We start from the raw sequence: 72,089 nt of genomic DNA, 5'->3' as shown, positions 1-72,089 counted from the left end.
CTCTTTTCACTATTCATGACCTTGAAACAACCTTGTACAAATGCTGGTTGTCTAGAAGTTACTGTACAATATTTTCTTTGTTTGAGTGCCACACTTCCTCTCTTTGCAATGAGCAAAATATACAAAATCGTACTAACCTATGAAAAAAATAAAACCATATAAATTAAGAATACCATATATTGCCTAAAGTATGTCAAAGAAATACCATATAGTGGGTTATTTCACCTGGTCTAAAATTTGACAAGGAAGAGTTACCTCTCTTGCAAATACTAAAGTTGCAATTGGGTGCATATTTGGCGAGTGAAATTTTAACAAAAAGCTATCTAACCGCTAAAATAAACCAAATTTATCATTTCGTGAAAAAAACCCGCTATATGGTACATTTGTAGGTACGTTAACCAGTCATATCAAAGTAACATAAAATACATTAGTGACAGTTTCCAATGGTGATGTCTCCACATGAGTGAAAAATTCACAAGAGGGACGTTAAACAATATACAATCAATCATTAGCAGTAGAACTGGAGCACTCCGGAGGAAAAATTGGGATATACCAGAGAACTCCAAATCCACCCCATATAAAAACCTCCAACTGAAAGCACAAATTTTTCTGTCTATAATCACTACCTAATCTTGTATTGCCACTAAAAAAAACATGCAATTACTGTCAAAACAAGCTGCAAAATAGTCCCAACCATATCATTGAATATTTAACGCACTGTACAGTCCCTGAAACGTTCTTCTTTCCCACTTGAACGGTGAGCGAATGGTGAAAGCACGTTGAGCGAACGGTGAAAGAATGCAGAGCGAACGGTAAATGCAATTTGGTGAACGGTGAGCGAACGCAGAGCGCAAAGTGAACGGTGAACGAACGTTGAGTGCACGCTGAACGCAAAATGGTCTATTTACTCGGAAGGCTTCAGTTTTTTCTCTGGGATTTTACTTATTTCATAATCAAGTAATAAAATACATGTACATGTATATTTCATCAATTAATAAAAAATGAAATAAACTGGAATCATGATACAGCATATTTTACAGTTTTGGATATATATTCAATGTAATATATTTTTGTACAAGTACCGAGTATACATGTATATATTTCATGAAATTATCGCAAATTGTACATTAATACACGTAAAAGTCATACACAAACAAAAGCAAATTTCATATGTACATTATGTATACCATTACATGTACAGATACATTTAATGCATAGGCATAATATATATACAATGCATGTGAAAAGGAGACCACTATAGTCTACATGTGTAGTGACATCCAGAATTTACAGGTGTTCAGGTATGGCTTCAAACTTAACGAGCTTGATCATTTGGGATACCCGTAATTAACAAACACTCCCAAAAGGAGTCAAGATAGATGCAGTAAACAAACAATACGGACAGTATACCCTGTGTCAACACCTCAACACTCCTAACAGTATTAAATATTCCTAATTACATTTTGTGTCATTCATTTGTCGCAGCTACATCGACCCGAGGAAATAATCCTAGAATTTATGCACATGTTTTTACAAAACTTACTATTAATGTGACCATAGATTGTAGTTCGATCGAGCAATATTTGTATAATGTTTAAAGGCTAATGCAGAAACGTACAAGATAAACAATTACATCTTTGCATTAAGGACACGTTACAAAAGTTTCAAAGGCAAGAGTAGTAAATATCAGTTTATTGACAATGTCTTTCATAAATATAGGCGTAAAATAGCTATATCAATTTGACATTCTGACACGTACATACGGTAAATGTACATTATGTAGCATCTTTGTTTTTATTTTTCAAAGTATGGGAGGGGTGACTTGTTTAAAACTTGTGTCAAGCAATGCAAAATAATTATAATAATTTGTGCTTTTTCCCAAACTTGTAAATGCTAAATCGTCAACACAGGGGAAAAGGTTTTCATTACCAGGAGGTTTTCATTACCTGAAACTGCCTTATTTTTGTACTTGGGTTGAATTCATAACGACAAACTGTTATATTCGTCTCTCATTTAGAATTGTTTTAACAAAAGCTCAAATGAACTTTTTGGCATTCACAGTGGATACTCCTGACAATTTGTACTTCAAAATTAAATTTTTGATATAGTAAGAAAGTATCCTTACACTCTTACGCACACGTTCAATTTTCATTTTCGCCTTGCTATCAAGATTGGTCCTTTCACTATGGTGTTCCGAATGACAATGAAAAGACTGAACGATGAACGAACGGTGAGCGCACGGTGAACGCTTTGTGAACGGTGAACGAACGGTGAGCGCACGGTGAACGCTTTGTGAACGGTGAACGAACAGTGAGCGCACACTGAAAGCAAAACTGTGAACGGAGAGCGCACGCTGAACGAACGGTGAACGCACGCTGAGCGAACGGTGAACAAACGGTGAGCGAACGGAAAAATGGTAAAGTAGAACGTTTCAGGGACTCTAGTACTAAAAGAAAGGATTGACATAAAAATAAACCAGTCTTTGGTTTTAAAAAAAATGGATTCAAGAACACAAATGGCAGAGTTGCTTTAAAATTTAGCTATCATAGAGACAACAGTACAAAACATACTGGCAAAATGATGTATTAAATGTAGAATTTTTCAAAAAAAAAAGAGAAGCACTTTCAACATGTCACATGTACACTGTATATCTTCAATGTTTTTAAAACATTTAGCTGTGAGGAGTACACAAAGTAGGTACCATGCTTTAAAATAACAAAGTTCAACTATATATCATTTACACGTAAATTTTTCAAAGAATGTCAGATCACTTCCAAAACTACAAATGCACATCTTCAATGCTTCCATAACAGCTGTACAAGGTCTGAAGGATGTAAAATAAATGCTGTAAGAGGAGTTGTTTACAAAAATAAGTACAGTCTATTCAAGACATGCTTAAACAAGAGGCCCATGGGCCACATCACTCACCTGAGTCACCTTGGCCCATATCTGAAGACTTTCCATATATATTTGCATGTAAAACCTTAGTCCCTATTGTGGCCCCAACCTACCCCTGGAGGCCATGATTTTTACAAACTTGAATCTGCACTATGTCAGAAAGCTTTCATGTAAATGTCAACTTCTTTGGCCCAATGGTTCTTGAGAAGAAGATTTTTAAAGATTTTCCCTATATATATGTAGGAAAAAACTTTGATCCCCTATTCTGGCCCCATCATACCCCCGGGGGCCATGATTTGAACAACTTGAGTCTGCACTATGTCAGAAAGCCTTCATGTAAATATCAGCTTTTCTGGCTTAGTGGTTTTTGAGAAGAAGATTTTTAAAGATTTTCCCTATATATTTGTATGTAAAACTTTTATCCCCTACTGTGGTCCCATCCTACCCCCCGGGGCCATGATTTGAACAAACTTAAATCTGAACTATGTTAGGAAGCTTTCATGTAAATATCAGCTTTTCTGAATCAGTGGTTCTTGAGAAGAAGATTTTTAAAGATTTTCCATATAAATTTGTATGTAAAACTTTTATCCCCATTGTGGCCCCATCCTACCCCTGGGGCCGTGATTTGAACAAACTTGAATCTGCACTATATCAGGAAGCTTTCATGTAAATCTCAACTTTTCTGGCTCAGTGGTTCTTGAGAAGATTTTTAAAGATTTTTCCTATATATTTGTATGTAAAACTTTGATCCCCTATTGTGGCCCCATCCAACCCCCGGGACATACTTATAACAAATTTGAATCTGCATTATGTTAGGAAGCTTTCATGTAAATTTCAGCTTTTCTGGCCCAGTGGTTCTTGAGAAGAAGATTTTTAAATGACCCCACCCTATTTTTGCAATTTTGTGATTATCTCCCGTTTGAAAGGGACATGGCCCTTCATTTGAACAAACTTGAAAGCCCATCACCCAAGGATGCTTTTGGTCAAGTTTGGTTGAAATTGGTCCAGTGGTTCTGGAGAGTTTACAGACAGAGAGACGACGGACAACAGGCGATCAGAAAAACTTACTTGAGCTTTCAGCTCAGGTGAGCTAAAAATGACTAAGTTCAACTACATGTAAATGTTACAAAAATGCCTGATCACTTTCAAAAAGGCACATGCACATCTTCAATGTATCCATAACAACTGTACAAAGTTTGAGGACCATCAAGTTAGAGGTGTGATATTCAGAGTTGATTACACAAAGTAGGCACCTTATTACAGGATATCCGCCCACCCACCCATCCGCCTGCTGTTTACACATCATTGTGCAACTCGACCAAAAATGGCTCTGTTTTTAAAATACATGTATATTTGGCATCAACACGACTGGGAACATGTTCATCAAATGTAATTGTCCTCGCCTTGTTTTTCCCTTCATGATAACCCATGAGAGTATGACCTTGAGAAATAACAGGATTCTTCCATTCGCCATGGGGAGCATGCATATCAGGTTTGATTATTCTTGCCTTATTAAAACCATTTCTATTCTTCTCACAAGGTGCACATAGATGAACCTACAGATACCACAGACATACCGCACAATAATACAACACGTCTAGGATGGTTGAATATGTGTATAGAATTTGATTATCCTAGCCTTAATTATTAGTACTGTCTCCATCTTGTTTTGTGCCTATAACACTACCTATTCAAGTTTGACCTTGACCTCTGACCATGGGGAAAAAAACCCACAGGCTTATTCCTTTAATCACTGGGAACAAGTGTACCAAGTTTGATGATTCTAGCCTTGTACGTTTTTTTTTCCCCTGATCCACAAGGTGTAGATGCATTGAACTATATAATACAACCCGTCTGGGACAAAAGTATAAAAATTTTCACAATTACACTGTCGAGCCATACCTTGAAGCATTAAATAAAGACCCACACACCAAACACTAATAGCTTCAATAAATTTTTCTTGTTGCTATGGCATATGTCTGATAATTATGTCAACTTGTCAGTTAAATTATGTCACCTTGTCAGATCATTTGTGGCCACTTGTCAAATAATAAGTTTTAAAAGGTAACCATAAAAATGCTTTCATGCTCAAAATGTGCCATCCACTTAACAACATTATGATCCAACAAGTCGACATTATGATCTTTCAAGCCGACATAAAGACCTGACAAGTTGTCATAATGATCAAACAAGTTGACATAAAGACCTGACAAGTCGTCATAATGATCAAACAAGCTGACAAAAAGACCTGACAAGTCATCATAATGATCAAACAAGCTGACAAAAAGACCTGACAAGTTGTCATAATGATCAAACAAGCTGATAAAAAGACCTGACAAGTCGTCATAATGATCAAACAAGCTGACAAAAAGACCTGACAAGTCGTCATAATGATCAAACAAGCCGACATAAAGACCTGACAAGTTGTCATAATGATCAAACAAGCCTAAACCTAACCAAGATCAATATGCTGTCTTGTTAGATATCTGTCGACTTGTCAGATCTTTTTGTCGACTTGTCAGATGATTATGTTGATTTTTCAGATAATCACATCTAATCAGATCATGATATAAACAAGAGGCCTATGGGCCACATCGCTAAGCTGAGTAGCCTTGGCCCATATTTAAAGACTTTCTCTACATATTTGCATGTAAAACTTTGATCCCTATTGTGGCCCCAAAATGCCTTCGGGATTATGCTTTTTACAAACTTGAATCTGCACTATGTCAGGAAGCTTTCATGTAAATGTAAACTTTTCTGGCTCAGTGGTTCTTGAGAAGAAGATTTTAAAAGATTTTCCCATGTATTTGTATGTAAAACTTTGATCCCCTATAGTGGCCTGACCCTACCCCCGGGGACCATGGTTTTAAGAAACTTGAAACTGCACTATGTCAGGAAGCTTTTTATGTAAATGTAATCTTTTCTAGCTTGGTATTCTTGAGAAGACGATTTTTAAAGATTTTCCCTATGTATTCGCATGCAAAACTTTGATCCTCTATTTTGGCCCCTAATTATGTCGACTTGTCAGATCTTTTTGTTCACTCGTCAATTATTACCATGTTTAAAAAATTCAACATGAAAACATGTCCACGTCCAGTTTGTGCCATCTAGTTGAGAACATATTTTTCTGACAAGTCGACAGAAAGATCTGAAGTCAACATAATCATTTGACAAGTCAACATCACTTTCCAGCAAATCATCATAATTATTTGATAAGTCGACATAATCATCTGACAAATCAACATCTTGACTTGTCAAAAAATCATGTGATTGACTTGTCAGATATTATGTTGACAAGTAAATTACAGTGGCATTAAATAACAAGATTGCCGTAAAATGGCTGAAATATTGCCAAAACGGCGTAAAACCTCAATCCTAGTCATGGTGATTATTTTCTGACAAGTTGACATGAATATCTGACAAGTCGATACATATAAAGATCTGACAGGTCGATATAAAATCTGACAAATGCAGGTGGACATAATTATCTGACAAGTCAATATAAAGATCTGACAAGTGGACATAATTATCTGAAAAAACACTTTTTCTTCCGCATTTTTAAAAAATGAATAACGACAGCGTATGACATATTCCACCAAATTAGCATAAAATGTCCGTCAATTTTTTCCCCTCCGTATTTAAAAATAAATAAGCTCAAAAAGTAAAGAATGTTTTTAATTACAAACTTGAATGGACTAGAGTTAATTATAAAATCAAAAATATTTTGCCACACATAAATTGTTAAAATTATTTTGGTATGTGAATGTTCAAAATATGAGAAAAATTGACAGAATTAACTCCCGTGAGAAGTGGTACCCAACTTCTCGGGTACTTTATTTCAACTTAAATAAGAAAACAAGGGGCGAAAAAGATGTAAAAAAATGTATGTACTTTTACTTAATTTTTATTAAAAAAATTGCAAACTATTTATGAAAACAAATTATACAAAAGTAAATTCAAAGTAAGCAGTTTTTGTAACTTTCGTTCTGTCAAACATATTGACGTTAGCACTAATGTACATATGTACATAGAGATGTACTGCAAAACAATTTGCTTTGATTATTTTTCTGGAATTAAGCATTAAAAGTCATAATCAAATTGTGGAACAGATTTTATTTTCTTTAAACAAAATATTTAACTTAAGAAATTACACTGATATTTGATCTAACATCATTCTGTCAAACTCTACCCGACACAATGTGACATTAGCACACTTCTTTACCAAACCATTGTAAGAGTTGTGGTTCTTTATTATTATTACACCTCTCCCTGAAAGGGGCGTTGTAATGGGATTTTCCAATTGAATGGCAGGTTGAGTGAATGAGGTATCCAGATTTACGTAAAACTTCAAGCGATAGACTTTCTGTCAAAATTGCTGATGTTAGCAACATGTGACGTTAGCATAAGAAATCGTTCTACTTATACTAAATTGTACGTCAAACTACCGGTTTATGAATTCAAAGACTATTTTATTGCAATAAAAACTCATCATGGGAAACTACTTATACTCTATCATGATTTACATCACTGCGAAAAAGTTCTGCAAGATTTTGTTCCGTCAAACAATAACATTAGCATAAAAAAAGTTCCGTCAAGAACCGACATTAGCATTGACAGAAAATAAAAGATTCGGAGTCATTATTAAAGCACAACAAACATTGGTCTCGATGTAATGTATATAGATTACATTTAAACCTTTCATTAAGAGAGCCATGTAGTTAAATAATTTCATAACTTATTTAGTAAACAGAAGATTTATTAATTGCTAATTCATTTTCCGTCAAGTGTTCCGTCATAAAAATGTGACGTTAGCAACCGTTTTTAAAAAAATGAAATTAAAAGTGAAAGAATACTTTTATAATTTTATTTTTTACATTTTCTTCATCCTGAGTATTAATATTTTTAGTTACCACAAAAAATAACCACAGTTTGGCACTTTGAAAAAACATTCCAAATGGGAGTCAATACAAGCCTTTTTCATGGAACATGTCGTATATGAAGATATTAGCATAAACAGTCCGTCAGAAGACTTTAGATGTACTACTTATTGGTTTATATACAGACCCGAAAAGACCTGCAGAAAATAATTCGTGTTACAATGCGTTTAATGGCTAAAATTTTAACAGTACAGCTTGAGCTTATTAGGAGCCTAGGGCTGTTCTATGTCTTCATCTGTTCATGATAACGCAAGGCTTCAGCCTTCATAAAGCAAATGTCCTAAACACAGCGTCCTAAACACAACATTATTCCCAGCATATAATAAAGACAACACATTAAAATCAAAATGCGTGGTGCTATTACCAAAATTACCAGTACAATATCCAGCTACTTGATGATATCAGCTTCCTAAGGCGAGTAGGTTGTAAACGGCGAAAATGTCGACAGTCGGATAAAATTAGAACATCACAATGAAATGATAATTTATTAACATATGTGGTAAAAAAAAAATATAGTTTCTTTTATGCATGAAGCCTATCTACAAAATTCAAATTTGTTCCTTGTATACATATACTAAATACGGAACAGAAAATTTAGGGAGAAGGGGGGGGGGGTTTCCAGCGGAGGTCCAAATTCTACTAGGAGTCTCTTTAGGCCTAGTAGACTGAAACTGCATAATATGCATTTGGCCAAATTTGGAAGCGTCCGTTAATTTTGGTAATTTTAGTACATGTACCATTTGACTGTAGGATAAAAGTCATGGTTCAGACCTATACGGGAACAGCCATTATTTATCAAAAGAGGGGGGGGGGGGGTTAACATTTATGAAGTACTGGGAAGTTGAGTTGTCATTCAAAAAGTAAAATCTTTTTTTGAGGGGCGGGGGGGGGGGGTCACCGGAAGACTTCTGATTTTTAAATTCGTCTGCCTATAATTAAATAAAGTTATACAACACTCAACAGGTAGGTCTAATTAATCTGATAGTTTGATTACAGGCCGCCTGGGATGAAAACCACGTGTCAATGTCCTTAGTGTTCGGTATCTCTCCAGGATGAATTATGTTACTGTATCTTGTAAACACTTTCACCACACTTGACATTTTCTATTCAGTACTTCTAAAAGCAACTACACATAGATGTTTAGGATATAATTAGCTTGATATGGTTTTTATTGCGAAATATAAATTGACTGCTTATTATTAAAATGAATTTACAAAAGAGTTTGCACTAAATGAAGATGTACCGTCACTTGATGTCAAGATAACTTGTAATGAAAAACGGACTGAGCTCAAAGAAAACTACAGGAATTTGTTAGTATTGTTGAGATCAAAGTTTCCATACAGAGAAGTGAAGCTGTTCTTATAGAAGACACAAAACAAAAATTTCAAGGGCTGTTGACTTCTGCGAAATCTAAATTCAAGTTTCGGTGTATACTTAAATTCACTTATGAAATATCGGTGAAAGAAATGCATTGGGGGGGGGGGGGGGGGGGAGGGGGGAGGGGGGGGGGGCTATGTTGTATAAAAGAAAGCGATTTGAGACAACTCGCATCCTAAATTTTAAAACTTACATCAAGCCAACAAACACGTTCCAGTATTTGAGGGAGCATGTGCGGATTCAAAACCGTGGTTTGCGGCGGTGAGGCGGATCCAGGAATTGCGGTTACGGGGGCGCCACTTTATGAGGCAGGGGGTCTGGGGACCGCCTTGAGACCCCCAGTGGTTCCAGGGCAAACCCTGGATTTTACAGATTTTATAGGGCTTGAAATATATTTCTTATTTAAGTGATTTGTACTATTTTCTATCATTTTTAATCAGGTGAAATTAGTAAAATCACGCAAATTTTAAGGGTTTTTAGTAAAGATTAAGTTCTCCCAATAAAGAAATTCAAGAAATCAAAAGATTTTGTCATTTATTCTCCGGGAGTGGAAGAAATTATTGCTTCTTTTATCATTTAGTACATTTTTCTAAACAAGATACCACGATTTACCTTAAATTTGAAAATTTAAGGGGAAGGGGGGGGGGGGGGCTCTTAAATCCGCCACTGCATATGGAGACGTAACCAATGCTGGTGAAGGGGTGCAAATTTACACCGTTGCTAGGCCCTTACGGCCTTTAAGGGGGAAGGATCTTTATCGTGCCACACCTGCTTTAACACGGGACCTCGGTTTTCGCGGTCTCACCCGAAGAACCGCCCCATTTAATCGCCTCTCACGACAAGCAAGGGGTACTGAGGACCTATTCTAGGGAGGGGGGGGGGGGGGGGGCTGCTGCGACACAACAGAAACATATCATTTATCTGTTATGACTTTGAAAAACTAGAACCAATGATAAATCAATGAATTCAATGGAAAAAAATTTGGTTGAGGCCAAAAAATTGTTTAGAGGCCAAATTTGAGGCCAGGCCAAAATTTGGGATGGAGTATAATTAGAGGCCAAAATTGGGGCCAGGCCAGGTTTTTTAGTATGCCCCTCTAGACTACACCCTTAATTAAGTGTTACATATGTACACACAGCCGTACGTATAGCAAAATCGATCCTAGGTTACCAACGATAACGGTCCCCTCTCACAATGAATTATGAGGGGATAGTTATTTTTAAAAAATGAAATAACAACTTTAATTCAATTTATCAACACCAACAGCAATTTGTTTTTGACAAAGAAAAAAAAAATGTCAAATTATTCATGAATATAGTAGTGATCAATTTGGTGAGGTGAGGTATCCAAAATTGTCGGAGAGGGGGAGGGGGTCCGACCCAAAATAGTACCTCTTCCGTCCAAGGGGACGTGTTGAAGACCACAGAGCATGACAGAAAATTAATATATACTACAATTTTTAACCAACAGTGGCTGCAACTTTGGATCTGCCACTGGTGATCAAAAGATTACATGATTACTTGTAAAAGGAATGGGGAATTCCCTCTCTTCGGCAGCTTCTTGGAAATCTAGTATCTGGAACCATGTCATTATGATTTCCAGTCGTAGAGTGCATTTAGAGATCTACTTCCACTACTGCGTGCTTGGGTACCTGTAAAGTGCGAAACGAAATCGAAACGAAACGAAACGAAATCTACCGAAACGAAACGAAATCTACCGAAACGAAACGAAACCCAACGAAACGAAACCTACCGAAACGAAACAGATTGTATAACCGAACTCTTTTAATTATAATAATTAAAAATGGTACCTTAGGCCCCTGTGAAAGTTACCACATATAAATAAAATTCGCCTCCCCTTTGATGTAGGCTTTCGGCTTGACTGTTACAAAGTTTTAAAAGCTGGAAAGGGGGGGGGGAGTAAGCACAAAGTACATATCCGTAGTTGATTAAATGCCATGTACAATTAGTTTCGTATCCAAAAATTTCAGAACCGAGGGTTACAGTCTCAGAGATCTGGGGAAACACACTACATTGTATACGAGGGGTGGGGTCGCCGACGTTGGATCCGCCTTTGGGCATAGATACATTGTTTGAAGAAGCTGGTGTCTGAGAAAATTGAAAGCAGGAAGAGCTTTTAACCTCTTATTTTATCTCTAACTGCTGAGGTGCGAGTACTTTCAATAATGGAAAAACTCTATACATTTTGGGTGTTGCTAAGACGGGGAATTGAAAACGGGACGGAAAACGGAATTTTTTTAATGCAATAATATTAGGAGGAGGTCGGCATTTTGTAAACTGAAAAGGCTTATGAACAAGGGAATTTTAAGCAGAAATCACAAAGAGAACGGGAGGACATATTCAGAATCCATCGTTTGATATACTACATACAAATACACAATATCCACATGTATACATATATTTGTCTTTAGAGCAAAAAATACTGAAACATGTGTTTTTGTGAGACTGTGACCTTCCGTTCTGAAATTTATGGATCCGAAGCTAATTGCACATGGTATCTATGTACTTTGTGCTTACCCCCCCCCCCTTCCAACTTTTAAAACTTTGTATCGGTCAAGTCGAAAGCCTACATCAAAGGGGAGGCGAATTTTATTTATATGTGTAAACTTTAACAGGGGCCTAAGATACCATTTTTAATTATTATAATTAAAAGAGTTCGATTATACAATCTGTTTCGTTTCGTTTCGATAGGTTTCGTTTCGTTTCGGTGGGTTTCGTTTCGTTTCGGTGGGTTTCGTTTCGTTTCGGTGGGTTTCGTTTCGTTTCGGTGGGTTTCGTTTCGGCAGATTTCGTTTCGTTTCGGTAGATTTCGTTTCGTTTCGTTTCGATTTCGTTTCGCACTATACAGGTACCCCTGCGTGCCATGCCGTATTCACTAGTATATAAACAATACCCAGCGAGCCATTCTTCGTCTGATCAGAAGAATTTCTTTTCAAAATGAACACGTGTCAATTGTTCCTGATTTTGTTTCTAATCGGAACACTATTTGTTTGTCAAAATGGAGAAACAGACGCCAAAATCATAGGATGTATTATCGGCCCTACTCGTATAAGATATTTGGCACAAAGACAGTTGGTGATCCGCGGGGTAAGATCATTTTTTTTACTCTAGAGGGTACAGGCATGAATTATCAAAGGGGGTGGGTGGAGGTGAGGGTAGGGGGCTGCTCCATCATTTGACCTTTTTACGTTAGTTATATTTGCATAGTTAAAAGATAAGATAAGTTTATTCCAAGTTTGGGCCCAGAGGGCATAACAGCAAGACAGCTTATAAATGTTGCACGTCTCATGTTAATTTCCCTAAAGGTGTTGCATGAAGGATCGATAAAATTAAGTTAATATTCAAATATATGATCAAACCAATTGGAACTTGTATAATGGTTCAAACATTTTTTTGAAAATAAGTTTAAAAGACATGTATTGACAAAATTGGCCAAAATAATTCGAGTTTAAATGAAGGAAAAAGCGATTTATATGATTTTGAGCGTTAAAATGGAGGGATATTACCCAATTTCAGGAGAAAACAAGATGTATTTCTGAAACACAAATGCCCCCAATAATGGCCAATTCCGAAGATGGCCAAGATCACAAGGAAAAATATCTTGGTATCAGTAGAAAGATCTTGTCACAAGAAATGTTCAGGTGCAATATGAAAGCTCTAATATTTACCATTTAAAAGTTATGACCAATGTCATTTTTTTAAAAGTAGGACAAATGCCAAGGTCAAAAGATTTAGTACCAACGGAAAGATCTTGTCACAAGGAATACTCATGTAAAATATCAAAGCTCTATCACTTACTGTTCAAAAGTTATTAGCAAGGTTAAAGTTTCAAACAGAATTACACAATGACAGACAGGACAAAAAACAATATGCCCCCGATCTTCGATTTCAGGGGCATAAACAAAACTGCCACCGTGAAACAAAATGAATTGATCATGAATGTGTTTTCCACTAAAAAAAACTGTCGCTTTGAAATTTTGTTTCACGGGGCATTTTTGTTGTTGTAAAATTCAGAGGGTCGAAACGACTTCATTGATATTATTTTCAACTTCACCAGTACGATAATTCTCCTTAGAAATGTAAGGTCTACTGCGTGAGTCGAATTTAATATTATAAAGATGTGTTCTTTTTTAAAACGACCGGGTTCAATTCCTCAAAAACACAAATTTTTTTTTCATAATACGTTTTCCATCTAGATTTTTTTTAATTGAAACACACTTTAGATTTTATACATGTTTCAGGTCAAAACTCTGTTTATTAGTGCCGAGTTTGAAATAAGCTTCCAACCTGGATGGACGCTGTTTAGTTTGTGAATGGTATCCGCTGTAAACACGCCGGATACAGCATGCAATCCTGTGTTTTGTCACATATTTACGGTGATCTTCTTTTGTTGTTCAGGAATAGGTACTGGTTATCTTCTAGCATCCGAGTAATATTCACATTATCAAATAGATGGACGGTCCTTCTTTCACGAGTGCGCTGAGCGCACGAGTGAGAGAAGGACCGCCCATTTCTTTGATAGTGGGAATTTTACGAAGATGCTAGAAGATGACCGACTTGTTACATATTTCACAATTTTTAAAAATCCATTGGCCATTATCATATCGCATCAAAACTTAAATTTGAAAGATATATTTCCATGCTGTATTTGAACTTCGCTTGATCCAGAGGTACGGTACATTCCAAAACTTCTTCACAAAGCTTTTTTTTAATGTCTTCTTTATTAACATAACCCAATTCTGATTTATTATTTTCACTTTTATGAATAATTTCATTTCATTTCGCGAGATGGGCGTATTAGGTTCTTTTGGTTGGCGTTAATTATTTCCTCATCCAAATATTCGAAAACACAATGCTATTCAGATCGAAATTTGGCTCCATAACTTTCTCACCATCCATATCCAGAATATAACACTCATTAAGATAATATTTACAGTACTTTCATTAAAATCCTTAAATTTTGATTGTGCAATGAAAATGCGCTCCTCGTCAGAGGAAGACATGTTGATATGGCTCAATACTATAGAGTGAGTGAATATAAAACCTGCAGTACGAGACTACTTACCTGACACTGTCCAATAAGTGAACAAAAGAAACAGACTTCTATGCAACACTGGATATATTGTCATACTATTCAAAAATAGCTTTATTCATAATTATCATTGTCAATGGGTTTACCTGAGACTGTCCATTCTTAGAACAAAAGATGTAATGTTTTAAGTAGGATATAAGCCTCAAAGTGTCCATTCTGTGAGAGAAAGAATTTACAGGCCTACGGGCCTCGGTCAGTTCTTTCTCTCACAGAATGGACAGGTTTTGGTTTATATCCTTTACATAATTTATGGGATGATTTTTATATGTACCACACTATATTTACTTTCTAAATAATAATCTCACTGTTTTCTTTTCAATGCAGATGTTTTCAAGCATGTAATTAAGGGAAAGTTGATAACTTTATAAAGCAATTAATCTGCTTTAAGATAATTATGTACAAAAATAATACATGAACATCAGGTCATACAGCTTTAAAAATAATGGACCGCAATTGTCAACTTATTGGACACCTACAGATAACCTTTTAATTACAATTGGACTTTCTTCTATATATAAAAGCTTAAAAAGACAAAGGATTGCGTAACAAAAAAGGTTTTAATCTCCGTTTATGGTTGCGAGGCCAGTCTAAAATCAGATTGTCATTGATACACCATACATTTAGAAAATTAAGAACATGTTCAGTAATAAAATGCCCTCTGAACTTACAGATTTAGGAAATACACTGCAGACATCTTCAACTGTAAAAACACAGTAAAGTAAATGTGTATATATACAGTTTACAATGAAGATGCAGTCTCATACTGAAGTTACGTATAGATTAGAGGGTAATACTCAAAGTCAACTGAAACTATTGGACAATAACAGATTAATATGCACAAGAGATCTTCAGACAATATATACTTATTGCATGATAGTGAGGGAGATATATTCTATTCACCCAAGAAGAATCATTTCCCCCGAGGGCATCGAGATAAATATGGTGTTCATATATATATATATATATATATATATATATATATATATCTCCAATTTACAGTTGTTATCCATGTCAGTATTAGAATGCACATTTATACTTATACGAACATATTCATACATATACATGCGTACACATCATCAATGGTAAACACAAGTTTATGATAGGGCTACTTATATTCGTAGGCTTTGAATTTGACAGTTAGTATAAGGGTTTTTCTAAGGTTAAGAGAATTAAAGATTTCAGGATTTTCAATGAGTTTGCATAAAGGAATATTTGAGTTTTCTCATTTATATCCATTAAATTCATATTTTGGATCTTTCGGGAAATTATTTCGTATTTCCTTAAAAGCAGTATGATGTAACAAAAAGCGATCTTAATCTTCCATGAATTTGGGTTTGCAGACATATACAAAAATGACCCCATCTTGGAATATTTGAATATCTTCCTTTTTCAATAGCAAGTACATGAGCGCTTATTTTAATTATTTTAATGTTACAAATCATTGACCCATTAAAGCTATTTGTTAATTTATCAACATAGTCTGGTCGTTTTTTTTTTTATGTTATGTGACTTACCGAGAAAAGGTACATGTAATTTATTTAGAAATGGGGAAATCCGTCTCTTCGGTAGCGTCAGGCCTTTTGAAATCTATCGGAATCACGTCATGATGGTTTCCTGTTGTGAGAATAAAGAACGACGAATATATATTCTCCTTACGTAGCCTAGATTTTCCAGTATTCGGTAGTATATAAACAACACCCAGCGAAACATTCTATGTCTTATCTGGAGGACTTCTTTTGAAAATGAACACGTGTCAATTGTTCTTGAGTCTGTTACTAATCGGAACAATCTTTGTTTGTCAAAATGGAGAAACAGACGCCAAAGCGGTTCACGGTAATCTTAAAAGAAGTGTTGGAAATTTTCTACAAGTACGACATGGTAAGACAATTTTTCCCACTAGAGCGCGTACAGGCACGTAGAATCGGAGGGGGTGGAGAGGCCTGCTCCTTTCTTGACAACGTTTATTTTTGCGTTATTTTTCCATGCAACATTAGTTATATTCATGCAAAGTAAGAAATAATGGTTGACTGCCTCCGCCCGATGTTGTGAAAATAAGAATGTATAGTGACTCGAACGCATGTAGTGAAGGATATCTCTCCTTTAGGATTTAAAAGTTTGGGCAAAATGATACATTAAGAAAGACATTACTAAAATTATCTATAAATGATCAAAATACTTTTTATTCTGCTAATGAGTTACGAATATTCACACTAAGCTTGAACTTCGATCTGTTCAGAGAAATTTTATAGCTTCACCGAACTGTACATGCAGCATGAAAGAGGGTATACATGTATATATTGTTTTCTTAAGGAACAAAAGGTAATTCATAAATGCAAGAAACAATTCTAATAGAGTGTTTAGCCTTGAAGAAGAAATTATAATTGCCACACATCTTTTATTACGGGACAATGACTTATATATGAACTGCTTAATTTTCTCAGTCGTTACGAGTGAATGTGGTAGTTTTGATTAATACTTGCATGTACTTATATTACTTGTTTATTTCAATGTACGTGTAATTATAACCATGTGACAATTGTATCGAATCATGTACATACTAACGTCAGAACTTGTAAGTTATCAGAACTTGTTTCCAATCCTTTTGTACATTGTCTCTATATACAATAAAATATGTCCAAATTAAATCACATGATAGCAACCCCTAAAACGATACCACGTGCCTGACGTAAATATAACACAGTGTATTGTATTTATAGTACTGCTTAGATATGTTTTATTTCACATTATTGGGTAACAATAGCCCACGACTCGAGGATTAGTGAGCTTAGGCAATTGTCATTATGTAGTTTTACCGTTTACTAAATCAAGATGTTTCGATGCATGGTCACCATTAAATAGAATAAGAACTAAATTATGAAAAACACGTACTTATATTTGCATCGTTTGAGAGCAACTGCAATTGTTATTACAGCATCCCTTGGGTATAAGGTACCTGGTGAAGAAATAAATAAAATGAAATCGAATTTCACATACAGTCCATGTAGTACCTCTGTGAAGATAGGACACCATATAATAACATAGTTTTAAAAAATTCTTCAGAATGGCATACAAGTATTCATGCCATGTACTCAAGGTCACAATCAAGATTTTCCCCCCGCATAGACTTTCCCTTAAAAAAACAGGCCCGGGATAGACATCCTCCCGGAAAGATGGGCCTGGCATAGAATTTCCACCTAGAAAGAATTAACCCGGGCCCAATTTTCCCCCTAGGAAAAACCGCCCCAGTATAGAATTTCCCCGTAAATGACAGTACGCTTCCCGCCCCCCCCCCCCCTTCTTACATTTTAGTTATCTATCCGTTTCCAGTTCTATTACTAGAATTTTCTTGCTTACCTAGACCCAGGAATTCTTATTAGATCTGTTGGGTTTTTTTAATTTTGAGCAGGGTCGTGTGTATCACAATCATCATCTTATGTTTGTTTGTTGTTTTAAAAAGGAAATTATTCAAATCGTGTAATGGTATATCAAAATTCATTCATACATCTCTGAAAGTCTTTCCTGTTATTTACCAGTATCTAACATCTGAAATAGTGAAGTTGGGAAGAAGTTAATGTCTTTTTAATTGAAAATTTCGAATCTAATTAAACGGTTACTTTTATTTATACAGTGCATCTAATTTACTTTTTAGATATTTTAATTGTATATCTTTTAGTCGATTTTTTACGTAAAACCCTAATGATATTCACCATCGTTAAAGTCTCTTGGGAAGCATATTGTATTTACTATACGCAATTCAAAGTTTTCAGTGTGTAAATCTAAAAACAAATTCCTTTATTTTATGAATATCGTAATATTAATGAGCTCATATCTATTTCATTAAACTATAACAATTCATCAGCACTTATTTGTTTCTTTTTATAACTTTTTTTTATAACATGTACCTCTTTACAGCAATTATAACAAATTTCTTTAATTATTATCTTCAATTGCATGGGTTTGCTTCATTCTATATTTATTCAAAATCTTCTACATGAGAAGAAAAAGATTCCGGTCGATGAAATCCGGAAAACAGTTTTTCCGCCCAGGGGTAAATTCTATACTGACTTTGTACATAGGGAGAAATTATATGCTGGGGCGCTTTTTCCCCCTATGGGGGAAGATCTATCCCGGGCCCTTTTTTTCCGGGGGGAAAGTCTATGGTACAACACCGGGACTACTTGCCACAATATTCACACGTGATACATGAGAATAAGATCACCTTCATTTACGTTAAATATAATTCATTTTGTATTTTTTTTTATTTGAATACCCCAAATAGAATAGAATTAAAGTTTCCTATTGTTTAAATGTATTGAGTTATATTTAGTTTGCATTATATTTTCTGCACAAGATTGTTTTGAACGTCAATAAAAGGAGAGTTATATGTAAAAAAACAAACAAACAAAAAACAACCCGAAGAAAATGTAATAAACAGAAAATTCCATGGTTTGTATATATATATATATATATATATATATATATATATATATATATATAGGGGGGATGGGGGGTGGATGGGTGTGTGTGTGATAGAGGTTTATTTTTAATATTTTCACTCGTGCTTCGCACTCATAAAAATATATATAAACAAATCCTGTCTCACTTGTGAAATAATTTCCATATCCAACAACGAAATATTTAGTATACTCTGTATCCTTTTAGTCTTAATTATTGCACAAGATCTATTTGTCTATTTCTGTGTATTTTATTACTACTGATGAATGATGAGTCTCTCAAACCCACAAAGTCGATTTAAATATCATACGAGTCGATCGTTGTAAAACACTTAAGGTTAAAGAGGCACATTGGTTGTGATCATCAATGTATGAAACAACATGAAATGACGCAGCCTCACTAAATGTATTCAAAGTTTCATATTTCCGAAATTCAAGAGGAGGATGTGTGTGAAAGCATCCAAATCCCATGGCATCCGCCAGCGATCTATCATCAGAAAATTAAAGTTGATTACACATAGTGTTTTTTGTTACATAATCCGTTTGTGTATTATTATTAATTCTATATTATTTTTGCCACGATTCTAGATGCATTTTTTACTTCATTTTTTTTTCTTTATACCAGATTACCCCCAGAGGTCGGGCGGTATTATAAATAGTGGACCACGGAACCGATGCTTTGGAATAAACTGCCGAAGAGGATGAACATATGATAAAAAAAAAAAAAAAAAAAAAAAAAAAAAAAAAAAAAAAAACTCGTTGTAAGGAAATGTGCGAACGTTCTGCGACTTGACGAAATGTTATAAATATGAAAATAGATTCCTCTACCATGATGTGTTGGGCTTTATGTAGATGCTAGTACGGATGTTTGAAAAATTGATGGTTTGGAAAATATAAAATGCGAAGATATGCTGAAAGTTGTATCTGTTTGAATTGGAACTATTGGAACTATTGCACCTGTCTGAATGTGAAGCCCAGAAAACAACCGAAGCGAGTATTTGTGCACCAGTAGTAGTACCAAATCCGTCAGTGGAAGTATTCCATAATAATCACCACTCCAAAGCTTCAACTGCATATGCATATGCGGATGCAGTGTCCTCCATGAACACACCAAGCGTTTTCGAAACGTCTCAAATGACCAACACCTCGAAGGAGCGGATCTATGTCCAATCGAATACGCAGCAACAACAGTCATCCAAACACTCTAATGTCGCTCATACCTCGAAAATACCTTACTCTTACACATTATACAACCTTACACATTCCTCTACCATGATGTGTTGGGCTTTATGTAGATGCTAGTACGGATGTTTGAAAAATTGATGGTTTGGAAAATATAAAATGCGAAGATATGCTGAAAGTTGTATCTGTTTGAATTGGAACTATTGGACAATACCATGTTTACCAATGAAATTAACATACACAAAAGAACTCCAGACAATAAACATTACGATCACTACACAGACAGAAAAATAGATATAAACACATTTCCAATGTTTGTAGTACCACACCGAGACACAGATTCTATGATGTAGAAGATGCACGTATCATTATATGGTTGTCGTGATGTAGAAATAAATGAGATTGATCACTGTTCGTTATTTTCACCTTTCATCTATGTTTCTCTTTATACGTGTACCTTTCATATTTCTGAGATATATATTATGATGTGTTTGTCTTCATATAATTAAACTTATTTTTTTATTGATTTGCATTGTCCATTGTTCAAATCAAAAGTATATGTGATTTCAAAATTGACTGGGAGTGGTGTCGTGCTCCTGTAATCTAGTTAGTTGGAGGTCAGAGCTTTTGTGATGTCAAAAGTTATTTACAATGGATTAATATCTCACGATTGAAATACAATATCAAAACAAGCTGTAAAAATTGACATTATTGAAATGGGTTTAAACATATTGTTCCATATATTCGATTGCTTCTGTAAAATAAAAGACTGGAGTTGTATAATTTTCAACATTGTATTTTGCTTTCAAAATGTTTAGCAGACCTAATATATTTGGTCTTTTACATTTACACACGGCAGGTGTGGCCGGCTGACAGGGGATGCTTACGTCTCCTGGGCACATGATCCCACCTCTGGTACATCCAGGGGTCCGTGTTTGCCCAACTTTATTTTGTATAGGAGTTATGATATTTACCACTGTTCGTTATCTTCACCTTTCATTGTGACGAGCAAGAAAAAATAGATTGTTTAGTATATAAAATAATGAAGTTAACATTCACGTTCTCTTTAGAAGTTATTCTGAATATGCATATCTAAATTTTCCATAAAGCCAATTATACCTTATATACCTCACCACAACTTACGAAGGTGAAGATAGCGAACAGTGATCAATCTCATAACTCCCATAAGCAATACAAAATAGATAACTGGGTAAACGGAGTTATTCCGTAGTCAAAATCAGTGTGCTAAGCTTCTGTATTCTTTATTGGCACTCAAGCACATGAAAATGTTTTATATAAAACATGGTATCATAATTGTAACAATCCATGTCTCTGACACAGGATTGTTAGGCCGTTCTTGGCACACTGATTTTAGCTATGGATAACTCCGTTTACCTGATCAGGATATGGGGCTCACGGCGGGTGTGACTGGTCGACAGGGGATGCTTACTCCTCCTAGGCACCTGATCTCACCTCTGGTATGTCCAGGAGTCCATGTTTACCCACCTCTCTATTTTGTATTGCTTATAGGAGTTTTGAGATTGATCACTGTTCGTTATCTTCACCTTTCATTGGAATGATTTAGAAACAAGATATGAAATATTTTGAATACTTTTTTCTTGTATGTTTGTATAAAGACAATCAGGTAAAATGTTTTTCATCTTCAACACTGGTCTTACAATGGTAGCAAAATGTGTTTTCTCCAGAAATGACAGGATTGCAAAATCTACCTGTTTCTATACATATAACAGATCATGTGCTCTTATTCTTAGCTTTGTAAGATGCGACCTGATATAGCCTATGTTGACATGTATAGGTGATTTGCCTAGTTCAATTGTTTGGATGCTTTAATTATTTAATAACTTTTAAAGTGATGACATAACAACGATGAATGAAAAATTTGTTTGATTTCTTAGTCAAAAAAGATTTCATCAGGAGTTCATCTGCACTAAGCACGAGGGACGACTTTCCTCTGGAATGCGTCTTCCCCATTCTATTTTTAGGGCTATTTATAGAACGGGAATTTCCACACAGGCATTGTAAACGAAACGTATTCGTTTCATGCTACCAAAAATAAACACAACCAAAGATATGAATAAAATACAAATTAATTAAAGAAACAACACACATAGGCCTAGTGATGACGTGGCAGAATAGTCAACCTGATGACGTAGGACACTGACTGGTAGAAGTAGACAGATTGTAAACACGAGTTCCCGGTATGTAGGCCTATCGTCTGCTTTACGATTTCGATAACATAACGGAACGAGCAGCGACTTTTGATCTAGGAGATATTAATGAAATTGAACTGAATTATATGGGGCTCAGTCAACGAGGACAATTCAGATGAAGAGTTGTTGAACTTTTAACTTGATATTGAAATGGAACCGAGTCGCATTCCGCCGCGCCGTTCCTAGATCTACGACACAATCAGTGTTCAACGTCTCCTTGAACGCAATGCAGCATACATTCAGTCACCACTTGTTCTCTTCCTTTATATCTAATTGAGCTTTTAACCATTGCACCTTTAATTAGGTATATAATTTATTTAATTCTGCACCGTAACTCTACCTAACCTGAACGCACAGTCAGTTTTGTTGTTGTTTTCATCATTGTTACGTATGGGTATTCCTACGCACCATTTCAAAACCGTTAATTCAAGTTTTTTTGATGAGAGAATCTATCTATTTTTCTACTTTGAAAACATAATTAAGTGATAAGAAATGAAATTTATAATTATTTATTTGATGCATGTATCAAACGAAAAATTGGACGGAAAACTTTTTCATCAATACGCACATTGATGGACTTTTTCGTTCAATTTTTCGTTTGATACATGCATCAAATAAAGAATTATAAGTTTCATGTCTGAATTGAAGTTTATTGTGTACACTTATAATGGTGGTTTATCAAAATTGTTGAAATTTGTCTTAAATTCGGAGATTCATATTTCTAATGATCAATCTCATAACTCCTATAAACAATAGATAGTTGTGCAAACACGGACCCCTGGACACACCAGAGGTGGGATCAGGTGCCTTGGAGGAGTAAAGATCCCCTGTCGACCGGTCACACCCGTCGTGAGTCATATAATCCTGATCAGGTAAACAAATATGTTGAAATTGGAACAATAATCGATCGATATAGTTTTAACCACAATTTAGGTGAAAGATCTGAGTCAAACGGAAGTTTATATTTCAGGACATAGTAAGCAACATATTATTTGAGACCTTCGGTCGATTCTGATATGAAAACAAGATTATCAGCAAAAATTTTTTATCATCTAAAGATACCTGATTTGAATTATCTTGTCAAAATAAGTTTCAAAGTCATCAGAAAAAATGTTGAATAAAATGGGACTTAAATGTCTCCTTGTTTAACTTCCACATATGTATCAAAACGTCACTACATACATTTCCTTATCTTACAACACATATTGTTGTAGAAAGCATGTTTTATCATATTAAGATATTGCCACCAATTCCTTTTTTAAAATCTTAAATAAAAGTACCGGTCTCCACACAGTATCAAAAGCTTTTGAAAAAATAACAAAGCATACAAAAATTCCTCCTTTTTGTTCATTAAGGTTTCTAAGATGAAAATGTTACCTGATGTACGGTTTCCGCTCCTAAATGAATTAATTAAGAACAAGCTCTACACCAGAACATATTCCTGATTTCATACTAGAAATACCTAGTTTTCTTTAGAAGTAAATGGAAAATCAAGGGGATTATTTTCCATAACTTTTAAATCCTTAAAATGTTTATCCTTGTGTTTTGTTCCCCAGAGTGAAAGAGAGTATGAAAGTGTTTAACCCAGTTTGACTGCTTTTGGATGTTAGACTACAAAGAGTTCCAAACCTTTTTTTTTTTTGTAGAGTTGGGATTGAGATCATTAATAGTGTCTGCTATGGATTTATGGCAATGCGAATTTAATTGTTTACACATTTATTTGAATCAATATTGTTTTTGAGCTTTTGAGAAACCCTGTAATAAGAAATGAATATTAGGTGATTTCGGAAGTTTTTCCACCAATATTTCTAACCTCCCTTTTTATCATTAAGCAATTGTTAGACATTCCTTCTTAAGCTTAATACATGTACAATATTTTGTAGTAACTACATCTAAATTTTCCGGTTCTGATCCTGGTTCGATAATATTAGTTATGTAAACACTTTGAGGGGTAATACGGATATAAATTGGGTCCTTGAAATCATCATATTGGGCAAGGTGTAAGCCGAACCCAATGTTTTTTTTCAAGGACCCCATATAATCTTATTTCCGTAATACTCCTCTAAGTGTCTACATAACAGATTTATCCTGTCAATGATTTTACGTATACATGTACAACTCTCATCATATAAATGACTGCAATGTATGTATTCTTGAGATACTTTATCAAACGTAAAACAATGAAAAATTGCTGCAACATTTAAAACATCAACAACAGGATAAAAACAAGTTTTTCAACAGACTGCAAATTCAAAAATGAATTGATTTGTTTTTGTATACCTATGACATAATATGCACTGACTCCACTTGCTACCAATGTAGTTTATCGATGCTTGTCGTTTATGCGCATTATTTGTTTAATTAATGTAATATATGTCTCTTGATAAAGACGCGGGTTGCGTCAAAAACTTGAGTTTTAAATAACCAACAGTGTCGTGACCTTTTCAGTGCTTTATATATATATATATATATATATATATATATATATATATATATAAGCACTACTGAAAAGGCCACGAGTGTCCACGACACTGTTCATTATTTAAAATTCAAACTCAAATTTTCGACGCAAACGGTGTCTTTATCAAGAGAAATATATTAGATAAACAATATAACACACCACAAAAATAAAAAACCGACAAATATTAATAATCTACATTGTTAACTAGAATGATACACTGTTGTACTGAATATGGAGAAAAATGGTTACGTTGAAGCGTGTTTACAGATAATGGTGTAGAGAGTTTGTACCATGGTAGGGTAGGGATGAAAATATAATTATTATTCAAATTTATAGAAATCAGACAAATTTAGAGAGAAAACTTCCAGAACAATGTGACTGTGAAATTTAATGGTGGGAAGATCATGATTCATAGTGATTAAGTTTAAAAAAACAATATGTGGTAGTCCGTACCATTGTGGATTCGGATATGGTAAACAGTGCGGCAACGAAAAATAATATGATTGCTACAAGAACACGATTAAACTACAGAATCAACAAAGCCAATTAATAAACAAATAAATCTCGCATAAAAATCAACAATCTACATAATGTTTATTAGCGAGCTAAACAGTTTAATACACAAAGTGATCCAGTGACGTCGATCTGTCGTTTGCTCGTGAGGGAAAACTCCAACAGTGTCATAAATAAGCATAAAACACTTATTCAGATATGGAAATTTTTGATGAGAGCTAGTGTTACATCAGAGACATTAAAAGTACTACAATGTAAGTAGGGAGGAAAGATATGCACTTCATGTTCACGTGCAATTCCCCGCATGAGAGCAATTTCATTCATTCCGCGTAAATATAACATGAAAAGGGCCTTTGCCTGTCTATCTTATTAAAAAAAAAAAACAGTAGAAGAGATCTATCGGAAAGAAATGAATGTACATATAACAGTGGTTACTCGGAATGTAGCAACAACAAAAAATTCTCTGCGACGCGATTGTTATAATGATACAAGAGGAAGAAAGAAGAGGCCCATGGGCCACATCGCTCACCTGAGTCACCTTGGCCCATATATGAAGACTTTCCATTTATATTTGCATGTAAAAATCTTAGTCCCTATTATGGCCCCAACCTACCCCTGGAGGCCATGATTGTTGTAAACTTGAATCTACACAATGTCAGAAAGCTTTCATGTAAATGTCAATTTCTTTGGCCCAATGGTTCTTGAGAAGAAGATTTTCCCTATACATTTGTATCTAAAACTTTGATCCCCTATTGTGGCCCCATCCTACCCCCGGGAACCATGATTTGAACAAACATGAATCTGCACTATGTCAGAAAGCTTTCATGTAAATATCAACTTTTCTGGCTCAGTGGTTCTTGAGAAGAAGATTTTTAAAAGATTTTCCGTATATATTTGTATTTAAAACTTTGATCCCCCTTGTGGCCCCATCCTACCCCCGGGGCCATGATTTGAATAAACGTAAATCTGCACTATGTCAGAAAGCTTTCATGTAAATATCAGCTTTTCTGGCTCAGTGGTTCTTGAAAAGAAGCTTTTTAAATGACCCCACTTTTGTTTTTTGTGTGTGCATTTTTCTGATTATTTCCCTTTTGAAAGGGACATGGTCCTTCATTTGAACAAACGTGAAAGCCCTTCACATAAGAATGCTATTGGCCAAGTTTGGTTGAAATTGACCCAGTGGTTCTGGATAAGAAGTCGAAAATGTAAAACGTTTACAGACAGACAGACAGACGGACAACAGGCGATCAGAATAGCTCACTTGAGCTTTCAGCTCAGGTGAACTAAAAACAAATGCAGTGAAAGAAAGGACTGCATTCGGCAACAATCTTCTATGTAAATAATGTATATGTACAGCATACATCAAACATACCATAAAATGATTTTTTTTTTCAAGTTGAGTGTCTTGTGATAAGAAAAAGAATTAAAAGATAAAAACAAACCAAAAAAATTAGATTCTACAGAAAGGCAAGAACAAAGGAATCTACGATAAAATGTGGAGAATCTAGGACAACTAACCACAAGAAGGCTATCCATATTGATCATCAATTAAAATTTCTTCCAGCACCAAAGTTGCACCTTTTCCAGCCATTGTCCTCTGTCAGGATGTTCGGTCAGATTGTCCATACATTTTCTCTCATGTATATTGGAAGTTCAACAAACGAAATCATTTGAAGCTGGGAGTTTTCAGGTCGTATGGGGCTTTAATGAATATTTGAAGGTATGTTTAGACACAAGTATAGTAGGAAAATATGTTAAGAATTTTTTGATATTAAATTTATGAGACAGCAACTCAAGAATACAACGATAGAAGGCCTCAACCGTGCGCAGCTTTTTGTGCCCCGTAAATCGGAGGTGTTTTAAGTGGTGGCTCTGTAGCTCTCTGTTATGTCAAAATATTTTTTCAGAGAGCTACAGTTCTGCAGATAGTTCCACCCAAGCAATTTCCAAACACAAATCTCTCGGAGTATTCAAGCGAGGCGTTCTTACAAATCTGTCATATTGCAAAATGCTACCTTTTATCTCTTTGCTTTAGTATAACGACAGTCGCGGGTTCGAGACTAGGCCCATTTATGTTCATGTCAGGACATCGATCAGAGGCCTTAGATCACAACTGCCAGAATTTTTTTTATCTCAAAGAAAAAAGCAAAGGTATCTCTGCAGTATTAAATCTATTTGGTTATGATGCAATATTCCATTATCCCCTGTTCATGTCTGAATTGATTCGAAACAAAATACCTTGTTGTGCGCATGGACAGTTTAAAAATCGAGGCAGGCTACTGACAAACAAGTTGATGTTATAGGGGTTTCAACAATCTCGATCAAAGTCAGCATCTAGTTTGCTAATACAACTTGACATTGGATCAAATGCGGTCTGACGTGTTTCACACCGATTGTTAGCCCATTCTTTAAACACTGCTTTAGACTACGGATAACTCCACTTGCCTGATTAAGATATAGACGTAGGGATCAGAGCGAGTGTAACCGGGTGTGACCGGTCGATAGGGGATGCTTACTTCTCCTAGGCTCCTGATCCCACCTCTGAATGTCCAGTGGTCCGTGTTTTCCCAACTCTTAATTTTGTAATGCTTATAGGAGTTGTGAGATTGATATTCACCTTTTCACACACACACACACACACACACACACACATATATATATATATATATATATATATATAAGGGGATGCTTACTCATCCTAGGCACCTGATCCCACCTCTGGTGTGTCCAGGGGTCCGTGTTTGCCCAACTACCTATTCTGTATTGCTTATAGGAGTTATGAGATTGATCACTGTTCGTTATCTTCACCTTGCATAAGGCTTATGTCCATACAATTTTGTATTGTTTATAGGAGTTATGAGATTGATCACTGTTCTATATTTTCACCTTTCATGATGTTCCTGGTAGACTATCCCGACGTCTTTAATTCCTCTTATTTCTCTTCGAGATTCTTTCACTCAATCCACTGACCTTGAGATGCTAAATGTGAAATGCTACAACATTTCACGTATGAATGATGTTCAGGCGAAGGATGTAGCAGTAAGGGCTTGTTATCGAATCAACGCCTGCCGCAACCTCGGTTTGAAAGGTCTCATATGAAAGACCCGCGATTCTCATCTCTAAATTCCGAGCGTTTGGAGTAGTTAGTACTTATGTCATGCCGTAGACTTGATGCAGCCATGGTAGGAACAGGGCTCGAACCCACAAAATCCCGGTCACAAAGTGAATGTTTAAACCAGAACGACTGATTCGTCATTAGTTTGTCTTCATTAATAAACTAATGAGGTGATTGGCGATGACACTTGTGAAATTCAAGGTCATATCAAATTGAAAGGGTACAGCTGAATTCTGTAGAACGTGTAGATTGATTGTTAAACATGGTTGTAATTATGGAACGAAGGTAAGAGAACCATCGATATCTATTACCTCAATGATCATCCTCAGTTCTCCTTGATTTCTACTACCTAAATCATCATCCTCATGTCTCATTGATCGTTGTGTCGCAGTGAGATCCGTGATATGTGATAGGATCTGAAGAGAACTGTACATTTAATTGCCTTTGAATCTTTCATTGATGCCAACTCCTTATATTTCACTTTTACTCTGCCTAGTATTTACATACTTGAACGAATCACGGGGAAACAGAAAGCTGACATCCGTTACATGAGAGTGGGGTCGCTATATTTTCGTTAAACAGGAAACAAACTTGTCGGTACTGGAAAGGATGTGTTGGGTTTTTTTGTGCGCGTTGAAAGTTTGCTCAAGATAATTCTTGTATTCATGTACAATGAACGGTAAGTTTTTTAATCTAATATCTCATGAATAAGAAAGATACGTGAGTGCAGTATCAAAACCGATGAAGGACACGGGTAAAGTGGACAAGATGTGAAAGTTAGGGCTGTAAAGTTACTGCAAGCTAAGGATTTAAACTATGAACGGCCTAAAAATCCTGAAATAAATTCTAGAGATGTCCATGACCCACAACGCTCACCTTAGTGACCGTGATTTTATTGATCTGTGAGAATCTTTATTTATCAGAGCCCTACAATGTGGCAAAGTTTATTTGGAGAACACGAAGATGTTTTCGTATCAGAGATTGTCAAAACTGCTACAAGAAAACAGCGGACATTTATTTCGGCCCTACATTAGCCAGTTGTCCTGTTATGCCAAAATTGATCGGATTACACTACATCGTATATATGCATGCTTGAATACTAGAGCTCGTCTGATAAATAATAATCTTTTGTTTTTCAGAGACGAATCTCTGTCATTATTTCATAGAATGCAATGTACTTTACAGCTCGGTTCATTACTGATATCTCAATTAAGCAACGTTACTACTATTTCTCGCTCTCTTATTTAACCCAATAAAACCAACCGAATAATTAGGGATTGACTTACTTTACGTAGGTCAACCCCGTCCTACGTTCAGTAAGATTATGTTGGGGTTTACTAAGTTAGATAATACATAGATAGCACTTTACCAGTAGTACACCCTATAGGTCGTGTTTTATGAAGTTCGATCTCCAATCTTAAAATTAGTTATGTAATATACTAAAGACATTAGATCCGGCTCTATTTAGAGTAGCAATAGCGGACTGGGGTTTTTTTTTTTTTTTTTTTTTTTTTTTTTTTTTTTGCTTCTTCTTCATCATATGCTCTTTATTTCTTTGACTTGAGTATTGGGCAGGTTATCCAGAAAATTTGACTATTTTCATTATTCGGGTCGTAAGTGTCATTTTAGTGATTTTATATAATTTCTCTTTTGACCTTAAATTTTATCAGAGGAGAAGGTTTTTCAAAATACCACCTCGCATGTTTCAAAATGATTTTGAGAGATCATTTGGTCCGGAGACAATATATCTATATAACAATTTGTTATTGAAAATTCATATATTTAATTCTTTTATGGAACTTAAAACGATTCAGACGTTTATAATGAAAACTGTGTTGCTAGTAGTTCAGTAGAAAATCTGAAGCGGATTACAAACTACAGCTCATTTTTCATATATAAATATTTGCTATTAATGTAGTAAAATTTCCGTTACGGCCAACTTCCCTTCGGAAATCCTACCCTAGAATCGTACATTATCGAGGGAACAAAGCTCACACTTACTTTAAGCTTTCTTTTATCTCTGCTTCAGAAGCAAAAGCATTATTGGGCACCTGGAATTTTGTGCCTGTATTATAAATTTGTAAGCGTCAAAAACTTAAATCCACATGTAGTATCTAGGACTAAAAAAATTGAAGAAGAAAAACATTGTATTAATCAACTTTCTCATGTATCATTTTGATGAACAGAAATAATTTATACATTAAAAATTTAAAGTTAATTTTTACCAAAACATTCCAAAGAAACAAATACAAAAATGAAATCAAATATCAAAAACCGTATTTTCTAGTGTCTGCTTATCCATCCAATATTACCTGCCTTTGTTTTACATAACTGGTAATATTCTCCAAGGTAAAACATCGTCTATAGACGTTTCAAAATTAGCGAATTCGCTAGAGTTCACAGAATAGCCTAAGGAATCTATTACTCTGCTGACCGGAAGTGATAGAATAATAGTTAGACTCATGATCCTGGCAAACTGGAGGAAGTCCGTTGAAGCTGATTTACGTATTTTACACTAGGGAATAAGATATGGCTAATTATCATAATGAATATTTCCAGTGGAACATAAAAACTACTTGAAAAAGTTGCGATGCCTTGCTCTCTTGTGAAAAAGAGGAAAGCATTGACGGCACATGTTATTAAATCATAGGCCTTACTTTGATGCGCCTAATATTTCGACAGATATATCAAATTTGTTATGGGTAGTATTGTTCAACTGTTTTTCTGTCTGGTTGTCATTGGATACCATGAAACATGGTACGAACTAGTTCATCCTTTTGTAACAAACTTCTAGTTTTATGCAATAGTGGGTTTATTCCCCATTTCATTCGTCCATATTCTTCAATTCATATAATTTATGATGAATCATTTTATTCATACAGTATAGGTAACACTGAGCCTTGCAAATTAAAGAAATCTAAAACGTAAATTGTGTGAGAAACAAATGACAATTGTGTTAAAATGCACCTAAAACTGACTATCTAGAGTAGTGATCAGTTTAATGATATGATATATACGTGGAAAAATCAAAAGTCGGTTTTCCAGGGAAATATTTGTAAGAAAAACTGTATTCAAAGCAACCCAGCATACAGGGAAGCGATTGGTGCAGATCGTGTTAGGAATGTCGCTTCCGATTTACTGACTTCTGAAAGGGGGAAAACTTTAATCAAAATAAATTCCTATCTATTTACAGGTACCAGTTCCACTTCATCACCTAATTCAGCAGAAACGTTCGTGACCATTCTGATTCCTGCCACCATTATCCCTGTTGTTTTCTTTATTGTCTTGTTTCTGATTTGTGTTTGGTTGAAATTGTCCAGCAATAAACCACGCTCCCGAAAACCTTCCACTTACGAAGACTTCTCACGTGTAGACAATACTGAGGTAAGCTTCTACTTACTGAAGACTTCTCACGTGTGGACAATACTGAGGTAAGCTTCCACTTAGTGAAGACTTTTCACGTGTAGACAATACTGAAGTAAGCTTCCACTCAGTGAATACTTCTCACGTGTAGACAATACTGAGGTAAACTTCCACTTAGTGAAGACTTTTCACGTGTAGACAATACTGAGGTAAACTTCCACTTACTGAAGACTTTTCACGTGTGGAGACAATACTGAGGTAAGCTTTCACTTACGAAGACTTTTCACGTGTAGACAATACTGAGGTAATACATGTACAGTTATTTCATTTATGTCCCGCATATGTTTTTTACTTATATTTTCATCTTCACAATGTCAAAGGTTTTGTTCTATTGTTCCTGTACAAAGAAACTTGACGATGTAAATGTGATATACAATTTATTTCATTTTAAGGATATGTAGGTGGTTTTTCATTTCTTATCTTGTTTTTTTTTTTTTTTTTTTTTTTTTTTTTTTTTTTTAAGCTTTTGTGTGCTGTTGTAAACAAATTACAAATATTGAAATGAACGTTTGAGTAAAATATGATACTTTTTATGCAGATATAATTATTCAGCAATATTTATCAATATGTAGTTAATAACAAATGGTGTAGGGTTACCGATTGAGTGATATAAACACCATTTGCAGGTGATGATGAAATATTGTTACATAAATATGGGACGTTGACGATGAAGAAACTGAAATCATCCCGTTTGTCATAAAGTTGAGTTGTTATTTTGTCGGTAATATCTACTTTCAATAAAATATCTAAGTATGAAGGAGAAGTGGACGACCCTGTGGTGTTTTTGATTTCGAGTTCACAGGAATATATCGAATAGACATATGAATGAAAATTATCATTGCTAATAGATAAAACGTCGTCAACATATCATTTCACGTGATGAGGGCATTGAGGCTTGCAGAGAGGTTTGGAACAATAGGGTAATTCAATATCAGCTTCTTGAACATGTCCATCAAGTTTAATAATTCCATGTTCAACGGTGAACACTACCTGCAAATCAGTGGCACAACCACAGGAACGAAGAATGGCACCATCCTATGTCAAAATGTTTATGGGCAGACTGGAACGTAGCCTCCTACACCATTACCAGTTAAACCTCTTAGTTGGCTACGTTTCATAGATGACATTGAGATGAAGTGGCTTGGCGGTCAAGAAAACTTCAATGACTTTATCAAGATTGCAAAATCTTCTTAATATTCCATCTAGTTTACAGTGGAAATTTCCACCTTTAAGAATATTGTTTGAATCAGGGACGGGGAAATTGAATTATTGATTTCTACATTGAAATAGAATTAGGAAATTGAAAAGAAAACTGGGGTCACAATGCTTGTTATTGAGCTGCAGTGTTCTAAACAAGACTTTTTTGCACTTAAGATTTAATTGATTAAACTAGAGTTTTCTGTTGGTGTCAACACAATATAAGCACCATAAATCGGTCATTACATAAAATAAATAATCACGTCTTCTAAAACTGCAGACAAAAAAAGTTAAATACTGGTAATGGAAATAAATAATGACCTTTTTGCACTTGATATACGGAAAAAAATCATGATATCAAATTTGAGAGTTCAAAAGGACATATTTGGAGTAATGTCAATTTCTAAAATTTTACATGATTTTCAAGGTCTTGTCTTAAGATTTAAAATGGAACTTTAAAATATGGGGGTTGGAGATCAAATTTCGAAATTATTAGCGAAAATACTGAATGTTCATACCAAATTTCGAATAAATTAATCTAAACTTTTATAAGAATCGGTGTTCTGTTTGGAAAAATATGTCAACCAAATTAAAAAAGTACAACATTTTAACTAGTTCCAAGTCTCAACTACTTGTATCATAGATTATAAAACTGAAATACACGTATATAGGGATATAAACATAGAAGATATATTGGATGAAACAGAAACTGTAATATCATGCAGATTTAGAACTTTTTGGATTAATCAATCCTTCCGTCACAAAATATAGTTCCTGCAAAACCTTTCAAAATTTGAATTGACACAAATTTTTCAACTGGATAGGGTTCAGTAATAGATGTGTAATATGCTTGCACCAATGGGATCAATATTGAACCAGTAAATACTTAGTTGTATCATCATGCACAGTTGTGCTCAAAGGCTCAGGGGCTAACTTCTTTAATCTCTACAATAAGCCAATCAATTCTCATATGTTCTTTATATCATCAAATTACCATCCACCTGATACTTTCAAAGATGTGCCTAAAGGTTTGGCCACCCGAATCTGCAACATCTGCTTTATTCCTACTACTTTCCAAGAGCAAGGACACAACTCAAAACTCATCAGACAAACAGATAGGATTCTTGCAACGTACACTCCGAAATTGATGAGATGTCACGACAGGTCGATAATCCCTCCTCCAGGACAAAGAAAACCCTCAAAATGACAGGGTCCCAGTAATCACTGCTTACCATTCCGCTCTCAGGAACCTCAACGGTATTCTGTAAAAACCAAAAAACATCTGTCCATTCTATATGTCAATAAACGAACGACTGGCATTCAAGGAACCCCTTATGACATCCTTCAGACACTCCCAGAAACCCGAAAGACATTGGACATGTAGTAAGGACTAGACTGGATAACCCTATACCTAATGGAGGGTTCAATACTTGTTTAGTCCTCAGATGTCAATCATGCAAATATAGATCAGACACTGAGCGCTTTAGCAGTCCTGTCACTGATTATAGTTTCAAAATATTGGAACACTTCCTGCAAAAGTAATGATTGCGTTTATCTCATCGGTTGCGATGTTTGCCAGGAAAAGCAAAACACCTTCGCAAACTGGTTCTCTGTCAAAACCAAGAAAGATTTCTCAGTAACTACACATTTCAATGGTAGTAAATCAACGATGGTTATTGACCATGACTCAAGTTGGTCAGATACCAAACGAAAGCAAAGGGGAAAACTCTGGATGCATAGGCTGAAGTCATTCGACCCTAAAGGTATCAACAAACCTAATGCTATTGGCCATGATGAATACAGATTACTAGATTATGAGCTTGATCGTGTCCTGAACACTATAGCCATGTTGTCATTTTAATGCTAGCTTAAATCCGTGTTTACCAGTGTCACATGCTAACCCACTAAACTCCGATTGAAATGGAAGTAGAATGTATATATGAAAAATAAGTTCATTTTAAAAAACCCATAAAATTATGAAATAGAACGCTTTACACAGCAATAGATTTCAGGAAGTGCTAACGCGCTTGATGACCTATGCCCGTGTGGTGTCGCAGTTTTATATCCTCGTGCCTTGTCTCTGAAATTCGCCAACAGTATTGCCTACGCGTGAACAACTGAAAATCGAAACTACTATCAGCTGCATACTGCCGCCAATGTTCATTTGCACACAAACCAAATCTGTATACGATGAGGTTGCTGTAAATTTTGTGTACCATGTGACATTTGTGTGTATTTATGTATGTTAGGTCGTATTTCCGTGTTCCAGAAAAAAAACGTTGCTGCCATTACATGTGGTTTTATCAGCCGCTCAGCGTATTCAGTCATCGTAGAACTTACTATGATACAAATGGAACTTTTTTGGATATACTTGCGTGTTTTACAAATGTTCAAGTGCAGAATATGCAAATTTCAAACGACGTTTTCAAAATTAAAGCAAAATAATTTCATACGTTTTACATCCTGTCATATTTGGACGACAATAAAAAGACAATGATTTATTAATTGATCAACCGCATTTTTTTTCAAATCGATGAACTAAATGATCATACTCTTTACATGTATAACGCCACCCTCTTTATTTCTCCAAAATAGGCTGCGACAAAAGCTGGCGATATAACGAGGTAATATTGTATTTTCAAAAGCGCAATTTTTTTCTTAATTGAATAGAGTCATGTCATATATGCTGTAGTAGAAAGAAACGGTAGTAAATATATTCGCATTATATATTTGAAATTCTATTTGCATATTCTGCACATGTACATTTGTAAAACACGCAAGTATATCCAAAATAGTTCCATTTGTATCATAGTAAGTTCTACGATGACTGAATGTGGACTTTGAACTGCATATGGTGTTTATATATTTCAACTGATTTGATATGCAAGAGCTTGTTCTGCGTATTGTCAGTTTTTAAATCGAGGTAAGCTACTGACAAACAAGTTGATGGTACAGGGGTTTCAACAGTCTCGACTGAAGTCAGCATTTCGCAAATTCTATAGTCATTATAACGATCTAGTTCGTCAATACAACCTATCATTGGGTCAAATGCTGTCTGACGTGTTTCGTACCGATTGTTAAGCCGTTCTTGGCACACTAAGTTTGACTGCGGATAACTCCGTTTACCTGAACAGGATATAGGGCTCACGTCGGGTGTGACCGGTCGACAGGGGATGCTTACTCCTCCTAGGCACCTGATCCCACCTCTGGTGTGTCCAGGGGTCCATGTTTGCCCAACTATCTATTTGGTATTGCTTGTAGGAGTTGTAAGATTGATCACTGTTCGTTATCTTCACCTTTCATTACCCTGCAGACGTTTTAAGTTTACTCACAGAAACATGTGCCTGTTAGACACCCAGGACTTCCAGATGAAAGGCAGAACCAGAGCCAGTACATTGAAATTATCTTACATTTGTACGAATAGTTGAAAATGTTGTAACTAATCGGGTTTTCATATTTTTAGATGCTTCGAATGTCTGTCGATGTGACTTTGGACGGGGATAAAACAGACTGAATATCAGCCATGGCGCGGAAACTTCAAAAGCAAGTCCCTGCACTCGATGAAAAAACCTATGAAGAATTTTTTGTAGTGAATCGATAATTTTTAGGTTGTAGACACTGTTTTGTGCTGAACATACTGCTTAGAGTGCAGCGGGGGAGAAAGTTAAAAATTCAGCATGGTGAGTAGAGTCCTACTGTGATACTAATGTATCCGTACAGATAGCACTACTCAAGACGCTGCCAATATCTATGTTAAAAGTGATGACAAGCTGTGTCACGTGATACTATCCGTAGAGATAGTACTACCCAAGACGCTGTTAATGTATATGTGAAAAGTGATGACAGATTGTGTCACGTGATACTAACCGTACCGATAGTACTACTGAAGACGCTGTAAATGTATATATAAAAAGTGATGACAGATTGTGTCACGTGATACTAACCGCACCGATAGTACTACTGAAGACACTGTAAATGTATATGTGAAAAATGATGACAGGTTGTGTCACGTGATACTGCTTCAGCATAGTAAGAAAACCTTCTGACCTGAAGTAACACATTCCAGAGGATGCCATTTATAGTTGAAGCTGAATTTCAAACTTTGATATTGACAGGATTATGTAACATTGTGGGTATTTTTTGCCTTTATAATCTAGATGATGGAAAATTTCTGAAACATCTGTCTGTTTATGTACAAATGATATCAATTCAGTTTTAAACTTTACGTCGCTTGGAATAGTCCCTCATCTTTGGTATTTGTTAATTATATAAATGTTTATCATGTAAAATAACGTAGATGTAAGTTTGAAAAATATAGTGTGTAGATATGTAGATAATGTTTTCAATGGCTGGAAAGTTGGGATTAGAGGAAATAGTATCGGCTTATCTTATATCAACTACTCAAGGCAGTTGTTATACTGTGCATATGACAAATTCAATATGGTACTATTACCCCCCTCCACCCCACCCACCCACCCGCAAAACACACGCATTTCAGTTTATATACGATATAATCACATAGGCACCTGATCCCACCCCTGGTGTGTCCAGGGGTCTGTGTTTGCCCAACTATCTATTTTGTAGTGCTTATAGGAGTTATGAGATTGATCACTGTTCGTTATCTTCGCCTTTCATAAACTAGCTACCCCATTCTAATTCATGTTAGATGCGCTGTTGATTTTTCTAAAAGAAAAATATATTTTATTGAGTTCTGATTTTTTTGTTGGGCAAATAAGGACATTGATAAGTACCAATTGACATGTGCTTGCGGAAGAAACTTTAATCTGTGAATTGATAAACTGAAGATATCGAACATAAATTAATTAATTAAGGTAATTCCCCATATCACATCTTATTATTGAAAAACCTACAGATTTCTATCAAAATTCGGATGTATTTTGTCGAGGATGTATATTGACCAAATTCCCGAAGAAAAATATGTTCAGCGGCCTTTCCTAGAGTACAGCCACTTCTAAAAATAGAACACATCACTTTAAAACAAGCAGTCTTAACATACACACATTTTAAGGCACTGGTTTTTTTTTTTATCTAAACGATAGAAATATGTTTCTTTCATATGAATTAAAGAAAATGTAATGCATTTGACTATTTTCAATAATTTTTCATCTACTGAACCATGCTCTTGGTTTCTAGGTGATGAAAATGCACGTATAGTAGTCAAATTTTGACTAACCATAGCCTACCGTATCCAGAAATTTGTGTTTTCAAAAACCTTCAGATATTTGAAACATTTCAATATGTTTGACCTAAGAAGTAGATAGGGTATCGGATAATTTGAGAGTCCAATGACCCCATCTAGGTTAAAAACCTTGAAAAAACGCATATTGGAAAATGGTGTCTAAAATTCCTATCTCTGCAAACATGTTTCATTCACCATTTACATTACTAAATTACCATTTCAAGAAATATCACAGGCTAGTTTTTGAAAAACAGTTTAAAACATTAAAGCTTCAAATAACTAAAAACCACTTTCATTGATTGCCGTAAGCTTTAGGGATCGGGCTTTTAGTTAGAAAAATCCTAACTTTACTATGGAGCTTAGCCTACGTCACACAAACACTGACATGACGTAACAATAGATGAAAAAAAAATTATGTCGTCAGATCTAGTTGGAACAAAGTAATGTAGATCAGATTGATTTTTACAATTTTAACTTTCATTCAGAGAATGCTAACCTATGCTCAAGTTACAAATTTTGGGACATTCGTATATTTAAAAACACACGAATTCTGCATTCCACGTCCCCTTGGTATTTTTTAGTTCCTGGTAGTTTTTAACAATACGATACAGCCATGTGATGTGAGTGTTAACGACATGTAACTACCGCGTACATTCCGAGACGTTTTAATCAAAACATCAATGAAGGTCATGTCCGGCCAAAAAAGTGTTTTAGATAAAAGAAAATTACATTACAACACCCATGATCCATATTGTACGTACAAGAAGACAAACGTAAGACACCTAGGTCTAGAGATATAGGGCCTAAATATAAATCTGTCAGCGTATGATCTAAATTGAACAGGTCGAGGCTATCTGGTACCGCTTACAGGGTGACGACCACGAGTTATCTCATCTTATGTAGGTACGAGTTATCCCTCGTGCCAATTTATAATTCACAATGATTCGTACGAATAATCGTCGTGTGTCAATTCTTTTATACTTATTTCTTGATAGACCAATATTAGGTAAAATAGGTCATGTTGGAGCTCCATTGTGGTTGGCAAACACATGTATATTTATTATCAATTACGTAGGAAACATGAATACTTTCAATCATATTCAAATCAATCGGTTCTAAAAATGAGAAGCACAACACTGTTGATTATTTAAAACTCAGATTTTCGACACAACCCGCGTCTAAATCAAGAGACATATATTACATAAGCAAGTATCAAAAAACCCTGACATATATTAATAATCTACATTGTTAACAAGAATGATACACTGTTGCAGTGAATTGAGAAAAATGGTAATTCTATGCATAAACATATATTTTTTTTAATGCATATTAGGTACCGTGTGTTATAATGGATGTATTAGCATCACACCCTCCCCAAAGTATTAGACTGATATTTCTAAATCATTGATGTACAAATTTCGGGCAGAATATTTTAAAATCTTGATACACCATTAGAACGTCGTAGTATTCATAATTTCACGGAATGTTGTGACAGCACATTGATATGAAATACGCTTAATTACAATTAACAATGTGTACACTTTAAATCAACTTGAAATGTTATTTTCCATAGAGGATATCAAGACTTTTACATATTTGTTGTTTGAAAACTGATACCAACTTATAAGGCAACCTCCCTGTAACAGGTACCAGATTATAAAGCACTCTCCCTCTTAACAGGTACCAGATTATAAAGCACTCTCCCTCTAACAGGTACCAGATTATAAAGCAACCTCCCTCTAACAGGTACCAACTAATAAAGCACTCTCCCTCTAACAGGTACCAACGTATAAGACACTCTCCCTCTAACAGGTACCAACTAATAAAGCACCCTCCCTCTAACAGGTACCAACTTATAAGGCAACCTCCCTGTAACAGGTACCAACTTATAAAGCACTCTCCCTCTAACAGGTACCAGATTATAAAGCACTCTCCCTCTAACAGGTACCAACTAATAAAGCACTCTCCCTCTAACAGGTACCAACTTATAAGGTAGCCTCCCTCTAACAGGTACCAGATTATAAAGCACTCTCCCTCTAACAGGTACCAAATAATAAAGCACTCTCCCTCTAACAGGTACCAACTAATAAAGCACTCTCCCTCTAACAGGTACCAACTTATAAGGCAACCTCCCTGTAACAGGTACCAACTTATAAAGCACTCTCCCTCTAACAGGTACCGGATTATAAAGCACTCTCCCTCTAACAGGTACCAACTAATAAAGCACTCACCCTCTAACAGGTACCAGATTATAAAGCACTCTCCCTCTAACAGGTACCAACTAATAAAGCACTCTCCCTCTAACAGGTACCAGATTATAAAGCACTCTCTCTAACAGGTACCAACTTATAAGACACTTTCCCTCTAACAGGTACCAACTAATAAAGCACTCTCCTTCTAACAGGTACCAACTTATAAGGCAACCTCCCTGTAACAGGTACCAACTTATAAAGCACTCTCCCTCTAACAGGTACCAGATTATAAAGCACTCTCCCTCTAACAGGTACCAACTAATAAAGCACTATCCCTCTAACAGGTACCAACTTATAAGGCAACCTCCCTCTAACAGGTACCAGATTATAAAGCACTCTCCCTCTAACAGGTACCAACTTATAAGGCAACCTCCCTGTAACAGGTACCAACTAATAAAGCACTCTCCCTCTAACAGGTACCAACTTATAAGGCAACCTCCCTGTAACAGGTACCAACTTATAAAGCACTCTCCCTCTAACAGGTACCAACTAATAAAGCACTCTCCCTCTAACAGGTACCAGATTATAAAGCACTCTCCCTCTAACAGGTACCAACTAATAAAACACTCTCCCTCTAACAGGTACATCTTATAAGGCAACCTCTCTCTAACAGGTACCAGATTATAAATGGAGGATATTTTATAATCTGGTACATGTTGGAGGAAATGTGCTTTGTAAGTTGGTACCTGTTAGAGGGAAGGTACTTTATAGAATCTGGTACCTGTTAGAGGGAGGGTGCTTTATAATCTGGTATCTGTTAGAGGGAAGATGATTTATGATTTGATGATAAAGCATTTTATCTCAAAGAGGTACCAAGTTATACAGCACCCTAACTCTAACAGGAAGCAGTGTATGCTAGGACTAAGATAATTATAGCTTCTCCCAAAGTAGAACTTCTATTGTGCTTATCAAAAACAATCGTTGTCAATAGTACAGTGTACTTGGGATCAGCTGGACTTGTTACACTACAGAAATCATGGAACACACTGTTTCCATGTTGTACCTGTTTGGTTGTGAATCCCAGATGATGTTCAACAACTTGTTCAACACCTTGTTTGAAATGAAAAGACTTGTAAAGTTTACAAATTTATTATAGCACAAGTCAATATTGTTTTAGAGTAGCTGATAACAAGTAATAAGTTTTCCAATAAAAATAAATGAGTACAAGCAGAAAAGGTTACATAGGGTGTTTTTCTGATGCCATTTCTAGAATAAAGTGCACCGCCACGGCACATGATATGCCCGTCACATATTGTTAACAGTATAGATTGTACCCATTAAAACATTTTTTTATATCACCTTAATTAAATGTCACAGTGACCTTAAAGTAGGATGCGACACACCTTCTACCTAAGATGCATTAGTTGACCAATTTTGGTGATTCTAGGTCTAATAGTTTTCAAGTTATGAGTCGGACAAGTTTTTGCCATATATGGCCATATCTTCCTAATGAAAAGTCACAGTGACCTGGTTTTAATGTGCGACACACCTTCTACCCAAGATGTATCTACAGACAAAGTTTGATGATTCTAGGCCTTGTAGTATTTAAGTTACGGGTCGGACACGAAAAAGCTAACAGACGGACGGACATGAACGCCATACCATAATACGTCCCATCTTAAGACGGGCGTATAAAAAGGCTTTAAATAGTATCAGCCATCATCAGGTTGTCACATACTTCTTTCCATGAATAAAAGCTCCTAAACTTAAAAGTGACAGGAGGCCGGTAGATAGACAACTAGAGCTCTGCGGAAAATATTTCCCCAAAATTGACCATGATCAACAATCTGTAAATATTCTAAAACACCAAAGAAGTTATTTACAAAGACCCTAGCTTCAAAACTGTGAGAGGAGTTAAAAGGTCAAACCGTCATTTATTTAATACATGTATATTTCCTCAAAAACTGACTCGGTTAAACCTGTAATTTTCAACAACAAAAATTTAAACAAAAATCAAAATCATAGCCACATACACATTTTCCATACCCATACAAATACTCTGCAGAATAAGGTTCTCAGTTGAATATTGGGAGAAATTTGACAAATCATGTACTTTCTATGTAATGTTTCCTCAAAATACTCAGTTCAAGAATCTGTAATTTTCTCGAACAAGGTTTTCCTATTAAGTGAACCTACAACCTTGACCTTAAAAAACAATAAGCATCTTCCTTTTATGATGATCAAATGTACCAAGTTGTAAGATTCTAGAGCTTACGGTTCAGTCTGTATCCCATCTTACAAGGTCCGGACAGACAACACCATACCATAATATGTCCAGTCTCTGACGGGCAAGTACCATAATAAGATAATCTAAAGTTATGACCCTAACAAGCTTTCACAAACTATAAAACATGAGGTGTTTGTAAAACAATTACATATAAGCCCCCATGGTGCAAAATTGAAAAGGGTTATACATATACATAATTTGATTGATAGTAGTATCATCAATTCGAAATATTGAGCAAACAATATCTTCCTATGTCAGGAGTGGATTGACCAAGTGACCTAAAAATCAATAGGGGTCATCTACTCCTTATGCTGTACCAGGTTTGGTGTCAATCAAGCAAATAATTCTTAAAACATAAGAGACAATATATTACTATGTCCAGTTTACCCCTTGACCTTTGACCATATGACCTTAAATCTACTCCTTGAGATGTACCAGTGTACCAAGTTTGATGTCTGTCAAGCAAAGGGTTCTCAAGATATTGAGCAGGCAGTGTCTTCCTATGTCCAGAGTAGATTGACCCTTGACATTTCGACCTGAAAAACAATTGGGGTCCTCTTCTTTTCATAACCAACCCACATATGAAATATATTACGATCAAGTGAATGGTTCTTAAGATATTAAGCGGACAACATGTGGTCTACCGACCGACCAACAGGTGCAAACCAATATGCCCCTCTTCTTTCAATGGGGGCATAAATATAGTGTTATAACACTAAAAGGCTTCCATACATCTAAAAGTAACATAGGACAAGGCTAACTATAGAAACATTGAGATAGCCTAAACACTTAAACTCTGAAAAAGTAATATCTGATACTACCCTGAACCAAGTAAATTGACTCTGCTAAGGTATTTACATATTATAATGTAAAATCTAAATAGTTCCCTAACTCAATGTTATGTTCATTTCCTACTCTATGTAAAAGATAAGAGGCGAACACGAAATTCATGTGAAAAGTACAAACCTTAGAGTTCTTTAACCTAGCAGAGTGAGTAAATCTGAGTCAGCTCCTTATATAGGGCTGACAAAATCAATGGGATACTAAATATAAATGCTCAATCTGATAACCCAGGATTAAGCCTCTTGGCCAATGAAATTGCAGAAAACAAATTATGTTCAGGAAGACTGGCATAATGGCAGGTATAATGAATTACATAGCACAGTGAAAGGTAAACATGTGAAACATTAAGATATTTCCTTTATAAAATCTTAAATGTAAAGTTTGAAAAGGTTGCATGTATAGTACAATGTATGCCAGTGGATTTGAAAATGACCTGAATCACTGCTCTTTCTATTTGGTACAATAGATATAGTTATGATTAATCATTATATCATTGGGTAAAGGCGGCAGTCTGCTTCCCTTAAGGATGTATTCTAAACAGTGGATGCAATCAAAATCTCTGCCTCCACAAACATAATATCTTTGAAGTATTGGATGTGTGTGTTCATATTCTGTCCAATCCTGTAACATGAAAAACAAGACATAATCTTATTGGCTCATCCTAAATTTAGTATCCTATCAAAGTTTAACTAGTAAATTGCATTCTTCTATTGTGTTATCGAGTATATAAGCTCAAACTCAGTATTTATCAAGTTTCTCTGAATAATTAGAATTTATCCTACCATCTCCTACCATTATCTTTTTCCTTTAAATATTGAATATCTTAGACAGAAAATAAAATCATAAAAACTTTATATATCACACAATGCGAAGTCAATATAAAATTACTGGTAAAGAAAGTTCAACTCTTTGACACAAGTATGATGGAAAATTAAAGATAACGGTGATAATGTTTCGAGGATTGTTTTCATCTCTCAAACAAAATACATGTAGAATTTCAGATTGAAAATAGAAGCAATGTTGACTATTTGAAATGACCATATGGAATTTGTGCACCACAAAGATGAACTTACATAATGGATTTTAGCCTAAACAGCCCAAATTCTTCCAAAACCAATGCACACAGTTCTAAACTACCCTGGATGAAAAAATGAAAGAAAAAAAGATTTATATATATATATGTCTGTTCTTAATGTTTGAATATCTTCACACAAATAAAAGATATAGGTTAACAAAGAGGCCCATGGGCCACATCGCTCACCTGAGTCACCCTGGTCCAGTTCTAAAGATTTTCCCTATATATTCGCATGTAAAACTTTGGTCTCTATTGTGACCCCATCCTACCCCCAGGGGTCATGATTTGTAACAAGAGGCTCATGGGCCACATCGCTCACCTGAGTCACTTTGGCCCATATCTGAAGACTTTCCATATATATTTGCATGTAAAACCTCAGTCCCTATTATGGCCCAAACTACCCTTTGCATACTTGAATCTACACTATGTCAGAAAGCTTTCATGTAAATGTCAATTTCTTTGGCCCAATGGTTCTTGAGAAGAAGATTTTTAAAGCTTTCTCCTATATTTGTATGTAAAACTTTGACCCCCCCCCCACTTGTGGCCCCATCCTACCCCCCAGGGGCCATGATTTGAACAAACTTGAATCTGCACTACGTCAGGAAGCTTTCAGGTAAATTTCAGCTCTTCTGGCCCAGTGGTTCTTGAGAAGAAGATTTTTAAATGACCCCACCCTATTTTTGCATTTTTATGATTATCTCCCCTTTGAAAGGGACATGGCCCTTCATTTGAACAAACTTGAAAGCCCTTCACCCAAGGATGCTTTTGGCCATGTTTGGTTGAAATTGGCCCGATGGTTCTGGAGAAGAAGTCGAAAATGTGAAAAGTTTAACAGACAGACGGACAGACAGACAGACGGACGGACAGACAGACAGACGACGGACAAAAAATGATCAGAAAAGCTCACTTGAGCTTTCAGCTCAGGTGAGTACAAACTTGAATCTGCACTAGGTCAGGAATCTTTAATGATAATTTCAGGTCCTCTGGCCCAGTGGTGCTTGAGAAGATTTTTAAATGACCCCACCCTAATTTTGTGATTATCTCCCCTTTGTGCCAAGTTTTGGTTGAAATTGGCTCAGTGGTTCTGGAGAAGAAGATGAAAATGTGAAAAGTTTATGCCGACGACAGACAACTAACAAATTTTGATCAGAAAAGCACATTTGAGCCTGAGAAAAAAAAAATTTAGAACTTACTGGCAAAATCTCGGTGCCCTGTAAATGTGATTTCTTACATCCTTATTGGCGGGGTAAAAGCATCTGTTAAATTCTGAGATGGTGTTCCCTGGTGAAATAGTATCCTTTACAAACAGACGGAAATGTCTTTGTGTTTCATCAACGCTTTGTGTGCCCTCGTGTACAAGTAAATGTATTTTTGATATAATAGTCTCATCTACTGGCTGGCTTAATCCTGGAAACTAAGAAAACATTCTAAATGAATACATGTAATTATATAAGGGGATTTGAAACAAAATGTATGCCTCTCTTGCTGAACTTTGCCAACAGAACTTAAGTTTTACAATTTTCATTTATGTATATTGAAAGTTTGATGCCAGTGACATTTGGGAATTACTGACATAGCATAATTTTAGGGATTGTAGCATTGGTGAGAAACACTGCACTGCCACCGGTCTCTAATTTATGAATGGGCTTGTAAATTTTTCAGTTAAAGTTTATAATCTGATTGGACTACTTGTCTGGCAATATATACAGGGCTCGAAATTAATGTATGCCCGTCACTCCGTGACTGGTTAAAAGTCTGGCTGACTGACTGACATTTGTTTTCGTCAGTCAGATGAGTTAATTTTCTAAAGCATCATTTTGGAAAATATACTTATGAAAGAAGTAGGTACAGTTTCTAAAGTCATTTGGACCAAAATATTGATGATTTCACTTGGAGCTCAAACCCTGGCATTCAAATAAGGTATGGATTAGCAAACCCAAAATCTGCTCAGTTTGATCAGCAAAATGATTTGTGTCATATGACGTGAGCTAGAAGTTGGCATAAAATTGCAAAAATGCCATTTTCAATGAAAATATCCACAAATTCAGGTGGTTTTCTTATCAGAAAACATACAGTGCATGCGTCGAGCAAATTCATATTCAAGTATGTTTTTCATCTTAAATTAATACACAATATATATCATTTTTATTTTGCTCAACAAATGCGCACATCTTTTCCTGAGCAGTAATCTGTATGACATTTGACAGTTTTCAGGCTTTTTTGAAAACAAGATGTGTTTGTGAAACACAAATGCCCCCGATAATGGCCAATTCCAAAGATGGTCAAGGTCACAAGGGCAAATATCTTGGTACCAGTAGAAAGATCTTGTCAAAAGAAATCATCATGTATAATACGAAAGCTCTAATATTTACCATTTAGAAGTTATGACCAATGTAAAAAAAATTAAAAGTAAGTTAAATGTCAAGGTCAAAAGGTTTAATACCAACGGAAAGGTCTTGTCACAAGGAACACTCATGTGAAATATCAAAGCTCTATCACTTACTGTTCAAAAGTTATTAGCAAGGTTAAAGTTTTCAAAAAGTAGGTCAAACTCCAAGGTCAAGGTCACGGGGTCAAAAATGTTGGTACCCACGGAAAGGTCTTGTCACAAGGAATACTGGTGACATAAAAAGTTAGCTTCAAGCCCTGTATATAGGGAGTAAAAGATGCTTCATTTACCTCCCCTACTAGATGCTTTCTGTGATCTGCTGGATCTGGTAAAAACAATGAATCTCCACTTTCTTCTGAATGCTTTCCTTGGCCAACTTCTCACAGAGGAGCTTTGATATTGTTTTCCTTTTCCAGATAGAGTCCGTTTCTTGAATCTGAAGACAAATGTGACACCATTTTAACATGTCTCAGTAGTCCTCATAAATTCCAGTAATTAATTCATCACTAAATGTTTTAACCTCTAATTGAAAATGATTTCATATTTGAGTCTTCGCAGGGGTTTTCCTACCATTTTCAAACTGGGTCCAGAGTCCGTAGAATTGGGAAAATTGACACATAAAATGTTCAAATTGGGAAAGTATGAAAAGTATTAATTACTTTGTGCTTAGATACGTATAAATAAAAGAGAAGAAAAAACTGTTTTCACTCAGCAAAACATGATATATATTCATAGCAAAATCTGTATCAGAGATCTCATTCCTTTCTGTCTAAAAAAAATTCTAATTATGTCTCCCCTCTTCCAGGGGGAGACATAGTTTTTGTACTTCATCTGTCTTTCTGTCTGTCACAAAATCTTGTGAACACTTCTCCTATATGGCTTATCGGATAGTCTTGAAACTTTGTGCAATGCTTCATTCTCATTTGTAGATGTGCATATTGGTGGGACAGGATGATCCAATTATTTTCCTTAAAGTTATAGTGGATCTAACAGGGGTGGAAGAACAGTGTCATTGTTACATAAGGGTCCAGCAAATGAAAAGACCCAGTCCCTATTGAAAATTCCCTCTAATTAGATAACAGCTAAACTATAAGCTGATTTTCATGGTGTACAAAATGCATACCTTAAACTCTGGATATTTCAAGACAGTCCTCAAGGAAACTATTGTGAGGCAGTCCATCTTCTTGGAAGGCTGTAGTGATTGTCTTTTTTTTTTTGTGTCTAGCTGAATTCTGCTGAAAGAATTTATTAGTCTCACTATCAACCTTGCCATGCATTAATTTTTTTAAAGACCACACCTGTAATCAAAATCAAAGCATTACTTGTTTCTAAATATATACATCAGTATCATCACCAACAAAGACAGCCTTGTCTTGAAACACAAGCTTAGTATAACATGAAACCAATCATTACAATGACCAATGTTTCAAATTTATTTATATTAACAGTCCTTGACCAGTCGAATTTGATCAATATTTTCATTAGTTTGTCACTATGAAGATACCGTAATTTTCCAACTCAGTCTCAGATAGACATACACGGAGAAAATTTGTGGCTGGATCGGGAATTGAACCTAGGGACCTCTGTGCAAGATTTTACCAGTTGGTGCCGTGACTACTCGTCCTGCCAGGGGTGAAATGAATCTGGGTTGTGTGTCTTCGACGGCAAAAACAAATTAAAGGGAGGAATTTAGTAGTTAGGGCTACACGGACCGTGGATATCGACCTGGATAGCTCAGTGGTTAGAGCACCTGACTAGTAATGCAGGGAACCTAGGTTCGACTCCTGGTCCAGCCAAATATTTTCTCCTCCCCTATACTGCATTCCGTGACGTAACTTGCGCAGTGTTAAGTTTATACGTGTATCAAATTAAAAATCTAGGCCCACTGGCCTTCATTGTGGAATGAATAGTAGGATTGTTACATATAATGTCCGAAATTACAAACGTTCACAGAAAATACCAAAGATATGACCGAAATTAAAAATTATTGAAGTCGTCAAAGGAGGGACCAAAATTTTTAATGTGAATATGATAGTAGATGTCATGTATTACTGAGGTCATTTTAGCTCCTCTCTCGGTAATTTTTGTCATTTTTTTGGTAATTTCTGTAAATGGTACCGTAGTAGGCTAGTTTTGGTCATTCCTGCGCTGCGGAATGACTTACCACGTGCCCTGGCCTTGTGCTTGTTTAGCCTATATTGAATATACTTACCGATCTTGCAAAAATCTTTTGATTCCCGGGCAATATGGTACTAATATCTCATGTTTTATAAATTAATATACCTCGCGGACACTACTAAAGACAGAGATATTTCCGGCACCAACGGTCTCTTCGTAGATATGTTTGGTCTATCGTCCCGCTTTCCCATATTTGATATTTTCTATCTTTTTTTGCGCAAGAGTTAGCCTATTTTAAGTACAACTTAACAGATGAAATACAGGGGCAATTAACTCATTGTATAGGGGCAGGTAACTCGTGGTCGCCGCCCTGCAAGCGGTACCAAATAGCGTTAAGCAATTGAACACCCTGAAATGATTAGACACAACAGAGATATAATGAACATACATGTACATGTATATGCACATTTATTATGGATTCGGAGGGCCTCGAAAGCGATTTTTGTAAATAAATATAAAAAATTTACAAGGGTGTTACAATGTCATATAGCTTTATATTATGCATGTAGGCCTGCAGGTATTTTATTTAGATCATGACGACATATATTGTATTCTTTCAGGTTTAAATAAATTATAAGGAAAACATCTAACAAAATATGTGACTGTCAGTACACGTAGCACACAAAAAATTGCATTTTGTCAGTTGTATAGGAGATTCGATATTTCTACCCGTCATTAATAATCAGAAATCACACAAAAGAAATGGCCTACAATAGATGCATTGAAACTTGACAATTAACAAGATTTTAAAACATCATAATCTGTAATATTTGCAGAAATCTCACGGGAATTACTAAAAGACTGTGTGTCATAACGCAATGTGTATGAAGAGGGCTTGTTTGTATTATTGCGATTCGTATGTTTTTTGTTTATTAATTCTAAATTTTTGTTGTATGCTTTCAAACAATCAGTCCTAATACGGTCTACAACATTCACCAAAATGCCGTCGGGTTCGTTGAATGTGTGATAACGTTCGTGACTCGTGAATAACGTTTCTAACGTTATTTGACGTGGTCTGGGGAATTACCTTAATTAATTTATACGTTTTGTACATACATATGCAATTAAAGCCACAAGTGTATATTCTATTGTGCAGAAACACTATATGATGTGGTTAAAGAAGGATTCGCTGTCTAGTTTGTTGGGGATTTGAGGTAATAGACTACGATTGAATACGTGTTAATCTGCATAATGGCGAAGCTGTCATTAATAAATTATCACGTTTTCCATTGTAGTTTATCACCTCACATGCCTAGGATTAGAATGTGATCCTTTATAGCAGGCCTCGCAAGAGCGCGGTCTGTTCTGATATAAGTTTTCAAACTGTACATGCGTAATTATTGTTTTCGTTTCTGCGGGATTGCATTGCTTATAGGAGTTATGAAATTGGTCACTGTTCGTTTTCTTCTCCTTTCATGGGAATATATGTTTAGGTCACCTGAGCTACTCAGATGTTATAGTTGGTCAGCGTCCATCGTCATGTGTTAAGAATTGAACTTTGTTAACTTCCTGTTGATTGTTGTTTTGCTGTTTTCCGCCACACTAAACAATTTTTCAGTTATCTGGTGGCGCCCAGTATTCTATTGGTGGAAGAGAGAACCCAGACACAATGTACCTGGAAAGAGACCACCGTCCTTCCGAAAGTAAACTGAGAAACATTCCTGCTTACCGGCGCGAGCAGGATTCGAACTCCTTTTGATAAATACAATTCCAATTCTTTTCAAATTTAGCATGACGCATCTTTGGGAGAAGTGAGACTTTTTTTTAAATTACAGGACTCAAGCAACACCAGGGCTTTAGGGGTGGGCCAAAAACTAACAAACATTGACCAATTGTCAAAAAGCTTCTTCTTTACAACCACATATCTTTAAGAAAAAGTAGATGCATGGTGATGTATGGCAGGCAGGTATCTACCAAAATTGTAAATTTCATGATCTTCGGGAAAGAGGTTCGATTCCAGGGTGGGGCTGAACTTGAGATATATATATATATGAATTGTCAGTTTGCCGTTAATGGCTACTTTTGATAAAATATCTAAGTATGAAGCAGAAGTGGACGACTCTGTGGTGTCTTTTATTTCGAGCTCACAGAGATATATCGAATCGACATATTAATTAAAGTTATTATTGTTAATAGACAAAAACGTCGTCGATATATCTAAATGTCGAATTGAAGGCCACAGCAAGGGATTTTTTCTTCTCACGTAGACCTTTTTGAATAAATTATGCTTCATGTGAATGTAAAAACAGGTCAGCTAACAAAGGAGCACAATTCGTGCCCATGGAAGTTCCAATAGACTGTTGGGAGACCTGATCACCAAAGACCACAAAAATATTGTCAATGAGGAACTCTAGCATATTTTTATTTCAACTTCAGAGTACTTGTGCGTTGAATCAGAGTAGTGTTTAACAAAATTTTAGGGTTTTTGGGAGTTGAACTATGTTCAATCTCCCTTGGTCATCACGCACTTTTCTGCGTAGTAATTTGTATTGATTTGTATAGTGGTCGTCAACAAAATTAGAAATTTAGAATGAGCAGGTAGTCCTTTACCAAAATTATATATTTCATGATCCCAGGAGTATGTGTTTTGGTATCAGGCTGGGTCCAAAATTGTCAGATATCAAATGTATTAAAAATTGAATATTCTAACTTCTTGATAAATAACATTCCAATTCTTTCTAAATTGTCGAGACAAGGGTACCATACATTGTAACAGGCTTCTGGGGGACATAACTTGTCAATTTTAGGATTCCCACACCCCTGGGGCGGGGCAAAAACTGCCTATAATTGATTAATTTTCCGAAATATTCTTCTCTACAACTGCATATGCTTAAGAAAACCTAAATGTATTGTGAAGTTGAGCAGAAAGGCCTCTACCAAAATTGTAAAGTTCTCGATTCCTTGGATAGAGGTTCGAACTCCAGGACGATACCATACTTGGTATACATAGTATGTGTAAAACATTTAAAAGACATCTTCTTTAAAGCTGTCAACACTAAACTGGAACTGAATAGATTTACAGAAGGGGTAAATAAACCAAAATTGTGATTTTCATGATCCCAGGGGTGAGGGTTTTTGTTCCAAGTAGGGACTAAAATTGTTATAGTGATTATTATGTTTATCATTTAAAAGACTTTTTTAAGTTTGCTGATATGGTATGAAAACTAAATGTACGGGTATATTTTGGAAAAGCAGGAACGGATGTACCAAAATTGTAAATTTGGGAACCCAAGGGTTTTGACTCTAGCATGTATGACTCATTGTACATATATGTTTGCTCAACTCTCTATTTTGTATTGCTTATAGGATGCTTACTCCTCCTAGGCACCTGATCCCACCTCTGGTGTGTCCAGGGGTCCATGTTTGCCCAACTATCTATTTTGTATTCCTTATAGGGGTTATGAGATTGATCACTGTTCGTTATTTTCACCTTTCATACATGTATATTTATGTAAAGTTCTTCATTAGTATTGGTAGTTTCAGACATTTAAGCTTTAAAAACTGTTTTATAATGTTGCTGAATGTTAGAATTTAGGTTAGACCCATACAGAAGAGGAATGTTTTTTCAAGAATTCATCGCCAGAAAAGGTCTGTGGGCCGCTTGTCAAAATATTTTCAAAAATATATAATACGTGCATGTAATTGATTTTGGACTGAAGTTATTGTTATTATTAGCCTTTGAGTTGTATACTCTCTAATAGAAATTATGCGTATTAACATAAAAACATAAACATTACAGTTGTCAATTTGTACTGCATTTGATTCGGTTTCAATTTATTTCATTTATTACTTTATATCGATGTATTCAATCATAAAACACAGAAAGGATGCTCAGTGTTTGGTGGACTCAAAACTAGCTTTGCGGATTCACACAAAAAATATTATATTCAAATGGTCTTGATGAGATAAGGGGAGTTGAGTCCAGACAAATAAAAACTCCAAACATATTTTGTGGCTAGATAAATTTGCTTACTATAGCAACCAAGATATTTCGATAAAAGTATGATTTCACTATTCGTATTTCTTCCTGAAGGGATGTACAAAATACATATCGCTAGTGAGATTCATTTAAAAGGGGGGATGATTTCTTCTGCGACCTGATACCTTTGACACTTGCGTCAATTTGATTTCGCTTCATAACGCAGAATGATGTCACTCGAAAATAGTACTTCTATTTTGAAATACATGTAAATGCAAGTGTAACTCTTCTATATTATATAGATTGATTGTATCTTGCTTATCGTCGCGCTCGAGAATTTTTGAATCATATGGAGACGTCACCAAGACCGGAAAAGGTTCAAATTTAGGCCTAGGCGCTTGGCCATTGAGAAGTGAGGGCTCTTTAGCGTGCCACATCTACTGTGACACGGGACATCCGTTCTTAATGATGACCCGTGACATTCACACTTGATTCCGAGCGTTTGGCGATGGAACTCAGTCACTATCTGTTTTAACAACTTAGGTCTGTCGCGGCCGGGATTCGAACCCCGTCCTTCCGCTTGTGGGGCGAATGCTCTAACCTCTCGGTTGGTAATGTAGCTACTTTTAATATGACATTCTTTTGGCAGATAAACATGCTCAAATTTACATTCTGTTATGAATCCCTTTATGAGGTCTTCCAATTATTCTATGTTTTCTACTGTTTATTATTATCATTATTTTCATCATATATTTCTTTTCCTGACGAATTGTTTGTTGCAATCATTATCATTGTATATAACTTTAAAATAATATGCTTTTGTGGGACCATCTCGATATAGGGGAATTGTTCCCAACCTTTTCCTGTTGAGCAGTGGTTCTACAAAGGTTACCCGTGGTCACCATACATGTAGCTGCAGTGATCATACAATGGTTCCCTTTGATCACCCTTTGATGTAATGGTCATATAACAGTTACCTCTGGTCATCTATTGATGTAATGGTCATATGAGGATTCTCTCGAATGTAGCTAGGAACTTTCTGGCATAGATCCTTAACAAAATATCTATAAAAAGATAACAACAATACAAAGGGGACGAAACAAGGCCTTATATGACTATATGAATGTCCTTAAATCTACCAAATCATAAAATTATATATATTGATTATTACTTCTTGAAAATATGCATGCATGTGTGTGTGTGTATGTGTTTACTTTGTACTTTCATTTTGTCGGAATTTACAGCCGTTAAAAGCTACCATCGACGTAAAACAGTAAAGTGTCAAAGATAAAAGAACACCTGTCGTTTTGTTGTATTTGTAATAACAACCTTATAAAATATTGTGATCAAATCATAATTAAATCTTAAATTGAAATCCCGACCTTTCAGGCACGTGTTCCGTCATGAGACATATTGAAGACGAACCTGCAATTGACGAAATTTGTTAGTAATTTTAGGATTTGTTCAAAATGTTTTGTAATATTGTTTGACATCAGAGGACAGAACACTGACAAACCAAATAATAACATTGACATCACAAGAAAACTCGCATCACAAACAAGAAAACTCACATCACAAACAAGAACACTGACATCACAAACAAGAACACTGACATCACAAGCAAGAACACTGACATCACAAGCAAGAACACTGACATCACAAGCAAGAACACTGACATCACAAGCAAGAACACTGACATCACAAGCAAGAACACTGACATCACAAACAAGAACACTGACATCACAAGCAAGAAAACTCACATCACAAGCAAGAACACTGGCATCACAAACAAGAATACTGACATCACAAACAAGAACACTCACATCACAAGCAAGAATACTGACATCACAAACAAGAACACTGGCATCACAAGCAAGAACACTGACATCACAAACAAGAACACTGACATCACAAACAAGAACACTGGCATCACAAGCAAGAACACTGACATCACAAACAAGAACACTGACATCACAAACAAGAACACTGACATCACAAGCAAGAACACTGACATCACAAGCAAGAACACTGACATCACAAACAAGAACACTGACATCACAAGCAAGAAAACTCACATCACAAGCAAGAACACTGGCATCACAAACAAGAATACTGACATCACAAACAAGAACACTCACATCACAAGCAAGAATACTGACATCACAAACAAGAACACTGGCATCACAAGCAAGAACACTGACATCACAAACAAGAACACTGACATCACAAACAAGAACACTGACATCACAAGCAAGAACACTGACATCACAAACAAGAACACTGACATCACAAACAAAAACACTGACATCACAAGCAAGAACACTGACATCACAAACAAGAACACTGGCATCACAAGCAAGAACACAGACATCACAAACAAGAACACTGACATCACAAGCAAGAACACTGACATCACAAGCAAGAACACTGACATCACAAACAAGAACACTGACATCACAAACAAGAACACTGGCATCACAAGCAAGAACACTGACATCACAAGCAAGAACACTGACATCACAAGCAAGAATACTGGCATCACAAACAAGAAAACTCACATCACAAACAAGAATACTGACATCCCAAGCAAGAACATCACAAACAATATTGACGTCAACAAACGACATCATTTGAAGCTGTGAGTTTTCGGGTCGTATGGGGCTTTAATGAATATTTGAAGGTATTATTGGACACAAGAATAGTAGGAAAATATGTTAAGAATTTTTTTATATTAAATTTATGTGACAGCAACACAAAAATACAACGATATCAGGCCTCAACCGTGCTCAGCTTTTTGTGCGCCATAAATCGAAGGTTTTTATAAGGGGTGGATCTGTAACTCTCTGTTATGTCAAAGTATTTTTTCAGAGAGCTACAGTTCTGCAGCTAAACTACTATAAGCAATACAAAATAGATAGTTGGGCAAATACGGACCCCTGGACACACCAGAGTTGGGATTAGATGTCTAGGAGGAGCAAGCATCCCCCGTCGACCGGCGTCACCCGCATATCATGTTACTGTTGTTCTAGATTTGATTTAAACTTCAAAGTTTGATTCGTTTTTCTTGAAACATATGAATGTTTATGAATACAGAGTTTTACAAAGAAGCTGCGTCTGCCCATTCTTACAACGAAAGACGTTATTAAATACCAGTCATTGCTTTATTGTCTGCATCTGTCTACTCTGTAAAAGCGGTACAATATTTTTGAATATAATGGAGTTCTTGTTTAAAAATAGACAATTTTCTAATAAAGTTGATACCTTTCTGTCTGGTTTGTCAGAGAACGATTTGTACATTTAAACAATAATATATTATTTTATTTACGTACACTGCGATCAACCTATTTCAAATGACGCAATGAAGTTGGTTTTTCCTGTTACCGTCTAGACTACCTGTTTTGATCTCTGCTGCACTTTTAATATGCAATAGATTCATTTGAAAAGTGTTGTTGTTTTTTTATGACGGGGAGTCCATGACGCAGTAAGCGAATTTTCTCTCTTTGGCATCTACATCGCAGGTGTCTAATTGGAAATGCATTCTGTTTTGCGAGGGACCACAGGAGGTCCAGATGAATATTATAAGGCCAGAATTCATTGCGTCATTCTAAACTAAATGTCAGACAATCGCGCTCGGTCAAAAATAGAGCAAATACAATCAAATCCATCCTTTATCTGACATATAGACTAAAAGGTGTCCAGTATGTTGGAAAAACTGTCCAAAGAAGAAAAAAAACCTTTTTAAAAAGCCTTTTTATCTTAGGATAACACAAGCGGCCCTTCATGTGTAGTATCTAATCGGCATGGACGTAAGCAATTTAAGCATATTGATTTGATGTTTCTTGTACAACATGAATACCGATAAAGTACACAATACTATATGATCTGATCATCTTACAAATCTTTTCTTTAGTCTTCACAAATCGTGTTGATTTGGAAATACTCAATTTATTTTTTGTTTGATGTTGGAAAAGGAAATGTTTTATTCACCTCCAAGGCAACAAGCAGTCAACAGAATGTTCTATTTCTACTAATGTGTTTGATGAAAGGTGAAGATAACGAACAGTGATCAATCTCATAACTCCTATAAGCATACAAAATAGATAGTTGGGCAAACACGGACCCCTGGACACACCAGAGGTGGGATCAGGTGCCTAGGATGAGTAAGCATCCCCTGTTGACCGGTCACACGCGCCGTGAGCCCTATATCCTGATCAGGTATACGGAGTTATCTGCAGTCAAAATCAGTGCCATCGATCTCATAGATCCCATAAAGGATTCAAATTAAGTAGGGTAAAAGCTGATCCTTAGACACGTGATATGGGATCAGGTGCCAATGAGAAGTAAGCGTCCCCTGTTTACCGGTCATACCCTCCGTAAGCCCTCTATCTTCACCTGGTAAATGGAGTCATCCTAACAATTGGTATGAAACAAGGCTGACAGCATTTGACCCAGTGATAGATTTTATTGGGAAATTAGATATTTATAACGACCATAGAATTTGCGAAATGCTGACTTCAAATGAGACTGTTTATAAGGAAATTTAAAGGATTTGCAGAATATCATAAAAGGTTTATTAGAAATTTCAGTGAAATTTCAAGACCACTGACAGAATTGATGCCACCAACTAGCAAGAAAAAGAATCAACAGACAAAAACAAAACAATCATGTAGTGGGTAAGTAAACAACAAGAAGCCTTTTGATTATTTTAAAGAGAAATTATCTACGGCTTTTTAAAAGATACATACAGATGCCAGTGGCCAAGGACTAGGAGCAGTATTATATCAGTAGCAAACAGGATTTAAGAGAGCTATTTCATATGCAAGTCGTGAATTATCAAAGGCAGAAAAAAATTACCCGGCACACAAGCTTGAGTTTCTTGCACTCCAATGAGCTCTTTGTGTCAAATTCCACGATTATTTATACGGCAACCAGTTCATAGTTCTTACAGATAACAATCCGCTCATATATGTTCTTTCCACTGCCTACTTAAATGCTACTGGACATAGATGGTTAGCTTAATTAGGTGTATAGGGTTTTGATATTTTGTACAGAGCAAGGAAGAATAACCAGGATGCAGATGCGATTTCAGGAATTCCAGCTAAATCAATCAACTCGATTTGTAACAGTACGCAGATTCCATACATATATAATTTGTCATGTAATCCTCAAGCTGTATCAATGGCAGACATTGGCCCACACATGGGAGTCAGTGATAAAATACAGTGGGACATAGTTCAGATGAATTATCCAGAGAATGATCTAGGAGAACATTTGTTGATAAAGGTACAAAGCCAAGGAAAGGAGACTTACCAGCTAGTCCACTGAATAAGATATTTTATCAGCTGGAAATAAAGGATAATGTACTATACAAAAAATAAAAATCCAGGAACGAAATCGACTCCAACTCGTAGTTCCAAGATTCCAAATTAACATCATTTTGCAAACTGTACGTGATGAAATGGGACATCAGAGTAGAAGCAGGACAGCATATTTAATTAGAAATAGGTTTTATTGACCAGGGATGACAGAAGATATTGAGCAATGGCTTAATAATGGTAGAAACTGCATCAAGAGGAAAACCCAACCAAATTTGGCACCTTTAGTTAATATTCAAACCTCACAACCACTGGGACTAGATTTTATAGATTCTTTTTCTTTGTAGCAGTCAGAAGGAGGACATCAGAACATATTGGTTAAATTACAGATCATTTAACGAATTACGCACATCTTCATTTAATGTTTGATAGGGAACCTAATTTACCAGTTGATATTCGGTTTAAAACAGAATAAAACGAGCCACAGACAAAATATTTAGAAAGACCTTTAGAGGCATATAAACCTAGCATCAAAACAAAGTAGTCAATCACAGAGCAAACAGAAGGATAGGTATGATTTAAGGACACGGGAATCAGTTTTATAGTTTTCCATTATCACCTGCATATGGTGTTTATATCTCTCAACTGATTCGATACGCAATAGCTTGTTCTGTCTATGGTCAATATTTTTTAATCGAGGCAAGCTACTGACAAACAAATGCATGGCGCCGGGGTTTGAACACGGGCACCTGAAGTGTGGATAGCTTGTATAGATTGTAATTGTAAATGTAATTAAAAGATTTATATAGCGCCCTATTAACATTAGTTCTCTAAAGCGCTTTACAAATGTGAAAGAAAAGATAATATAAAATCGATGTGCACATACAGGTGAATAAAATATTCATAGTATCAGAATTAAATGCATAAATATCATTATTAATAAATAGCGCCTAATGTAATGATATGATTACCCTAATAACATATGAAACATTTTAAAAAAAAACCTTAGGAATAATTAAATACAGAAAAAGGACATAGGTATAACAACAAACAACAGGTTTTTTTTGGTTAACAGCACTGTAAGAGCTGTATGTAAGAGCACTAAGTATATAAAAATAATCACAAATTAAAAGTTAATCTAAAGAGCTGCGTTTTGAGGTCCACTTTAAAATTAGATAATGAAGTACATTGTCTGAGTTTAAAAGGCAGAGAATTCCAGAGACTCGATGCAGCCTTGTCCAAACGTCGATCCCCATATATTTTCGTATGTGTCCGAGGTACCTGGAGAATATGCAGAGATTAAGATCTTAGTGATCGTGTGGGATTGTAAACTGTAAGGATATCCTTTATGTAAACTGGAGATAGGTTGTTGAGAGATTTGAAAGTATGAAGAAGTATCTTATATTGAATTCTGTATTCAACTGGGAGCCAGTGAAGATCTATTAGAACAGGAGTAATATGGTCGGATTTTTTTAACGTGTTATTAATCTTGCAGCTGTGTTTTGTGGCCTCTGAAGTTTGCTGGTGTGTTTAGAATGAACACCATAAAGCAATGCATTTCCGTAATCTAATCTGGATGTACATATGTAACTAGCGAGTTTACTAGAGTTTTACATGCTTCATCATTGATAAATGAACGGGTACAGCCAATTCTGCGAATGTTTACATATGCTGATCAGGAAATAGAGAGACATTGTTTTTCCATGGTAAGGGATTTGTCAAAGAATACGCCTAAATTTTTTACGAAAGATGAATCACTTACAACACAATCACCAAATTCAAGATCAAAACTGCTCATATCTTTAAGTCTGTGTTTTGGTGCGAAGACTACAAGTTCAGTTTTATCTTCATTGAGTTTGAGGATGTTAATACTCATCCACATACGTATGTCCGATAGATCTTATATACATCGTACATACCCCCCTTTCCAGAATGAAATTATTTTATACCGAACCAAAAATGTATCCAAAATCTGTTATTTCCCCACTGATCACCCTCGTAAGTCGTTGTGGATAGTCAGTCTGTACCATCTGTAAGCTTTTGTGATGACCACTTGTGAGATACTAATATATGTAAAGGTGTGCAACAAATCATGTAAACAAACAGGGGGCTACCTACTCCGAGACCGATTCCCCGGGTATAAACCAACTTTATCGAAGGAATTTCTGCATAATGTAGTTCTACTTATGTCTTTCGTCTAAATCCCATGATATCCGTTTTATTTGTGGTATTCACACCTTTACATATATTAGTATCTCACAAGTGATCATCTTAAAAGCTTACAGAATGTACAAACTGACTATTCTGAACGACTTCAGTGGGTGATCGATTGGGAATTAACAGATTTTTGGTACATTTTTGGTTCTGTATAAAATAATTTCATTCTAGAAGGGGGGTATGTACATAAGATCTATTCACGCTATCCACACTTCAGGTGCCTGTGGGTTTGAACAGTCTTGTTTAAAGTCAACATTTCGCAAATTCTATGGTCGTTATAACGATCTACTATGCCAATCTATCATTGTGTCAATTGCTGTCTGACGTGTTTCATACAGATTGTTGGATCGTTCTTGGCACACTGATTTTGACTACGCATAAATTCAGTTTACCTGATTGAGATATAGGACTCACAACGGGTGTGACCGGTCGACAGGGGATCCTTATTCCTCCTAGACACCTGATCCCACCTCTGGTGTGTCCAGGGATCGGTGTTTGCTCAACTCTCCATTTAGTATTGCTTATAGGAGTTATGAGATTGATCACTGGTCGTTGTCTTCACCTTTCATAATATAAATAAAATAGTCATGCTACTTTTACATGTACACTCACTCAATCTATGCATACAATCCTCAACAGATTAGTAATTGACCTGATTAGTAGATTATGATATGTAATTTCAAATGTCCGTGTTTGCCCAACTCTCTATTTTGTATTGCTTATAGGAGTTATGAAATTGATTACTGTTCGTTATCTTCACCTTTCATTCACAATGTGTTCATGTTTGATGTTTGTTGTTCCTTGTTTCAGAGTCTTTTGATAACCTTTGGATCTATGTTGTTCTGATTTATTGCGATAAAAATAAACCCTTTGACCGGTATGGTTTCCCGATTTCTCACTCGGTACCACACAGTGAAAGCGATTCCCTCTTTGACGTCTACATCGCAGATGTCTAATTGTAAGTACATCTGTTGTGCGAGAGACCACAGGTAGGCCAGATGAATATTATAAAACGAGACTTCATTGTGTCATTTTAAACTAAATGTCAGACAATCGCGCTGGGTCAAAAGTAGACCAAATACAATTAAATCCACTGTTGTGAGTACTCTTTATCTGACATATAGACTGAAAGGTGTCCAGTGTGTTGGAAAACCTGTTCAAAGGAAAAAGCATATTTCAAGACAACACACGCGGCCCTTCGTGTGCATTACCCTATCGACATGGACATAAGGACTTAAAACATGAAGTGATATTGATTTGATGTTTCTTGTATAACATGAATACCAATAAAGTACACAGTACTTCACAATGTGATCATACTACAAATCGTCTCTTTACAAATCGTATTGATTTGGAAATACCCACTTTAGTTTTTGTTCGATGTTGGAGAAATGAAATGTTATATTCACCTAGAAGGCAACAGGAAATGAAGAAAATGTTCTATTTCTACTACTAACTAAAAGTGATCAATCTCATAAATTCTATAAAGGATACAAAATTAAGTAGGGTAAAAGCTGATCTTTGGACACATGATATGGGATCAGGTGCCTATGAGAAGCGGCCCCTGTCAACCGGTGATACTCGCCGTGAGCCCTATATCCTGATGAGGTAAACGGAGTAATCCTCAATCAAAATCAATATGTAAAGAACGACCTAACAATGGGGATAAAACACGTCATACAGCAGTTGACCCAATGACATGTTGTATAAGCAAACAAGATCATTATAACGACCATAGAATTAGCAAAATGCTAACTTCAAACGAGACTGTTGAAACCCTTGTAGCATCACTTATTCGTCAGTAGCCGTTCTCGCTCTAAAAATATTTTACATAGAATATGCTTTTTCGTGTGGAATCAGTTGAGAGGCACAAACATCATATGCAGGTGATGATGGATTAGATTACTATATAAATATGGGGCGCTGACGACGTAGAAGCTGAAGTAGTTCAGTTTGACATAATGTTGAGTAGTTAATTTGCCGTTATCATCTATGTTCAATAAGATATCCAAAGATGAAGCAGATATGAAGACTGTGGTGTCTTTTATTTCGAGTTTATTTAAGCTAATCAGAGACCAGGGAAATATTCAATCTTCTAACATACAGAAAATTATTGTTGTGTTTTATTCTGTTAAAGTTACTTTTAAAAATATCAACATCTCGATGATTTACTTGAATATCACAGATAATTCAATACACAGATTAAAGAGAGACAACTGTTATCGCTCTGTGCGATCTTACTGTTGTTGTTGTTTGTGTTAAAGCAGTGGTTGTATTCTTTTTGGTAACCTTTTCACGCATGTTTGTTTTCTTTTTGTAATATTTGTATTGATATCCTTTTCAATGCTTTACTCTGTATTGCAAGAAAATAAAACATTGATCGATTTATTGATGATGCCTATGTCATAGCCATCAGCGTTTTTTAAATAATTTCAATTTTAATAATTATTTCATTATTCCTGTACATTATATAAATGTCTTTATCTTTACGATGCAGTTACGGTAATTCCAAATCATTGGTAGTACATTTAACACATTAATTCAAAAGACAAAATCACAGCCATACGCCATTTGGGAAAATCAATCTATATATCAACCCACGCTAGAAACAGAACTTTGTGGTTCGGTTACCAATGCTACTGAATATTCATTAACTTCATTATCCCTGTCCGTTACGTTATCCACGTTTGCTGACGTCACACTGTATGTCATGACCGCATCATTTTCTCTGTTGTAGTGCAACAAAATGGAATCTGATGTAACGCTTTCAGACCTATCATATGTTCGTGAGAGTTCACCATTGTTCACGTGAACATTATCTGTCGGTTGACCAATCCCTCGGTCGTTGCTAGAGGATGGGCTATTTTCTAGAACATTCTCTGTATCTCTTTCTGTTTTAAGCGGTTCGTTGAAGAAAACGTCATTGTAAGACGGAGGCAGTGAATAAAAGTCCTGGGAGAAGCCATTGTTGTCATACCCCAACACCGTCTCTTCGTAAGATGGAGGTAATCTTACATCTCCTTGCGTACTACGCCGTAAATCTGAATAGACATCGAATGAACATTTTTTTTAACTATATTAATCTAGATCGTTCTATTGGTCACAATTATACATACTGCAGATTTTAGACATTTTTAAAGGAATAAATTTCATTTGCAAATACATGAACCGCGACGCTTTATGCCGGTGTTGTAGCTTAGGATTTCCCCCGGAAAAACGGGCCCAGGATAGACATTCCCTACGAAAAGAAAGATGGGCCTGGCATAGAATTTCCCCCTAGGAAGAATTAACCCGGGCCCAATCCCCCTAGGAAAATCCGTCCCAGTATTGAATTCCCCTTAAATGACAGTATGCCTTTTTCCCCTTCTTACACCTTAGTTATGTATCCGTTTCCAGTTCTATTACTAGAATTCTCTTGCTTATCTAGACCCAGTAATTCTTTTATTTTTTTGAGCAGGGTCTTGTGTATCACAATCATCATCTTATGTTGTTTTTTTTTTAAAGGAAATTATTCCGATTTGAATCGTGTAATGATAATCAAAATTCATTCAGACGTCTCAAGTTTTTGCCGTTATTTCCTAGTATCTAATATTTGAAATAGTGAAGTTGAGAAGAAGATATTGGTTTTTTTTAATTCAAAATTTCGAATTTAGATAAACGGGAAAAATTGAATTACTTTTATCTATACAGTGCATCTATTTTACTTTTCAGATATTTTGATTGTATATCTTTTAGTCGACTTTTACGAAAAATTCTAATGATATTGGCCATCGTTAAAGTCTTTTGGGAAGCATATTGTATTTACTATATATGCAATCCAAAGTTTTCAGCGTAAACCCAACTTGAATATCTATAAAAATAAAAAATAAAAACCAAAACCCCCCCCCCCAAAAAAAAACAAAAAAAAAACAACAAAAAAATATTCGTTGATTTTATGAATATCGTAATATTAATAACCGTATATCTACTTTATTAAACTATAACAATTTAACAGCACATATTTGTTTCTTTTTTGTAACTTATTTTTAATAACGTATTGATTATTATCTACATTTGCATGTGTTTGCTTCATTCTACATGTATATTTATTCAAAATCTTTTACATGAGAGAAAACAAATCTCTTGCTGTGGCCTTTAACTCGACATTTTATCTATCAACAATGATAATTTTCATTCATGTGTCGATTCGATATATCACACTGAACTCGAAATAAAAGACAGAGTCTTCCACATCTGCGTCGTACTTAAATATTCTATTAAAGATTAGATGCTACATATATGCAACAGCAAACTAACAATGAAATCCGAAAACAGGAGAGGGAAATTCTATACCACGGCGGTTTTCCGCCCAGGGGGAACTCTATACTGAAATTGTACATAGGGGGGAATTATATGCTGGGGAGAATTTCTCCCTATGTGGGGAAACCTATCCCGGGCCCGTTTTTCCGGGGGGGGGGGGGGGGGGGGAGTCTATGCTACAACACCGGCATATTTCATGAAATTTGTTACTTATCATTTCTTGAAAAGTACGCCGACGGAAAGCGTTGCATTCAAATCTTCGTGTATTTTCAAAAATGATATATATTCCTTTAAAAATATCCACAATCTGATGTGAAATATATTGGGTTTGTTGATTTACGGTTAGTGATGGGATATGTTGTATCGTAGATTTTTGGTCGCTGATGCGAGATACATTAGACTGATGTTGTCTGTTTTGTATTGACAGTTACTGATGTGAGATATGTTTGGGCTGATGTTGTCCGTTTTGTATTGACAGTTACTGATGTGAGATATGTTTGGGCTGATGTTGTCCGTTTTGTATTGACGGTTACTAATGTGAGATATGTTTGAGCTGATGTTGTCCGTTTTGTATTGACGGTTACTGATGTGAGATATGTTTGGACTGATGTTGTCCGTTTTGTATTGACGGTTACTGATGTGAGATATGTTTGGGCTGATGTTGTCTGTTTTGTATTGACGGTTACTGATGTGAGATATGTTTGGGCTGATGTTGTCCGTTTTGTATTGACAGTTACTGATGTGAGATTTGTTTGGGCTGATGTTGTCCGTTTTGTATTGACGGTTACTGATGTGAGATATGTTTGGGCTGATGTTGTCCGTTTTGTATTGACGGTTACTGATGTGAGATATGTTTGGACTGATGTTGTCCGTTTTGTATTGACGGTTACTGATGTGAGATATGTTTGGGATGATGTTGTCCGTTTTGTATTGACAGTTACTGATGTGAGATATGTTTGGGCTGATGTTGTCCGTTTTGTATTGACAGTTACTGATGTGAGATATGTTTGGGCTGATGTCCGTTTTGTACTTACGACCGCTGATGTGAGATATGTTTGCCGCATTTCGTTGTCTTTGACTTCTGTCGCGTCGTTGTTTAGAGGTCGCTAGCCAGATGCACAAACAGAAAAACAGCAGAACCAAACACCCCGATAATGTTCCAATCACAATACCAAGTATTTCACTGACTGGACTGAAACCAAAAAGTACAACTTCTGAAATCAGATGCAATTTTGTGGGATCGATTTTTTTAAAAACAATATCATCTACCTGTCCTAAACTAGCTACCGTAATAAAGAATCTTTATTTTGGTATCTATTTATTCATAGGTAAATGAGAATTAATGTAAACTAAATTTTTAAAACTTCGTTTGAACGAATTCTACTTCGTGAGAACGATGTTAATTTCGTGGGAACGACTTTCATTTCGTGGCAATGATTTAAAAAAAAAGCTCATCGATCTGTCCGAAACCAGCCACCGTAGGTGTGTTTTCTTGACGTCATATTATCAGAATGTATAGATTTCGAATGAGTAAATATGCATAGGTGGTTACGTATTACGTAATTTTTTATGTTGCTACTCGTATATGATATATATCAGACCTTGCTGTCTTTTATACCTACATGTACTTCGTCTTGCTTATCTTAAGATCCATACTCATGAATTTCAACTGCACTTTACCCGTTCTGTCAACATGGTGATTAATTTGTTTTGTTTAGTTTTGCAGAACAGAATGCCAGGAAAACATAATTATAACATCATATAGGTCATTTACCATAAATAATAAACATGGTTGTAAAACGTCTGGACAAATAAAGTAATCAGCAAGCGACGCTCTTTCTTATAATTACTTAAGTACATAGATTTCGAATTGTGGTGAAGATAAACATGTAATAGCTTACCCTGTCGAAATCATTTTACATACACTGCAGCTGCTTGAACATAAACGGATATATATTTTAAAAAAAAACCAGTTACAACACGCATAGCTACTGACATCTTTAAAAGATCTCTTGTTTTCATCCTGATTTTTGTCTATAGGTTTTAACATTTTTGTGATTTAACGTACCTAACTTCATAGAATCAGGGTGAATCTGAAGCAATAAACCCGGCAATTGAGTAGAAAATGTCGATTCATGAATTATTGTCATCTTGTCAGTAATTGCTGCTTGTAATCTCCGTTGTGCATTGACCTCGGAGGTCACCAGTTCGAAAAAAAAAACCCGAAAGAGAGGTATTGAGCACGCGTCAGATTTATAAACAATTAACAAAATTCACTATCAAAATTTTATTTGAGTGGCACATTTGCGTAATCATTATTTTCCTACACTTCGAGTACATGTACTTCTTGTCATTCATGAAACGATGTAATATTTTAAATCAAACGACGTATAGTTACCCACGCCAGTTCCCGTATTTGTATATGACCTTTGCCTTAGCAACCCGATTATGTTCGGCAATCATCGTTGCCATGTCCTTGCATACGACACAATGGCGGTTTATACAAAATACTCATTGTAGGTCATCTTCTCATCTTGGGGATTGTATTAGTTATACCGATAGGTGTTATTTAGCGTATAATTGGATATCGTCAGTTACAGCTTGTATTGCTTTAAACTACCAATTATCGTAATGAACGTTGGACACAGCAAAGGGCGTTACAATCTTATCATGGAATAAGTTACAATACAAGCATATCGATCACGCTGCTTTCTTACAGAGGGCATACAAACATTCTTGTTCTAATCTGTTTGAATTCAGAAAGTATGGTATGCCTGCATCGACCAAAATAAATTAAAGGTACATAGGCACAAGCTCTTGCCATTACCCCAGTGTCGGCGTCGGTGCCACGCTTGAAGAAGAAAAAGCTTTAACCTGGGCTATGTCATTTGAACCAAGGGGGATAGGAATTTTATATTTCACATATAGATGTCTCATGAAGAGATCTTTGTTTTGATACAAAGACTTTTGACCAAGTGACCTTAACTGTGGAATTTGACCCACTTCTTAAAAACATTAACCTTGGCAATATATTTTGAACCAAGGGATAGGGATTTTATATTTCATACTAGATGCCTCATGACCAGGCCTTTGATATGGTATCAAAACGTTTGACCTAGTAACCTTGGACTTTGACCTATTTTTCAAAAACTTTAACCTTAAGAGGGATAGATTAAGAAGAGACATACTTCCCTGCGAGCTATGTTGTCTTCTGACAATTCTTGTTGATTAAAGTTTAGTCGATTAAGAATATTTTTTTTCTGCAGTGGCGGATTAAGAACAACTAGATCGATAAATAGAATACGTCTGAAATGAAAGTAGAAAGTAAACACGTGAAATGAATTTCATTCTGAAAATACATGAGGATATGAATTGCAGAGCTTCATGCTGGCGGACACGCCGTTCATGACGCGCCAACATGAAATATGCTGGCACGAAGCGTCGCATTTCATCTCCCTATGCATTTTCAAAAATGAAATTCATTTCTTAAGTACGTGTATTTGATTGTCAAGCTTTGTGCCATGGCAGAATTTAGAAAAACTTCTTCAGACATCAATTTAGAAATATAATAATAGAAGTTCAAATCAGTTATGGGACGAAATTTGATATGAATCCGCGAATCGACACCAGTATCTGGGACGGAAATCAAAGCACATGCAAAATCCATGCCCCAGATGCATAAGTCCAATGCAGGTGCAACGCCATAGACTTGAGATAATTTGAAAAATATACATATGTATGGTATTACGTTTCTTTTTGAAATTGACAGCAGTAATGTGAATCGGAATCCCCACAGCAGGTGTCTGAGCAATAGATGTCAGTGTAGCGCTTCCGGTATCGCAGTCTGCCATAGGAAGTGTAGTAACTTTGTATGTACGTATGTGTACATATCGTACCAGAGGTAACATCAACTACAAGGAAAAGGGAAATGTGTTTGTAAACAGTTTTCCGTAAGTTAAATTATTTTCAAAGTTCAAGTGATTAAAAAGCAACTTTTGAATGAAATGAATATACATGTATTTGACTGATAGTATTTAGAGCTAAAAGAATTGGTTGGACACGGGTTCTGGAAATCTTACAATGCTGTAGCATACATAACCGTGGGGAGGGGGGGGGGGGGCTGCCCAGGGGTACTTTCTGTGAAAGCGTTGGTTTTCTGTTATTTAGTTATCTTCACATACAAAGTATGATATACAGTTGTATTGTCTGATTATCTGCCTTATCTTGATAGTATCTATCTATCCATCTATCTATTTATCTATCTATCCATCTATCTATCTATCTATCCATCCATCCATCCATCTATCTATGGCTCTCGGACTTATAATTATATATAGGCCTAATGAAAACATGACTTCTTGTAAACAATATATAGGGAGACATTTTAAAAAAAAATTATATATATTTTTCATTAAAACGACGCTTTCCCTTTAATATAGGATTTTGAAGTTTGGGCAAACTGACATCTTTTAGGGATTTTTTGTGTGTTGCTATCCAAGAATTTAGACAGTAGTACCCCCCTCTTCTGGTCCCCCCCCCCTCCCCCACACACCCACGCCTTTGAAAAACGATGCTACGTGTTTCTACGGTATATTTGTCTAGAGTTTTTATTTTTGGCAAGATAGGAAAAGGTGTAAATATTTTACGTCGAACCCTAACCTATGGTGAAACATCGATTGTTACATCATGTGCATTGTTTAAATGAACGAAGATGTCAAACGACGTTCCATTATACATTTCTTTGAGAACAATTTATTGAATCTTATACTTCTTTGAGAACAATTTGCTGAATATTATGGTGATTGTTTGATTCGACTATGACGTCATTACTCAGCGAAGTCTGTTTTTTCTCTCCCCCCCCCCCCCCTTCTCTTTTTTTTTGGTGGTTAAATGATTTGTCAGTTGCCGATGATATGTTACACTGAGTTCAGGAAATTATGTGACATATTACCCCGATATAACTACTTATAGACGTAATCACTGGTGTCACGGTAAACTGGAATCTCAATTTGAAAATTATTTAATTATATAAATACATTCCGATAAAATGAGAGGTATAAGGTGTCGGATATCAAAACCTTTTAGTCATATGACAGTTTTCAAATGTATAGAGACATATACCACCGAGTTTTTTGGGTTTTTGGTTTTTTGTTTGTTTAATTCTTTGCATATTCAGGATAATACATCAAAAGACAATGTATTATATACATAAACTAACGCAGTATGATTAACATCAGATCCCTTGATCCGCTCACGTAGATCACTACACAGGTATTAACATTACCCGAACCTTGTCGTCTGCCACAAAAGACAACACAACACTCTCCTTAGTGCAATGGTAGTTTAAACATTTGTTATAATGGTCAAAATTAGATAAAACACCGAAGGTCGTGTGTAGCGATCTACGTGAGCGGATCAAGGGATCCGATTTTAAATCAGATTGATAATAACGAATATATATTAAGTTGATTAAAGTAAAATATACTTTGAATAAAAGTTAATATATTAAAGATTTAGAGTATGAGTATGATTTAAGAAAAGTAAATCACCATTCATTATTTTAAGTGTTAAGCATCAGCTCATTCAACCTTTGCAGTAGGTGCGAATTACATGTCTTCTTTCCTTCCTTGTTTTGCTTTTTTACTATACATGATTTTTGTTTTTCTTCCTTCCCCACACGCTTCCAGCCTTCTTAAACATTAAAGTGCATTGAATATCATGAAATCATGAACATCTAGCTCGTCTACATGGTGGGTGGGTGGGTGTGTACACTATAAGGCAGTGGAAGTATGCCTTTATATCCGCCATGTTATAAACAAACATGATGTATAAAAAATGCGTCCAGCATTCAAACAAGCTGGACATTTAGTCCACTCCGTACACTGCGTGGGGAGGAGGCTTTCTATAATTTAAATGCGTATGGCTACCAGTCGTTAATTGGATATATTATATTATATATATATATATATATATATATATATATATATATATATATATATATATATATATATAAGTAGTTCTGATATGAAGAGGTAAACAATGGCATGTTACAATTGGAAGATTAATTCGAGTAAAGATTTCAGCCATTGTCCTGCAGGTAACACAGACAGGTAGTTCATAAGGTAAGGGTTGAACATAATGATGTCAATGTATGTGTGTACAAGACATTTATGTACATGATACATACAGAGAGAGAGAGAGAGAGAGAGAGAGAGAGAAAGAGAGAGAGAGAGACTTTAAAATTGTATTACAAAGGTAAAAAAAACCCACCTTGGTCTCAGAGAACTTGATTAATGTAATTAGTGTGGAATACCTACTGATAAACGTTAGTAATCCTATAAATGCAGCGAAACTGAATTGGTTTTCCATGTAGAAAAATAGAAACTTTCACTGCCGGTCCTGACTGTCTTAAACAATTAAATCCTATCAGCTGTGTCCTCTCTCTCCTGTCGTAAAGCCTTACGTATATCGATACGGATGATTATTCCATTGTTTATATCTCATACACGTTTACATCCTGATCCACATGGCTATGTGAATGTTAGATCACGCTCATCATATGTTTAGACGACATTGCACGTTCGGGGCGGATCTATGAAATCATTATCCCTTAAATTACTTGTTCAAGTATGTTCAAGTTTTCTTATCGTACTGCGAGGCACATTCACGGTGGACATCTGTTGGACTGGCGTAGATTATAAGGCGTGTTATATATTGTGACCCATTGAAATGCGAGGTTTCTATGGAACACTGCGGGTATATCCGATACGGCTGGGTTGCAGCTCGATGCATCTAAAGTGATTACAAATTATCATCATAAAGCGTGGTGGTGTCTTAAACACCTATAAGTATACTATTCATATAAAATATACATTATGTAAAAACAGGTTAGGTTTTGCTATTCAAAAAAAAACAAACAAAAACCCCCCAAAAAAAACCAACGTTTAATTAATGCTTTTAGAATTATTTACCCAATGCACACACCTAACTGATAAGGTAGCGTGGGCTCTGATAACCATCGTCAATGCAACATCGTCAATGCACCGGTATCTAACTGCCGACGTGACGCTGTAGCAAGGTATTTTTCTTCTTCTGTAGAAGCGATTTGAATAAATTCTGTCATTCTTTTGACCACGCCGATGAATTACGATTCTCAAAATACTTTCATCATATAATTTCAAACGAAATAATTAAACGATATGAATTACAGACGTTTGATTATCTAATGAAAATTGACAGTACGTGCATGCATGTCCCGGGTTGTATTTAACCATG

General features: G+C 35.7%; 3 protein-coding genes and 2 long non-coding RNA genes across 9 annotated transcripts in view; 2 read left to right on the top strand and 3 right to left on the bottom strand.

The window, feature by feature from the left end:
- Window positions 1-8,266, bottom strand: part of LOC125656071 (uncharacterized) — a 33,121-nt gene extending 24,855 nt beyond the window's left edge. Inside the window, exons 1-2 of one of the 2 annotated variants that reach the window (XM_048886651.2) lie at window positions 8,209-8,266; window positions 1-137 (exon numbers count right to left, since the gene is read on the bottom strand). The exon at window positions 1-137 is cut by the window's left edge and continues 256 nt beyond it. In XM_048886651.2, the coding sequence (XP_048742608.2) occupies window positions 1-17 (17 nt within the window). In that variant the 5' untranslated portion in view covers window positions 18-137; window positions 8,209-8,266. Of the gene's footprint in view, window positions 138-8,199 lie in introns of both variants that reach the window. The other variant, XM_048886652.2, reaches the window with a different exon arrangement.
- Window positions 8,267-15,876: 7,610 nt separating this feature from the next.
- On the top strand, window positions 15,877-20,750 carry LOC125656241 (uncharacterized). The gene is made up of 2 exons (XR_007363076.2): window positions 15,877-16,202; window positions 19,404-20,750. It is a non-coding gene; the product is annotated as an uncharacterized LOC125656241 (long non-coding RNA).
- Window positions 20,751-43,271: 22,521 nt separating this feature from the next.
- On the bottom strand, window positions 43,272-49,391 carry LOC125652326 (uncharacterized). 3 transcript variants are annotated; one of them, XR_008796816.1, is made up of 6 exons: window positions 49,099-49,391; window positions 48,010-48,121; window positions 47,177-47,322; window positions 45,691-45,911; window positions 44,496-44,560; window positions 43,272-44,043 (listed from the first exon to the last, which is right to left on the bottom strand). It is a non-coding gene; the product is annotated as an uncharacterized LOC125652326 (long non-coding RNA). The 3 variants fall into 3 exon arrangements; XR_008796817.1 differs by having other exon boundaries at window positions 48,010-48,118; XR_008796815.1 differs by lacking the exon at window positions 49,099-49,391 and having other exon boundaries at window positions 48,010-48,646.
- A 13,506-nt stretch (window positions 49,392-62,897) lies between these two features.
- On the bottom strand, window positions 62,898-71,755 carry LOC125655864 (uncharacterized). Its single transcript, XM_048886391.2, has 4 exons — window positions 71,132-71,755; window positions 68,563-68,725; window positions 65,849-66,006; window positions 62,898-63,556 (listed from the first exon to the last, which is right to left on the bottom strand). The coding sequence occupies exons 1-4, from the start codon at window positions 71,181-71,183 to the stop codon at window positions 63,108-63,110; spliced, it is 822 nt and encodes a 273-aa protein (XP_048742348.2). The 5' UTR covers window positions 71,184-71,755; the 3' UTR covers window positions 62,898-63,107.
- The window catches only part of LOC125655865 (uncharacterized), a 13,479-nt gene continuing 10,028 nt past the window's right edge, over window positions 68,639-72,089 (top strand). Inside the window, exon 1 of one of the 2 annotated variants that reach the window (XM_048886393.2) lies at window positions 68,639-68,764. In XM_048886393.2, the coding sequence (XP_048742350.2) occupies window positions 68,694-68,764 (71 nt within the window). In that variant the 5' untranslated portion in view covers window positions 68,639-68,693. The remainder of the gene's footprint in view (window positions 68,765-72,089) is intronic. The other variant, XM_048886394.2, reaches the window with a different exon arrangement.

This window comes from Ostrea edulis, chromosome 7 (assembly GCF_947568905.1).
Source record: "Ostrea edulis chromosome 7, xbOstEdul1.1, whole genome shotgun sequence".
Taxonomy (NCBI): Eukaryota; Metazoa; Mollusca; class Bivalvia; order Ostreida; family Ostreidae; genus Ostrea; species Ostrea edulis.
This window is presented reverse-complemented; position numbering and strand designations above follow the sequence as displayed.

Bases quoted from the DNA above. Each gene is read 5' to 3' on its own strand.
- LOC125655864 (XM_048886391.2), bottom strand. From the start codon at position 71,183: ATGGAAAACCAATTCAGTTTCGCTGCATTTATAGGATTACTAACGTTT. The intron at 66,007-68,562 runs GTAATACCATAC...TTTTGGTTTCAG, and splicing joins TGTCAATTTCAAAAAGAAAC to TCCAGTCAGTGAAATACTTG. The intron at 63,557-65,848 runs GTAAGTACAAAA...ATGTCTATTCAG, and splicing joins CATATCTCACATCAGCGGTC to ATTTACGGCGTAGTACGCAA.